Raw genomic sequence first — 69,506 nt, 5'->3', positions numbered from 1 at the left:
AAAGATACATTTCTTTAGACTGTGTGAGGAAGCCAGAGTACCTGCAAAGAACCAATGCAGGCACATGCAGGGAGTACATGCAGGATGGGACTGAATGGCACTGTTAACCAATCTGCCATCCCATTTTTTAAAACCTTTTTTTAAAATCCTAATTTAATTTTGCATTCTATTTACCGATTTACTACTGTTATGTATATACTACATGTATCCATTTATTCATGTATTATGTCATGGAGACATTTATTTACCCAAACTAATTTATTTCTACTTTTTCTTTTTACATTCCTTTCTGCTTTATAATGGAAATGAGGGGGCTGTCACTGCAAGTGCACCTATTGATGATCAATGGAGGGGGCCCATTTTAACCATAGAACTAATAAAGACTGAGATCCATTTAGTTTTATTTAATGACTTTTGTTATTATTTTCTTTCAGTTTGCTCCACTGTATCTCATCGTCAACTGAAGATGAAATCCTTTATGTTGTACAAATTGAAATTTGTACAGCATAAAGGAAAATCTATTCTGGGATGGCAAGATTTACACTGTAGCTCACCAAAAGAGCGGGAGGAGTCCAAAGTTCTTATCTATAACATTTAGAGGAATCACTGGTGGTTGCAGCAGACTTTTCTCTAGTGTGTTTGTCCAGCAAAATTGTACAGAAAGTTGCACACTAAGCAACCTCTCTCTTGATGGAAAATACCAGACAAATAGATATGCTGTCAAATCATTTAAATCACGTAAGTTTCAACCTGTGTAGTCTTAAACTTGTAAATCTAAGGAAGCAAATCCTTCCCGTGTAAAATTTGGTTCACACTGCCATCTACTGAAAGGTGACATCAACCCTTGCCACATGTGGACCTTTTCAGAATAGGAAAGCTTTTTTAATTGAATATGAATCTTACACACCAAAACGATAAAGTATTATGCATGTTGTTAGAAATGTTATTTTAAAGTCACTTTTGTGGCAGTTGCATACAAACTGTCCCTGATAGGGGCTTGTAAGCTATGCAACTGACATTTTATCATACAGTAAATGTATAATTTCACTAACAGGGAAATCAAATTCTCCTATTAACCACTTTAGAATCTACAAATAGCAAATAAGCCAATGTGATTTGATGCTCCTGGAAAGATGGTACTATTTAAAAAAAGAATAAAAAGAAAATAATGTTTACTTAATCCAGCAGAAAGTGGCTCTCGCTGACTGATGGCTGCTGGGGCTGTGTGTGGGTTGTGATAAAGAAACTAGCCTGTGCAACAATTCCTTGTATCAGTCTCATGAGAATGAAGGTTGTTAGCCAAACTGCAGTGTGTCATTCAAAAAAGTAATTAAGAATGACTTGTAAGTTTTAAATGCCATATAAACTACCACTGCTTTAAATTAAACTTTAATGCTTTGTTCTGGATGAATAAAACTCCTGTTGCGTTATACTACACATTGTTGTTACAAGCAAACAAACCAGCATGTAGTGAATGATTGTCTATTATGCAGATAATAATGTAAATGAGATGAGTGCTTAAAACTGTATCTCTCTACGGTGCTGAAACATTCAACAAAGATAGCAGTTGGTTCTATAATGCCCTTCCCCAGTGTCTTCTCCATAGTAATGAAATATTATCGCCACCAATCAGTGATTATAAATACAAAAATTCTTTAACTAATAACCACAGGCATAGACTAGTGCTGCATTGCAAAACTCACACAGTGATTAAAATGTGAAAAGATTGTTAGAATAGAGAGAACTTGATCAGGATTATATGCAGGTGTACAAAAAGTTCAAGGATTCATAAAATGACCTCGCTTCAAAATCAAACAATCACCGAAGGGTAATCAGAAAAAGTAAGAGCGTGTCAGCGGCACTTGTGCTAAAGCAATTTTATACATGAAAATGTGTTTCATTGCCTCTGTAATTATGCCATTATCAGCATTAAAGTATTGCTAATGTTTCAATTAAATATGTATTCTGAGTGGAGATCATTGGCTCATTACACCTTGATGAATACAACAAGAGTTAAAATGGGATTTGGCAGGGTGGGGAACCATAAGATCCGGTGCAGCAGTGCAGTTTGAGCAAAAGAATCACTCAGAAATAAGTCACATAATATCTTGTACTGTGAGTTCTAGTAAAGATTTTTTTTATATTTTGGTTCTCATCAGACTTGTGCTGCTACTCACATATTCATTGCTCTAATTCAACAAGATGTGAGCAGATGTTTTATGAGCCATATGGCTGATTTCCAACCCTTAGACACTATAAAGCTAATATAAAGGTGAAATCCAATGAGTGAATTGAATCAGCATCAAACTGCCTAGAATAGTATTTTCATATAACATACAACAGAATAGTTATAAGCGTACTTAATTTTATTTTGCAAGATTTAAAAAAAAAAAACATAACTCATCAATCATGTGTAGATCCTGTATTTGATTTAAAAGCTTTTAATTTGACTATTACAGTGGGGCAAGAAAGTATTTAGTCAGCCACCGATTGTGCAAGTTCCCCCACTTAAAATGATGACAGAGGTCAGTAATTTGCACCAGAGGTACACTTCAACTGTGAGAGACAGAATGTGAAAAAAAAATCCATGAATCCACATGGTAGGATTTGTAAAGAATTTATTCGTAAATCAGGGTGGAAAATAAGTATTTGGTCACCTCAAACATGGAAAATCTCTGGCTCTCACAGACCTGTAACGTCTTCTGTACGAAGCTTTTCTGTCCCCCACTCGTTACCTGTATGAATGGCACCTGTTTGAACTCATCATCTGTATAAAAGACACCTGTCCACAGCCTCAAACAGTCAGACTCCAAACTCCGCCGTGGCCAAGACCAAAGAGCTTTCGAAGGACACCAGGAAAAGTATTGTAGACCTGCACCAGACTGGGAAGAGTGAATCTACAATAGGCAAGCAGCTTGGTGTGAAAAAATCAACTGTGGGAGCAATCATCAGAAAATGGAAGACATACAAGACCACTGATAATCTCCCTCGATCTGGGGCTCCACGCAAGATCTCATCCCGTGGGGTCAAAATGATCATGAGAACGGTGAGCAAAGATCCCAGAACCACACGGGGGGACCTGGTGAATGACCTGCAGAGAGCTGGGACCAAAGTAACAAAGGTCACCATCAGTAACACACTACAACGGCAGGGAATCAAATCCCGCAGTGCCAGACGTGTTCCGCTGCTGAAGCCAGTGCATGTCCAGGCCCGTCTGAAGTTTGCCAGAGAGCACATGGATGATACAGCAGAGGATTGGGAGAATGTCATGTGGTCAGATGAAACCAAAGTAGAACTTTTTGGTATAAACTCAACTCGTCGTGTTTGGAGGAAGACGAATACTGAGTTGCATCCCAAGAACACCATACCTACTGTGAAGCATGGGGGTGGAAACATCATGCTATGGGGCTGTTTTTCTGCCAAGGGGACAGGACGACTGATCCGTGTTAAGGACAGAATGAATGGGGCCATGTATCGTGAGATTTTGAGCCAAAACCTCCTTCCATCAGTGAGAACTTTGAAGATGAAACGAGGCTGGGTCTTCCAACATGACAATGATCCAAAACACACCGCCCGGGCAACAAAGGAGTACAAGCATTTGAAAGTCCTGGAGTGGCCTAGCCAGTCTCCAGACCTCAACCCCATAGAAAATCTGTGGCGGGAGTTGAAAGTCCGTGTTGCTCGGCGACAGCCCCAAAACATCACTGCTCTCGAGAAGATCTGCATGGAGGAATGGGCCAAAATACCAGCTACTGTGTGTGCAAACCTGGTAAAGACCTATAGTAAACGTTTGACCTCTGTTAGTGCCAACAAAGGTTATGTTACAAAGTATTGAGTTGTATTTTTGTTATTGACCAAATACTTATTTTCCACCCTGATTTACGAATAAATTCTTTACAAATCCTACCATGTGGATTCATGGATTTTTTTTTCACATTCTGTCTCTCACAGTTGAAGTGTACCTCTGGTGCAAATTACTGACCTCTGTCATCATTTTAGGTGGGGGAACTTGCACAATCGGTGGCTGACTAAATACTTTTTTGCCCCACTGTACAATACATCTAAGATTTAAATTTCCAGTTTATAAAATTTCACTTGCTAAGCAATCCTTACATTTGAAAATGGTCTTTCATCTTCCTTTCCTGTCTCCTCTTTCTCACGCTTCTCCATCTCTGAGCGATGCACATTTCACTTTCTCTCTATGGGAAATGGCTACCGCGACTGTACATTTACAAAATTTTACAAAAACTGCATTTTCTAAAAAGGTTATTCCATTCACGCTCACTCCTCTTCTGCAGCGCTAGCTAGACGCTGAGTAGCACAACCAAAACTTTATTTGCCTCTGAATTATGAAAGCATCGCAGGAAAGGGAAGGAAAAAAAGAGATGCGTTGAAGGTGTAAGCGAGTGGTAGGATGCAATTATTTTCTTATTAGTGAGCAAGTGCAAATATCTTCATGCCATCGCTGGAAGTAATGCCAGGCCGCAGCACATAAAAAATTAAATAATTTGACAGTAATATGCATTAACCTGCCTATCAGATTTAATTGCTCATTAACTGAAGGTGCTGGAACGGTGTTTCAGATTGTTCCGGTGCTGAATACAACTAATGTCTCCCTTTTTTAAGCTTTTATTGACAGGATAGTAGAGCGAGTAGACAGGAAGGCAGAGAGATAGCATTGGTGGGAATGACATTCAGAAAAGGGTCTGGTGAAGATTCAAACCCAGCCCCTCCCTCCAGTAGTCTTTGGCAAATGGGTCACCTGCTAAACCCAGGAGCTATAGAAGGACCCCAACTAATATTTCTTGAATTAGTGCCGATTAATCAGCTTTTTATTGTGGCTTTATTTAACTTATTAGAGCTATTGAAACAAATCTGTTCTTATCGGTTAAAACAGTTGAGCCAGTAAGTGAGAATCTTCATCCTGAGCCCATAACTTGTGCCTATCACTTTCAGGGGTCAGATTTATTTTCTTTCAGTGCCTGAAGGTACATTGCAAACTTCTTGGCAAAAATGTGTGTTGTGCATTGATAAAAACAAATATATGGAGGCAAGTGTATAATTGCAGAGCTTTCACCTGGTTTCCTAAATAATAAGGTGTATGAAGTTTAATCTACCCATAGGCACAGGCACTGCTTGTTCGAGGCAGTGAATCATTGTGAACCTTTAACAGCAATCTGAATTGCATGAGAGTAAGTAATCCCACTAGCTCTGCAGTGCAATACTAGGAACAACCTTTTCACTAATTGCTTCAGCAACAGCATGGCGACTTTCCATCACAGTATTCTGCAGTTTCATAAAGGTCAAAGATATTCTTCATGCTTTATCTAGCCCTTTTCCCCCAAAACTGTAAATGGTTCCATGACCACAATCATAACTGAATTAAGAAAAGTTATACTAACTTGTAATTGCATTCTTTGTATATATATACATATGTATTTAAAAAAAGCAGTCTGCTGAACCAGTGCATTTCAAATTGTTTCAACAAATAGTGAAATAATGGAACTGACACCATGTTTAGTAGTAATTGCTGCTACCGTTACACTGGCACAAACAAGTTTAGTAACAAGCAATTTCATACATACATATGCTCATTGATCATTTAAAGCACCTCAAAAACAACAGTGCACATGGTTTAACTCAAAGTTAAGACTTCTGATCTTCCCCTGCCGGTGGCGGACTCCCTCAGGTATCGGTGCGTTGGTGGTTCTTTGTATCTGGGGGTGGGCGTCCGGGTACACACCGGCTCACTCCTTGGCGGCCGCTTATTGGGGCTCGCTCGGGCCACTTTGGAGGTGGGGTGCCCCCGGCCTCTCGGCCTGGGGCTCGGTCACTCAGGCACAGCTGGCTGCCGGCGGAGCTCACGGGCGCGTCACTGCAACTCCCCCTGGCTTCTGCTCCGCGGCTGCTGAATGAGCTCTCATCTGGGACTCTCCTCAGCTCTTACTGGGACAGTGGCGCGGCTGCCCCTCTGTTGGTCTTCCTTGGTCTCTTGTGTTCTGGGGGCCTCTGGATGTCTGGAGTTTTGATCTCCTCCATACCTGCTTGATACCATAGAGAACAGGGCTGTGGCTCCCCACACTCTCTAGCAGATCATTACATGGAGAAACCTTTGGAATGCAAGCATGCTGATCCACACAGGTATGCACACAGGTGTACACATGGGTATTCACAGATGCGGACTACAGCTTTCTTGGCTGCTGCCTCAAAGCACACTGTGCGCTGTCTATCTTGCGTGCTGCACAATATCGTTTATTATTTAGTAACTATTGATATCTATGACTAGCTAGTTTATTGTGATGGTGCTTTTTTTTTTTATTATTATGTTGCTCTTTGTTGTTTGCTGTCTCCCCTGTTTTTTTTGTTTTTCTTTCTCTCCATACAGGTGACCCAGGAGTTGTTTTTTTTTTTTTTTTTTTTTTTTTTCTCTCTTCCCCCCCTTCTCACCGTCTCTTCTTCCCTTTGGTTTTCTTTCTTCCTCTCCCCCTCTTTCTTTCATTCTTTCCCCCTGTCCTATTAAAAAAAAAAAAAAAAAAAAAAAAAAGGATGACAAAGGATGAACTGAAGCGCCGCCATCACGTGATGTCACATGCTGCTGTTTCTGATGTCACTTCCAAAAAAAAAAAAAAAAAAAAAAAAGACTTCTGATCTATTCAGGCCAAAACGCTGTGTGAAACTGTGCACAACAATTGGCGTCTACTTTAGCTTTGATAATACTGTCAGGAATCACATTGCCATCTGTGTTGAGAAGCACATGAAGTAGCAAGTGTTGGACTGTTTTCTTAAAGAGGAGTGCCTAAGGCTCAAACTTGTGCTTGCCTTTCAACATTCAAAGATACAATGTTACCTACTGAGTTCAGAGGGCGATACACTGCGTGACTACGAGGAAAAAAGAAAACTCTTTAAAGATGTTTAGAGCGCCTTTGCCATGCAAGGTAAAGAGATCACACAAACAGCCAAAGCCTGAGACCATAAAGACAAAGTTGTTTGTGTGATGTGTCTAACACCACCAGATAGGAGTGTACCTGACTGAAATGCTTAAAACCACTTCTAAGGAAAAAACAGCTTTTATTGTTAAGAGGTGCTCTGATAAGATCTAATAAACCAGACAAGCACAAACACAAGTAATTAAAATCATTTCTCTGAGGTACTCATAACCTGCCACTTCATCGTTTTCCTCATCAGAACATGCTGACATTTCAGTGAAACACAGTGAGTATGGTATATCTGATTTCCAGGCTTCAGCCAGCCACAGCTGAATTACAAGGAGTGGGCACTTTTCAACCATTGTCACAGAGGTCTAAGTAAATTATCAAGTAAGAGGTATAGGTCAGCAGCTAGTTTGCCTTCTCAGTGCAAACTCCACTGTGATTTTGAGACAACTCTAATCAGTGCAACAAATTACATTCTAATAACCACTGCCCTAGGCTCGGTCTTTTCTCCCAGTGCAGTCTTTCACAGATGCAGATGTATGCAGCATTTTTACCATCATCATCCTATATCATAGTCTAATGATATGGCATTTAATAGTACCATAACGATAATCAAACCAGCATATATATACAGTAAGTACAGCTTCTGTTTAATACCATGGTTATTTTTAGTGTGCTGAGTTAATATCACACTTCCCAAGAGCTCCATTACATTCACTTATAAAATGGATGTTGCAACATTGCCCCTCCTGGACCCATTGTTTGTGCATTTGTCTTAATTGAGGTCTAAGTTTTTGGCTTTCTGGTATAGACAGTAACAGTCTGAACCCAGCTGTAGTGTGTTTAGGGTTACCACATTGCACATTTGCACAGTTATGATTCTATACTAATCAGCAAATAGCTAAGCAGGATGAGACTGTGGATGTAAAACATGAACTGAGCAACCAGTTAGTTACTGCAAGCTTGACTTCATTGCTTTGGATGAACCAACACAGAGAAAGATGCACACATCCAATTTAGACCCTGCCTTACCTATTTTAAATGTTGGACATTTAGATGTGTTTTTGTTTTCTGCAGTTTCCTGCAATGTGGGAGTTATGGAAAGCAGCATATGGAAAATGACAGTTCTTCTTCTTGTTGTTTTTTTAGTCAGGATGACAGCAGCATCTGTGAGCATGCAAAAAAAATTCACCCTTAAGACCAACTGAAGTAGAAACTCCTCCTGATACATATTTGATTAAAAAAACTGTCTTTTCTCTGCATTTATAATGGGTGCCTGTGGGCCAAAACCAAACAAGTCTGTAAAGGACCACCTGGGGTGACTAGAGTGCTGGTTCAGGCAGCATGAAATTTTCTGGAGAAGTCACAAGTTTTAGAGGAGCCGAACAAACATGTGAAAAGAAAACAAGGGAGATTAAGGGAGATCTTAAAAAAGTGAGGATGTCAGTTAGGGTGCTAATTAGTTAAAGTCCATGACATTTAATGTGCTTATGTTTCTGTCACTAGGCAGGGAATCTAATGATATCTTTTTAGATAAACACAGATTTCACACATTCTTCTAGGGAGGAATGACTCATGTGATAATGCAGATGGTTAGAGCAATAGAGTCAACTATAAAAAAATTTTTTGCATTGCATTACAGTGTCATAGGCTCAAAAACATCAGCGGGGAAAGCAAGTAATAAATATTAGGGAGAGTAGGTGAACTGGAATCTAAACATGTATTTTATTGCACAAAATGATTAGATCAATAAATTACTACACCAGAATGGCCTTAGGGGTGGAGACTAGCAATGCAGTGTGAAATATCAACGGATAGCATGCAGTTTTTCAATTTCAAACCAAGAAAGGTGGCCACATACTAACATGCATACAGACCTAATGAATCAGCTTATCCAAGTCAGGGACCAGAGGTGGGGAGCCTATCCCAGCTGTCATGGGACAAGAGGATAGATAAACCCTGGACACGTCGCCACTCAATCAGGTCTAGCAAGGAGAGACAGACAAGCATTCACACTCATGTTCACACCTACAGCTAGTTTCCATCCATCTATTTTCTTATCAAATTCAGGGTCGCAAGGAGGCTGGAGCCTATCCCAGCTGTCACTTGGGAACAAGGCAGGGTACACCGTGGACATGTCGCCAGTCCATCACAGAGCAAAAATAGATAGGCAGACAACCACACCTATTGCCACTTTAAAACCACCAGTTACCCTATTGTGCAGTCTTTGGACTTCAGGGAACCAGTGCAAACTCCACACAAAAAGGTTTCCAGTCAATTCAAACTTCTGACCTTCTTATTGTGCAAAGCCCTTCACCACTGTGCTGCCAGCATCTCTAATGTGTAAGATAATGAAGACAATATTAAATGATGGCAAGCTAAAGATACATGCCCTGAGTAACAACATGGAGCCTTAAATAAATCTTTAAGAAGAGAGGAAAAATAATAGCCAAGACGGTGAAAAGGCAAAATATGTGGAGGCTGTAAAATGACTGAAAGAGAATTAAGCATTTCACCTTCACAGTATAACACATGGATATCTATTTCTTAGAGAAGGCTGCTACAACCACAGATGATGTTTTAAGCCCATGCATTGACAGCATGATAAAGGGATCATTTTTGGTCAAGCCTGGAGTCATTTTAGAGGTTTTTTGAAGATCTGTATTGGGTGTTTTTGGAATGTAATGGTATTTTTAGAGATCAAAGCACATGTAGGCGTGGAATGCTATGAAGATGTTGCTGTAGCAAGTAAAGAAGCAAAATGAGATCAGTGTATTTGAAATCTGACTTAAAGGGATTTAAAAGCGGTCAATCATAGAGGAAAGTAACAAAGAGCCAGTAGAGGGAGTGGGAGGAGAGAATTATTATTAACCTTTATTTAACCAGGAAAAGTCCCATTGAGATTAAAAACCTCTTTTGCAAGGGAGTCCTGGCCAAGAGGCGACAACACGTTGAAATTACAAAGTTACATACATATTATAAATAACAATTACATTTTAAAAACATTTTTCTCTGGCTCTCTCAATCTGGACTTAAAAGCATTTAATGAAATAAGATCTGCTATCTTCCAGTCTTTTTGCATCATGTTCCATGTGAAAGGGGCAGCATAAGTAAAAGCCCTCTTTCCCAGTTCAGTTCTGGCAAATGGAACATTGAGCAATAAAAGATCGCTTGAACGCAGGCTGTAAGAAACAGTACTTCTCCGTGTGAGCAGATCGCAAATGTAGGTGGGCATTTGTCCAAGCAGGGCCTTATAAATAAAGATGCACCAGTGAGCAAACCTCCTGGAGGACAACGAAGGCCATCCCACTCGAGCGTACAGATCACAACAATGGGTCAAGGCCCTACAGTTTGTAATAAACCGTAAGGAGGCATGATAAACTGAGTCAATCTTATGAAGACACTGGGCGGAAGCATTCATGTACAGCAGATCACCATAATCTAAAACAGATAAAAATGTAGCATTTACAAGACGCTTTTTTGTCTCAAAAGAAAAGCAAAATTTGTTTCGAAAGAAAAATCCCAATTTTAGTTTGAGTTTTTTCACAAGATTGTCTATGTGAGGTTTAAAGGTCAGAGAATCATCAATTAAAAAGCCAAGATATTTATACGTATGCACCACTTCTATGAGGTTTCCCTCAAGAGTGGACACCAAGGGGACAGTTTGAGGAAATCTCTTCATGTTTGAAAACAACATTAGCTTTGTCTTTTCAGCATTGAGAACCAATTTCAGCTCCAGAAGTGTGTGCTGAACCACGTCAAAAGCTTTCTGCAACGATTCTATTGCCTTTTCAAAGTTTGAGCCAAAGGAATAAATAACTGTGTCATCAGCATAAAAATGCATACTAGCATTGGACACATTTTGTCCCAAATCATTTATATACATGATGAACAGCAGAGGTCCTAAAATTGAACCCTGTGGCACCCCAGTGTGAATATTCAAAAGTTCTGAGCACAGATTTTCACATTTAATGCATTGAGTCCTGTCACTCAAATAATTAGTAAACCAGGAGACAACATGTCTAGACAGCCCCAAAGAAAGAAGCCTATGCTTTAAAATGGCGTGATCCACAGTGTCGAAAGCTTTTGACAGGTCAATAAAGAGAGAAGCACAGTGCTGTTTTTTATCAAGAGCAACAAGTATGTCATTTATCACTTTTGTGGCAGCCGTGACAGCACTATGCTGTTTTCTGAACCCAGATTGTAGTTTTGAAAGAACTTCATTAGAGTACAAGAACTCTTTTAATTGCTCACTGACGAGAGACTCAAGGACTTTTGCCAAAACACACAAGTTTGATATTGGCCTGTAATTAGTCAAAATGGCCGGGTCGCCTCCTTTTAATATTGGCGTAACAAAAGCAGACTTCCAAACAAGTGGAATTTCTTTATTTTGGATTGAAAGATTAAAAAGGATCGTAAGAGGTTGTGCAATGTAATCAGCTGCTATTTTCAGAAAATAGGGCTCTATTAAGTCTGGCCCTGGGGGTTTCCTGTGATCTAAGGCTTTAAGAGCTTTATGCACTTCCTGGACAGAAAAAGGAGAAAAATCAAAAAGCTCCCCAATATATGTTTGGGGTTCTGTGCAGGGAATCATGGGGGCTGCTCCAACAGAGTTAAATAAAAAACCAGTAGCTACAAAGTGCTTGTTAAAGCTGTTTAAGACCTCAGTTCTGTCATAAACTGGGACAGAATCTTTTAAAATGAATTTTGGAAGAGCCTGTGATATTTTATTTATAGATAAGGACTTAATTACTTTCCAAAATTTCTGAGGGTTATTGAGGTTTTCTGTAGTAACAGATAAATAATATTCTGACTTAGCCTTCTTGATAAGTGTCGTGCATTTGTTTCTTAATTTCCTGAAGTCTAACCAGTCAGTCAGGGAATCGTTTTTCCTAGCTTTTGCCCATGCCACGTTACGCTGATGGATGGACTCTGATAATTCCGATGAAAACCAAGGGTTCTCCCGTCCCTTGACCCTAAATTTTTTGGCAGGTGCATGCTTATTTAAAATCTTCATAAAAATTTCTTTAAAATAAGCCCAAGCCAGATGGATGTCTGGTATCAGACTCAAGTTTTCCCAATTTACCATAGACAAGTCATAATGAAACGCTTGCTCATTAAATATTTTAAAATTTCTTTTACAGATGATACGCGGTTTACATTTAGGGATTTTAGTGTTCCTACTGGTAGCAACTACACAATGATCACTTAAATCATTACAAAACACGCCTAGAGACAGAAACTTATGAGGGACATTTGTTAGAATTAGGTCAATCAAAGTAGATTTGTCAGGACTCTTTATATTTGGCCTTGTAGGTAGGTTGACCAACTGGCTAAGATTAACAGAGTCACAGAAGGATTTAAATTCATCAGAAGCTATATTCAGCCAGTCCCAGTTCAAGTCTCCGGCCAATAGAAGTTCGTTATATTTTAATTTGGACAGAAGATGCTTTAGAGATAATAAAGTTTCCTTTACAGCAGACGGAGGCCTATAGCACCCAACAACTGTTATAGAAAGAGACTTTACTATTTTAATATCCAAAGCCAAGAATTCCATTTGTTTAGGAATAGATACAGATAAAACAATGGATACTTCATATCTTGATTTAACATAAATTGCTACGCCTCCACCTTTCCTAGGCCTATCTGTGCGATAAAGATTGTATCCCGTTATGTTGATGTCATCATCTGTAATAGATTTGGACAACCAAGTTTCGGAGATAATCACAATATCCGCGTTTGTCGATTTCGCCCAAATTCTGACCAAGTCCATCTTGTGTAATAAGCTGCGTACATTTAGATGAACACATTTTAACCCTGGCTGAGATTTAAAATCGGCAGGGGTCTGGACACTTTTCAATTCAGGTCCAGGATTTGGTTGCACATCTCCGGATATAAGTAAAAGTAAAACAATCATCATTAACCTTCGTTTTATATTACATTTAAAAGCATTTTCGTACTTTGCAGATGTTAACGACAAATACTGCTTTTTCTTAAGTGAAAGTGAAAGATTATACAGTTTGGGTAATACTTCATATCGATTTAAGCTAGCAACCAGAGCCAGATGAATCGTTGGTGACTCCAGGTGCACTGCTACAGTTGACCTAGTGCCACTAAAATAAGTTTCACCCATACTCAGCTCATATTTTGCAGAATGGACATATATGCTAGATAAGAGTTGATGATGGTAACCAGCACTATTATATCCCACTATATGGAGTTTAGTTCAGGTTAAAAGGCCTGAATAGAGCAAAGTTTTTATATAGGCCATTTCTGCGAATTCAGTCATCCAACACAGAAATATAAAGGCTTTAAAGTCTTCAAAGTACCATAGAAAAAACAGTCTTCTTATTAATGGCCTTTATGTAGTAAGTATAAACACTATGTAATGAAAGCTTTCCAACTATTGCTAACCCTGACTAATATTTCTGTGTGTTGATTTCCACTTTTTTATATCACAGAACAGTTGTAATTCAGTATTCTGTGTCAACATTTGCCTACATTTGAGTGGTTGAATTTACTGTGAACAATTGTATCCAGAGTAAGTCTGACAAGACAAACAAGGGATTTTTACTTGCTCTCCATATATCACAAATCCATGCTAATTTTTTTCTTGTTGAGCATTAAGATTTTTATTTAAAAAATTTCATATCAAAATAAGGCTGAGAATATTTTTTATTGTATGAATATATTATTTAGAATATAAATTTCTAAAGTTCTTTGTGTCAATATATTTAGTGCTAAGTTGTCAACTTTGCCCATACTGTTGTGTAGTGTCTGTAAAAGTGTATAGTGAGTGATGCAACAGCAAACAGGACTTTATCATACTTACCTGTACTTAATAATGTCTTAAATCTCAAGCAGGTATGAGGATAAATTATCTAACAGGTTTGTGGGTTGCTTTTATGCATACTGTATATCTCTTAACAGTAAAGGTTATACATCAGAGGGTTTATATATATATAGCCGTGGCAATCGTGGCTCAAGAGTTGGGAGTTCGCCTTGTAATTTGAAGGTTGCCGGTTCGAGCCCCGGCTTGGACAGTCTCGGTTGTTGTGTCCTTGGGCGAGACACTTCACCCGTTGCCTACTGGTAGTGATCAGAGGGCCCGGTGGCGCCAGTGTCCGGCAGCCTCGCCTCCGTCAGCGCGCCCCAGGGTGGCTGTGGCTACAATGTAGCTTGCTATCACCAGTGTGTGAATGTGTGCGTGGATGACTGGATATGTGAAGCGCTTTGGGGTCCTACAGGCCATTTACCATTTATAGGGCCTTATGTTTTTATTTTGCTGTACTAATGTAAGGTGACCTTGACGATCTTTAAGGCGCCTATAATTAAAATGTATTATTATTATCATTATTATTATGTTATTATTATACATTAATATGCATAAAGGAGAAACAAAGTGTTTTAGTCAGTTATATGTTTGTTAGGGAGATTTTTAATATCTGTAGTCTTAATGTTTCCCTGGTTAATTTGAGGTAAAATGATAGTTTTTTTTAAGCTAGCAGATAACAGAGGTTTTGTTTTTTTTTTTTTGTTTTTTTTTAATGCACGGCATTTGGCTGTTTAACTGTCATTACATGTGCACATGATTTAATTTACGTTACATTTTTTCTAAAACCCAGTTGTATTTTTATTCGATTTAATTAAATATTTTAGCACAGTTTTAGCTTAGTTTTACCCTGACATTTGTGGTATGCTACGTACATGGGGAGGAAGATTTGCCTGAGAGATCTGACTCAGGGTAAAAATGGCTCACTACTTCCTCAGACCACTTTTTTTATAAGTCACTGACGGCGCTGTCTGAGAGAGAAGAAACGTGGACGGTGTAGTTTAAATCGTTTCCACAGCTTTAGTTTGTGTTAGTTACTTCTTACTCGAAAACATACATTTGTAAAATGACGGGACAGTCTTCGTTGTTATTGCGTAAACAATTATCAGGTAAGTTAGCTAACTGTTGCTGCTAAGTCTGTGGACACTAGCATTTCACTTTGTTTTATTGTCAGTCACAAGTGAGAAGCAGACGTGTTTCGTTTGGTTGTTGTTTAGTAGTAGCAGTGTTTGTCATATGTGACCTGTGTGTTTTATATATAAAAGCTTGAAAATGTAGTTGTAATGCACGTGTCGCGCGTAGATAGCGTGTCACACAGCTGTTAGCGGACATATGACTAAGGCTAGCTGCTATTGCTCAACAGCTACTATTTAAAAGTCAGTACACCCCCATTCATTACATGTGCTTACTCTCTCCATGTCTACTTGATGTTATTCGAAACACACAGTGTGGTGAGTTTAAACACGTTTGATCACTTTGAATCTGCAGAACTGATCAAGAACCCAGTGGACGGCTTTTCTGCCGGGCTCGTGGACGATGATAACATCTATCAATGGGAAGTGGTCGTTATTGGACCTCAAGACACATTATAGTGAGTGATTCTTGTTTATTGATCTTAACTAATGGATTTATATCCATCTGAAGCTAAAGCTGGTCTTGTTAACACCATCCTCTTTCTCATTTTCAGTGAAGGAGGTTTCTTCAAAGCTATCTTAACATTTCCTCGCGACTATCCTTTGAAGCCTCCTAAGATGAAGTTCGCCACTGAAATCTGGCATCCAAATGGTAAGAGCAAGCATCTCAGAACCTCTTCCTCTTTATGTATTCTACATCAAAGGATAGAAAATTAGCATTTTTCTTTTGGGGGGGGGGCTGTCTTAAATTGTGGTTATGATTATGCAAACATTACTTCTAATCACAGCCAATGGCTTAGATGGTAATTTATATTATTAAAAAATACAAGAATTATGAGTTTTAAAAATATATAAGCCTTAGCTTAACACTCGGGTATGTACAGTAGTGCTGTGCAATACTGCAGATTTTGGTATTGATCAGATATGAAGCAAATACAGGGCCAGCATTGCCGATACCACTACCTTTACCCTATAAATGCAGCTTATATACCGGAGAGCAGCGTGTGTGATTTACAAGATTAATCATCATCATTTTGCAATTTCTGAACACATTTTAATGACCACTAAATCACAGTGAAAACACCTGATGTGGCTGTCCAACACTGGACTGGAAGACCTACATAAAAAAAAAAAAAGATGTTTACTTTGCTCCCAAAACACAGATGGGAAAGTAGCAACTGTTTGCTTCTGTGACATGCCAGCATGCCCTGAGCAAAGCAAGAGGCAAACTGTGTATTATAACTACTTGTAGTAATCATTTAGCTTTAGGTGTTTTTAGTTGTTTGCATTCCCAGCATTAAATCAGACTCGATCTCAGTGGGTGTTGGTCTCCGCCAAGGCTTTTATTTGTCACAGACTCGTTTTATGGGGAGAATTTCTAGACACAGCTAATTGACGGAGGATATCGGGTCTTTTGTCTCAGCTTCTTGCAGATGATATGGTTTTGTTGGCTACATTGAGAAATGACTTTCAGGTTACACCCGAGTGGTTTGCTGTCGAGATGAGAATCAGCACCTCTAGGTCTGAGGCCACGGTTCACAGCTGGAAGAGAGTGCCCACTCTGGGTAGGGGACAAGTTGCTGCACCAAGTCGAGGAGTTCAAGTATATCTGGGTTTTGTTCTCAAGAGAGGGGAGTTGGGAAAGTGACAGGCAGATTGGTGCAGTCTTGGCAGCAGTGTGGGTGCTGTACTGGTTCGTTGTGGTGAGGAGACTAGTGTAAAAGTGAGTCTGTCTGTTTACCGACTGATCTATGTCCTTACTCTCACCTGTGGTCACAAGCTCTGAGTAGTGACTGAAAGAATAAGATCACAAGTGCAAGTGATGGAAATGAGTTTTCTCCGAATGGTGTCATCTTTCAGCCTTAGAAATGGAGTGAGGACCTCAGAGTAGAGCTGCTATTCTCTTCCAGGATGTCTCCTTTGCCCGTTCTAGGTGACATGTTTTGGGTCCCAGGGCTGATTCAATACACGCTAGACAGATTATGTCTCTCAGCTGGCTGATTGGTTTCATCATATATACATAACACAATTAATATTTAGTTGAAATGATTGAAATTGAGTGATACCAGAGTGAAGGAATGGTAAATCTGCTTTTTAAGTAATAATGTGGATTGTACTTGGGACAAAAACTAATTATATTTATAATTAAATTACTCAAATTTTCATTTTATAAAATAAATAAATTGTGAATCTGGAAAAAATTCTTTAAATGACATTAAATACATAACCAATAACACTTTAAGAAGAAACATGTTTTGCTTTTATTATCATTATTTTGCTATTATGATTGCTTCTTCAGTTGGTAGTCTGTGTATGTTAACTATATCAGTAGGGTGAGGATCAATAGATCCATCAATCGTGTACTTTTAAGTGGTATGACATGAGCCACTTTTACCACAAGTGGTATGGAATAAGCCTATACCACACCACTTGTGGTTAAAGTCCCTTAATGAGCTTTTACCTTTTATTTTATATCTGCAGCACTGTAACAGTCTGTTTATTTTCCTGTTTTCTTTTATGCCAGTGGCAAAAAATGGCGAAGTTTGCATTTCCATTCTGCACGAACCTGGTGAGGACAAGTACGGCTACGAGAAGCCTGAGGAGCGCTGGCTACCGATCCATACAGTGGAGACCATCATGATCAGTGTCATCTCCATGCTGGCAGATCCCAATGTAGATTCTCCTGCCAATGTGGATGCAGCTGTAAGTGCTCATGTTCTCCGCTAGCTTCAGACAACGTGTAAGCTCTAAGAGAAATGAAGTAAACGTGTTACAGGCATCTCTGATTTGTGCAGCTTGTGTGGCCAAGATGTAGAAACAAGAAGTGATGGAGGGAGTAAATGACACTGTATACAATCACTGTCTATTATACCCGGCAGAAAGAGTGGAGAGAAGATCCTACAGGAATTTTTAAGAAAAAGGTGGCGCGTTGTGTACGGAAAAGCCAAGACACTGCTTTTGACTAAGGCGTCAGTCTGATCATCAGTTCTGTAAGTACAATCACCCAGATTTAACCTCTTCACATCTGCTAGGCTGCCTTTGAGCAAGTTTGGCATTAGCTGCATTTTAAGTAATGACAAGAAGAAGCTTTATTGTTCATGCATTACAAATTTATTTATTTATTGTTTTTGTTAGTTTGTTTGATTTTTAGAGCCCTCTGAATTCATAGCCTTCTACCATAGTGATTTACTTCCTTATGAAACTAGAACAGAAACTGAAATGTTTATTTTTTTCTTGGGTAGGAGCTGGATGTGGATTGCCCGTTGAGGGAGATGGCTGGCAGATCTTTGCAACTTTTTGCCAGTGAAGAAACTTCTTCATGAATATTGCTGAACAGCAGTAACATCAATGCTGCAGTTTTATATCATTACCACTTTATCAGCATTTCACTAGCAGGACATGTGCAGCCTTTTTGTGTGGCTTGCATACTTATGGAATTTGACAGTACACTGCTCCTATTTTGTTTTTTTCCCCCAAAGTAAATGTATTAACATAATATTTAGGATGATTTCCATAATTTAAGTAGTGTAATGTTAAATTCTGTGTATGGGGAAAAAAATCATCAGATTTTGGAGAAGGCACCAGGATAAATGCACCTTCTCTAAAGCTTGTTTATATTAATCTATTTATTTGTAGTGAAGCTGTTGCGTGTCGACTGCTCGAGTTTTTTTTTCCTTCAATTTGCAACACTGAGCCACTCATTTCACTATATATGCAGTTTTTCATTAATCGCAGTCATTGATCAGATGGAAATCTATAAACACATCTTCCTCTTTCTCAGGTGCTTCTTCTTTCCTTTGTTGGTGAACTTGAACACTGCCTTAACTTCAGCAAGGACTGCATTTAAGAGCCTTTTTTTTTTTTTTTAACTCAAGGAAAAAAGGTGTCTCATACAAACCAAAGAGAAACCGTGATTTTAATTATTATTATTTTTTTAAATTAACAGACTTTCTTCCTATCCTTGTGATTGCATATGTAGAGTAAATGTATTCTCTCATTCCTATGGAAGAGGTCACAGGTCAGCAGTTATTTTAATACCTCTTACAGAAGTTTATATGTAACAGCTTTTTTTTTTTTATGGTTACAATAGCATGGATATGTCAAATGAAATAGTTGTATTGATATAAGTGTGAATAAAGTCGTGCAGATACTGTTCTTTCTGTAGAAACCTTTTCTTCCCTCCGCTGTACACCAACACATCCTTAAACAGACCTCAAGTCACTGAAGTTTTCCTTCACACCTAGTGGCACATTTGGTTAAAAACTAAACGGCAATAACTGCACTAGTTTCGCGTCTCCATAATTGCTTTATTGAATTAAGCACCAGCTCAATATAATCAACAAGTGAAGACATGCTTGAACATAAACTGTATAAAATCTTAACACAAAAGCAGACCCTCCTTTACCACCCCACCCAAAAATCCATCTTGCAAGTGTAGAAAACTGCAGTCCTAGTTGCTCACTGTCCAGGGGCTGACAGGCTTTTGTTCATGAACTGCTTCTTGACGAAGCAAACCCACCACTGAAAGAAGAAAAAGTTGGTAAACTTTTCAGTCAAAAGGACACGTTTCAGTGTTAACTGCTGAAACCTGCACATATTTAGATTGTAGAAAGCAGCTTAAATCTAGCATTTGAGCCTGTATCCCTCCTGGGTTAGCTGTGTGGTGACCTAGATTTGATATTAAGTTGTATAAATCAGATAAAGGAGGCAGGAAATCAAGACAGGAACAACAGTTAATTTTCGTTAGCCTCTGATCCAAATATGAGCTATGCAAGTTCTTTTCTGTATTGCAACTTAAATCCTACTGGATGCATCAGACACAGTAATTAAGGAACAAGGGGTGCATTAGCCCTGAGACATTTCCCTTGTCATGTTCACAGACCGCAACAGCCAATCACTTTGGACATGCCAGACTTACCTTGCTGGGTTTATCTGTCTGGGGGTCAAACACACGATCGCATAGCCTCAAGCCAGTCTCCTGTCGGAGCTGCTGGAGGTAGGCCCTCATAGTCTCTAAAGAAGGATGAAGAGCAAATATTATCAGTCCAGCCACAGACAGCAACAACTACTGTTTAACAGCAGGAAGGCATGGCTTTAGTAGTCGACCTTCCACATAATATACTGTACAAAAAAAAAAAAAAAGATCCAGGCATTTAGATTTAGGAGTAAGATTGCTGTAAAAGATCTGAGAGGATTCACTTGGATATGGAGTTCAGTAAAATAACTCGATATTTTCAGGAGTTTTTAAATAGGGTGGAATTCCATTAGTTTCATGTGTAACAGTTGGTACTTTATAAATGATAATCACATAAGTATAAAACAACATTTTCAGCCCCAGACCCCTAAAGCTTAAAGGTCAGCATTTCTATTTTTACCTTGAAATATAAGAGGTGTACAAAGGAACCAGTCTAATTCAGAGTCAGGGAATTGAAACAACATAACCAGTTGGTATAAATATGGTGAAATGTCAAGTTTGTTTTTACTTATTTACTGATAAACACCCTAAGGCAGACAAACATGTACTAATCCTAGCTTGTGGCTTCTTACCTTCCTCTTGCTTGTTTGCAGGTTTGACATACATAGCATTAAGGGGGAAGCCAGGTTCTCCAGGAATGGGAAAGTTTGTGATGCCCAGAGTGTACATCTCCTTTTCTCCCTGGCTCCTGGAGCTGCACTGTAGAGCCACATATCCCAATGGAAATAGTTTGATTATGTTTTCTGGTCACCTACTTGAATATATATATATTTAAGTAGCTCATTGCTACAAGTGATGAAACTGCATTAAGCCCTTTGTGGGGATTTCAATTTACCTTCTGTAGTTTCTTTAGGCATTCAGAAATATAGAGTGTGACATAGATCAGTGTCCTGTCTGCCTCATTCTGAAAGAAACACATGTACACACACATTTTTGAAAAATTTATATAAAGCATTGAGGTTACTGTAATTTGTAGTAGTTAGGTCTCAGAATTGAACAGCCTAAACTATGCAAACTATGAAAAGATTGCACTGTTTGCAATCACAGGAAGAGGCAAGCCAGGGCATGTGAAAAAACCAAGTGCTCAGCTGCTCCAGAGAGTAAGAGAAAACATAGAGGAAAAGGGGCACCAGTGAGGTGCATACCTGCCTCCTTATTCAAATAAAACTTATTAAGCTACTTTAAAAAAAAAAAAAAATTATATGTTGATACAATGGTGGGGGCACAAATACAGCAAAACCACCCTAAGGTTTATGACTATTTTGGTCTCCTTAAACATGGAACACATGCAATCAAAACAGTGCAAATGTCAATGAATTGCTTACCTTGATTTCATAGTTCTTGAAGAAAACATTGGCCTTGAAGTAGTAGATAGCCTCGTCAATAATATCAGAATCTACGCCTAAAATTTAAAAAAGCAAAGAAGAAATCAACAAATTTATGGCTCTAAATTCAGTATTTGTGCATGTGCATATGTATGTGTCACTGTTAAAATGTCATTTCCCGTTTTGGCCATGCAGGCCTTTTTGCTACCAGCAGAGCTCCATTCTTGATTTATGAGCTGCTAACAAGCAACTAGAATCACCCAATCACAAAATATAATAACTTTATTATTCAATAGCACTGAACCTGTCAAACCCACAACACCATGGAAGACTGAAATGAACCTTTAGGTGGAGTAGACACTACAAAATGCACCGTTTTATTACAGAAGTGCTCATAGACTCTAATGAAGAAGTTAGAAGTTGAGGATGAGCTTTTTACACCATATAAGGAAGTGTATCTGATGCATGTATCAGGAAATACAGTAGGGGTCATAACAAGATACAACCCATTGCCTAAAAATGACTTAACCAAATCAAAAAACACTACTATAGACTTCACTACAATTGATATGCGTTATGTGAAGGACATTATCGAGTAAAATATACTCGATAAATATTACACAAGTAAAATATATCGCATAGCCTTACCGTCTCCTCTGGCTGGTCCTTTAAACTGAGTTTTGACGGGGAGCAAAGCCATGTTCCCCACCAGCCTCGTTTCGGTGGCCATCAGGTTTGAGTGATACGCCTGAAAAATATTAAAAAAGTTGCTGTCACCTGATATCTTTGGGAACATTTCTGCCAGATAGCATCATTGCTACTATGCTAGCCTGGTTTAATAGTTATGTTACCGTAGAACCAAATAATAAGAAGTAGTATAGGCAGCGTGCTAAAACCTATTTGCAACAAAGCATCAAACGCGAATTTGCGCTTTCTGACATGTCAAACATCGTTAAATTGCGACCCAAATGGTTAGGTAATTAGCGAACTATGCTAACGTTAACTCGGAGGCCCCTTTTTTCCTACTCAGTGGGATTTCAGCGCAATATTTCTGCTCTAAACCTAGCAGTAAAGTTCTCTGCTCGTCAATAATAGTGTGTTCCTTCTTATTTTTACTCACCGGCATGTTGAATGATAAATATCAGTCCAACTGCTCAGCGACAGAAATATTCCAACACTTGCAAGATGCTGCTTCCGTGCTGTCCCACCCTTCGGCTTTACAGGAAGTGGCCACGTGTCATGTGGCGTATCAACCAGCCGGGGGCGCTAAATAAACACTTTACATCACACGGGCGGCAAAACGTGTATTTTGCGTTGCATTTTATTCAAAAAAATATAATAGCAATATTTTTTAATAACTGCTAAGCATTTAAATGCATCAAACCACTGTTTTAAAATATACTTTTAAATGAATAGCTTCATTTTCATCAAAACAAACAAACAAAAAAAAAAAACATGAAACATTATTTATGATATCCACAATCTTCTTCACGTGTCCATTTCTCGGTATCCATCCAGTTACAACAAACAGTCCGATTGGAACTCCTTTGCCAGTCTTGCTACACAAAGTCTGTATTTGCAGGATTGGCCGTATTCCGCCTCAGCTGTTCGCTTTGTCTTGAAAAATGTCGTCATAATTTAGGTTAGCAGGCTGTTCCTCAACCTCCTGTAGGAAAACAAGGTACAGAACAAAAAAAAACTGGTTGATCATGAAAAGCTATATAATGCATCTCTCACACACACACACACACACACACACACACACACACACACACACTATATTTATTATATAAATATATATTTATTATATATATATATTTATTTTTTTCCAGTTGTGTTTAATTGGGGTGGGTGGGTTGTGCTGTTTCTTCACCTTTGGCTCCTTAAACTCCAGGTCCTCTCCGTACTGTATTGAGAAGTCAATGTGTTGCAGTACTATGTTAATACCTTCTTCATCAGTGCGGTCAAAAGGGAGGAATCTTACTATACTGTAGTCATCAATCTAGATACACAAACAGATACTGTCTCATTAAAAACAGACAAATATATTAATAAAAATATCAATCTGGTCATAAACATGATGCAGTACCAAATCAAGGCCTTTACTTACGAGACCACAAATAGCTTTGGTTAGCTTCTTGAACTTTTTGCTTCTGATTGTGTTGGAGCCGTCTTCCATCATCGAGTACATGTCCGGGTCCAGGTATCTTTATAAAAATTTAAAAAAAATGCAATGCATAAAAATGTAAGCAAATTAAAACTAAGAATTGTGTCTTCAAACATGTTCAGGTTTTGAATAACATGAAAAGAAAACATTAATCTAGTCCTAGTACAGACGACAAAGGGAATTACTTTTGTAGATTTTGTGTGCACTTAACATTGTCAATTCATATGAAACTTACTTTTCAATCTCCTTCTTTGCTTTGGGGCTAAGCAGATCCATTTTTGTCATGATGTTTACCTGAGGAATCTCTAATGACACCATAGCACTGAGGGCAGCCATGACTCCAGAGATAAACTACAGTAGGAGACAAGTAAAAGGTGTGCTCTCACTATTACATTATGTTTGTGTTTGTACAGAAATGAAGTTAAAAAAGGAAAATCAAATAAATCAGAGGAAGACACTGTGAGACTGTTACCTTAAAAGACTCCACCATGAACTGCGAGTCAACAAGGAAAACTCCACAAACCCGAAACTCCCACTGCTGGAGCTGCTCCACCAGCTGCTTCATTACAGGAAGGTGTGTGTACAGCTCAATCTGCCCTGTAAAGAGAAGCCACGCTTCACACCAGTTCTATGAGGCACACACGGACAACCACTTTTCCAACGATAACATACCTTGTTCCAAGACTGAAATAATGATATATACACTCATCTGCCAATTCAATAGGTTTGTTACTCTCTAATGGCAGCAGCTCAACTACATTTAAGCATACAGACACGTTCAATATGCTGAAGTTTAAAGCAAGCATCAGAAAAGGGAAATATGGTATGGTTATTGATGCCAGACGGGCTGGTCTGAGTATTTCTGAAACTGATCTGCTGGGATTTTCCCCAAACAGCCATCAACAACCATCCGTAGGGTTTACAGACAACAGTCCAGAAAAAAAAAAAAAAAAAGAGCGCCACTTCTCTGGGTGAGAATTCTTGTTCATGTATGAGGAGAAAGACCAGACTGTTTAAAGCTAATATGAAGGCAAGAGTAAACTCATATTCATTACAACCTAGGTTTACAGAAGAACATCTCTGAATGCACAACATGTTGAACCTTGAATCGGATAGGCTACAGCAGCAGAACACCACACCAGGTGCCACTACTGTCAACTATGACCAGGAAACTGAGGCTATAATTTGCAAAGGTTCAAGAAAACATAATTTAAACCCCACAGCCTACCTGAGTATTGCTGCTGACTACCTTATGATCACAGTAAACCCATCTTCTGACTGTTGCTTCTAGTAGGATAATTTGTCATACTACAAAGCTCAAAATCATCTCAAACTATGTCTCGCTGCATGCTCAATCATCCAGGTAATGAAATCCCAAAACATTGATCCTGTCCATCAAAACCATAGCACTTTCAGTGGGAGAAACATTATATCACTCATCCAAGTGCCTTCTTCAGTCTCAGATGGCCAAAATCAACGTTTTGGCATCTCAAACAAACTGACAAATCTGCAGCAATTTTGTGATGCTATCGTGTCAGTATGGTCCAAAGTCTATAAGGAATTCACCGTGTTGAATGTATGCCATAAGGAATTAAGGTAATTTTGAGGGTAAGTGGTCATGAGTGTAAATCTATTTTGGTGATTTTAACAAAATTAACAAATAACAGTGCCCAGGATATGTTGAATCCCATCCACACTCCAGCACAAACAACTGCACTGTGCTGAAGCTAATGGAAGTCTGGCTTCAACATACCCTCTTTGAAACATTTACCTGGACAGTCAAACAATATGTAGTCATCTTCCACGTGGCCCAGGCTTTCCTCCAGCCAATCAAAGTTGTTTGCGAAGTACTCCATGCAGAAAACCAGACCTCCGTTTGGGCCAAATCTTAAAGACTCGTCCTCCATCACGTCATCCACCTGAATAAGCTCACGAATGTCTGAGAGCAAACATAATAAAGTTACCATGTGGGTTGTGTAAAATAACTCCTATATGCTAAATACTAAAGCAAGAATTAATGTTAGAGCCTAATTAAAAGCCATTTATCAGGGTTAATCGTATCTTCCTCTCTTCTATGGACACTACTATGTCATATAAACTAAAACTATGCTGCATTTACCTGCCATGACAGGGTAATCAAAGTGCTCAGCTGCTGGGTCCAAATTGACCACCTGAACCGAACGGTTTAAGGTCTCTGAATGCTGGACCATGGTGGAGCAGTAGGTACTCTGAAATGAAAATGAACTCCAGTAAACAAAAAGCAGATGCAGTCTGTGTTGAACACAAGACAACCTCATGCCTTAGCATTAGCCGAATAGCACAACAAGGTATTTCAACAAGTTTAACTGAATGAGTGATAACTTACCTTACCGCTACCCGCGGGACCCATCACTAGCTGTGCATAACGAGGCATTGTGCCTCAGTTAAAGAGAGCTGTGTAAAACTGGGTCCTTTTTGTCGCCAAAAGTAGCTTCGTAGAACTGTTCGTAATATTGATGCACTAGCGGTGGTGGTGCTTGTGCTTCTTCTTCTTCTTCTCCTTCTTTTTCTTCTTCGTCTTCTTGTAAGAAACATCTACATTGTATTAGCACTTCTGCCACCTATTGGTCAAAGCGTGGTTAACAAGCTTGGATCATTACTAAGAAATTTAATTGTTAAGTTATACACTATATGAAGACGTCTTTCTATTTAAGGTAAGACATTTCCGTCAGTAGAGACAGAATACAAGTCTCTCATAAATAATGAAGTTAAATAAACGTAGGAGAATACATACATTAAAAAGCTAAAACTATTTTTCTGAGCAGTTAAATAATTTCAGAAATTACTCTCTCTTTGTATAATATGTTTAATTTATGTAAAATAAAACAAAAAAATAATGGGATAAAGGATAAAGTACAAAGATAACGTCATTACTAAACACTAGGGGGCAGCATTCTGTCGTCGTAGCTTCTACCCTGCATACCTCTAAGAGAATAAGAAGGAAAGGAAGTCGTTGCAAACCGAAACATTACCATCGGAATGCCAAGCAAGAGCAACAACACGCAAGCGATTGCTCCTGGTCTCCTAATTTGACTGAGCCTCTAAAAGCTGTCATAATTGGGGAGGGAAATGTCTCGATAGAGTGGATGGAGCGGATAGGTGAAGCTTTTGGAAAGAGCTTACCGACTGGAGGTGGACTTCTTATTATCAGGTGAGCTCTTTCATCATAGTCCGTCTTGCAAAACGTTTCAAATTACTTTGCACGTTACGTAAACAGTATTAGCTTCATTATGCTCTGTGCCACACTCTTTTGCTATAACTTAAGGCGGCCCTGCTAAGCCTGTCGTCAAAGAGTCGTTAAATGTCCCGTAAGAGCTCAGACTTAAAGAGAGAAGCTGTCCTTCTTTCACTGGTACATAAATAACTACAGGGCTCAATATTGTCTATGGTGGAGGAACTTCCAAAAGCCACGCACTGTCATTACCAACAGTAGCGGTGCTCATTAATGTGTTAAAAGCTAATCTACGCCAGCGCTAAACTTGGCAAGCGGGCGTTGCTAGCTGATAATAGCAACACAGTGAACGGAAGAATGCTACATGCAGGGACAACTAGGCTAGTAGACTAGACATAAAGTGTCGCTACCCTATTTTTGTAACGTTTTGGTAAGAATGGACTGATCGCTGCTATTGCTAACAGGTCACTTAAAAACAAGCCTTTAAGTTCGCAGCTTAATTCCGTAAACCCACAGATTTGTGGCATTCACAGACTTGGGAATACATTAGTGGAACCTCATAGTCCGTTAAATTATATAGCTTTTACTAACATTTAAAATTGTAATTAGTGATCTTTTTTTTCTTCTCCCCCTCTGTTTTCCAGAGTTGTAGGCTATGAGTGTGGGTGATGGAGGACGGTCAGCATGGGGACTTGGACTACTTGATCCAAGATGAGGACACTCTCATTGAAGGTGTCAGCAACCAGGTCTTATTTGTGGTGGTGCTCAGTGTCGCCTTCCTTGCAGGCCTCCTCACTCTCCTCTGCAGGTAAGCAATTGTTGTTTAATAAAAGGAAAGTGCCGTTTTCTTTTTCTTTGGATGACAGGTGTTCAGGACCGATAATATATGCATATATCTGAGGGTTGTAATCATGTAGAATATTGCACTTTAGGGCTACTCGTAACACTGATGATGAAGTTCATCAGTGTTACCGTTTCATTACTGTGTTCACAGGCAGTTAGTGTATTAAAACTTAGCTCACTGTCTTGGATTTGCATTGTCATGCTCTGTTTCATAGTTTACGCTGACAAACATCTGATTGCCAAATCATCCTTTGACATTTGCAGACAAGAGCAGCAAAATATTCATCCTGAGAATCAGGAGCATGTTAGAGCCGTCCGACAACAGCTCCAGACCGAGCAGGTAAAGACGCAAGCGCAGCTCTAGCCTTTTTAGCCCTACGTATTACTTGGAATCCTTTGAGTGGTTTGAAACATCGCCTGAACATTTCAAACTCAGAAAAGCAGAGTTTTGAGGATTATATTTTAATTTGGAGGATGTCATCCTTTACTAAAACTATTATTTTGTTGGTGTTTAATTTCTATGTTATCTTAAGAAAGCAACCTCTAAAATTTATATTTATATCTCTGAAATTTAAAAGAAGCAATTAGTTTTGGCTCTAGAACTGGCAAAAGTCCAGAAGAAGGAACTGAAAAGGTTTAAATTGTCAAGTCACAACAGGAAGTTGCAAAAGGGCTGATTATAGATAAATATTAATATTCTTTTACAGCTAGTAAATGGTTTATAATTTTTATTGTTCATTTGGAGGGAATGACTCTCAAAATTGTGCGCTCTGTTATAACAAATGTGCTAAACGTTTTAATTTGTATGCTTTTGATTTCATTTTGCAGGATGAAAATCCCCAGGCTGAAGCCAGGCAGCAGTATTACACAGACATGTCGTGTCCTGTATGTTTACAGCAGGCTGTTCTGCCTGTGGAAACCAATTGTGGACACCTTTTCTGTGGTGAGATTATTGTACAGATTTCAGTAATGTGCACTAAACAAAAACAATATGATTTCATTCTTTTAATCGCTTATTTCATTACTAAAAAAGTAGTACAAAAAGTACAAAATTTCTACAAATGTTGACATTATTTGAAAATATGCACATCAAGGAAAACATCATTTGAAGTAAAAAAAAAAAATTCTTTTTTCTTTTTTTTGTGCTTTAGTTTTACTCATGTGCCATATCCTGTATTCTTACACAGGCTCCTGCATCATAGCCTACTGGAGGTACGGCACCTGGCTGGAGCTATTAACTGCCCCATCTGCAGACAAATGGTGAGTCTTTCAGTACTTGTTAAAATGCACACTAGGGATATTCATAAGTTGCCAGCTGTTCTGTATTCATATCTTTGAATGCACAAAAATACCTTAATTCTTTTTAGGCGTTTAGCTACTGCCACAGTTGTTGGAAATGAGTGTTAAATGGAATAAGTGATGTGTCAGTCAGAGCGGTGCTGTGTGACCTGTCACTGCTCTACATATATATATATATATATATTACCACCCAGTTGATTTATAATATCAACTGGCCGATATAACTATAAATGAGTACATAAAAAGAAAAAAGAAAAACACATGGCAAATTTTGGGGAAAACTGTTATCTATGCCTCTAATGTTTCAGTAAAGGACTAGATGTTACAATCCCAGACAATGCATTGCTTTTAATGGAGAAAATCTTGAAGGATGGCTGTTATGAAGAAAGCAGCGCAGAAACTTTACCAGCAGCACACATCGTCGTGTGCCTTCTTTTACCCAAGCTAGCCTGCTATTTCCCCTGCTTAGGTTTAGGGATTAGAGATCTGATCTAAATTGTTAAATTTGCGACACATCGTCCGTAGTGGACCTTGGATTCATCGGGTGTTTCGGCCATTATCACTAGACTCCTCATCCAAGGAGGCCCTGCCAGGGTTGATCAGGCCCTGGAGTGTGTCAATGATTTATGTTAAAATTGTTTTTCTCTCCTTCTTTCTCCTGTTTAATTTTCTACAGTTTATTTTCTATCTATTCACTACAACTGAGAAATACTTACCTCTTTAGCATTTATGGAGCCTCATTTCTTCAAAGGGACAGAAAAGGTGACAGAGAGGAGTAAGACAAGTAAGATGAGATAAGATAGGAGAGAGCAGAGAGGAGAGCTGGAAGGAGGCGCCTGATCTGGCTTCCCACACCTCCCCGCCGGATCTGGCTGTGCGCTCTACCTCCCCACTGCCTACCAGAAAAGGGAAGAAGAGCAGAGGGGAGAAGAGTGGAACGTTTTTCATTCTTCTTTTTAGTTAGTACTACCATGAAATTAACTGCACAGTCCCCAGGAGGCCCTGAGACAGCTGTAGCAGTCAACCAGCAAAACTTTTAATGTTATGTTTTACTCTTTCGACGCCCCCTGTTGAGGCAGGCCCGTGGTGGGCCTGCCTCATGCCAAGGATTGGTCGTGGTGATCAATCCTTGGCATGTGTATCGCAGTTAGCTGACTGCCTTAGCTGCCCAAGTGATGTCAGCCCTTTGTAGCCATAGCCTGTGACTGGTCCTCTCAGCAGTGTTAGCTAATTCTCTTATAGCCTGATATAGATTGATTATCATCAATATCAGTATTGGTATCCTTCTTAAAAATATCTTTAATTTTTTTTTTCTTTTAATTCCAGGTAACATTGCTCTTTCCACTATTTCATGAGCACGCTGGTCCTCAGAGGGTACAGGATGGGGAAGCTGAACCTCAGCTAATATTAAGAGATATCAATGATTACAACCGCAGGTTTTCCGGCCAGCCGAGATCTGTGAGTATTTCACAGTGATATTTATTTAGATTGGGGCTTTAAGTTCGAATATTCATTCTGTACAACCCAGAATATGGTTATATTTTAAGGGGGGGTGCTCATCTGATTATGACCTGATCTGTCTCCTTTGGTCTTGGGAGCTGCGGACTTCTCCATTGTATAACTCCTTCTTTGTCTCTGTGAGTCATAGTCTGAAACCCAACAACAGTTATATTCTTGATACAAAAGTTAGGAAAGTTGTTAAAGAAGTGGATGTTTGCTCTCTCTGCAAGTCTATCATGGGAGACATGCGAAAGAGAGGGGTTTAAAATTTGCAGCCATCCATGAAATGGCCGATATGATACTACCTTAAATGAGATAAACGTGAGTTATTATTGACAACTTTGTTTCTGTGGTTTACCTCAGTTTATGGACAGGCTGCGGGATGTGCCCACTCTGCTTCGTCACGCCTTTAGAGAGATGTTTACTGTGGGTGGCCTCTTCTGGATGTTCAGGATTCGAATTCTTCTCTGCCTCATTGGGGCAATCACCTACCTGGCCTCTCCGCTCGACATCCTTCCCGAAGCGCTCTTTGGTCTTCTGGGATTCATGGACGATTTCTTTGTAATCCTACTTCTCTTTGTGTACATCTCTATCATGTACAGAGAGGTGGTTACTCAGAGACTGAACGGCTAGGCCTTCTCAAAAGCCTCGGGAAGAGTGAAGTCAACATCTGAGGACGTGCAAAAAAACGGAATAAATGTTCAAAGAGCAGTTAGTCGATAATACAGATTTTGCTCTCGCTCTCTCTCTCTCTCTCTCTCTGAAGCCTTGGATGTTATTTTATCACAGGAGATGGGTTAGCAAAAAAAAGTACTCTCAATATTGACTCTGTATATAGAATTTACCATTCAAGATTCTAAGGTCATATGAGTCAGTACCAACAGAAGCAGAATATAAGGATGCAATGTAAAAATCTACTTGGAGTCAGGCACTGAGGTCAGTCAGGAAAGTCTTTCTTGCCTGTCAGTTTCCAACCTTAACTAAATAGTCAACAGTGCCATGAACGGGCATTTGGTTAATGTGTATGTCATCATTATGGAGACAATCGTGTAAAACTGTAATGTCTTTATTAAATGGATTTAAAGTCAACAGTCTACATTTGGGTTGTCAGTTGACAAGCAAAGGTGTGTTACAAGAACCCTGTTAATGGGGTTATTAGAACCTGCTTTATTCATTTATAGTTACGCCCATATTTCAGTGATCTGTAACCTGCATAACCATGACTTGAAACCAATGTTTGTGTCAAAATCACTAAAGTTTTTCACCTGGAAACGTCTAGATTTATTCATCCATTCTAACATGCTTTGAACTTTCCTGGGCTTACCCACGTGAAAATATAGTGAACAACACCAACCAGTCTGATGATGATTTCTCAGTTAGAGATGACTTTTTCTTTTTTTTTCTTCTTCACATTTCAGGATCTTAATCAGTTTGTCAGTGTCAGTTCAGCTTCACGCACTACAGAGCTTTTCAGAACGTCAGAGTCTCTCAATCTGTCAGATTTTGAAATGTATTAAAGTCTTATTTATGTTCAAATTAAATTAATGTTCTATACAAAATGTGTTTTACTGAGGATATAAATAAATGGGGGATTACCAAACTGTTCAAGTGTAAATCCAGCTTGAACTTCTGACTGGTGCACAGTAAATATCTCCACCTCAACTTCTTTTATTATTTTTATTTTTTTTTAGTTGTGATTACTTAAATAGGTAGTGTTGTCTAGTGGAGCCAGAGAGGGAGACTTCATTATCTGCCCTTTTCCCTCAAAGTTACTGTGTAACCATGGTTACTTTTTGAGCAATGAGTCCAGGCTATTTGGTTTCTGGGGATTCAAGCCAATGTTTGATAAGCTTGTCATGGTAGGCAAAGTAAAAGGAGCAGGTTAACTGTAAATTTCACTGTATTTCAGAGATTTAGATTACCAAAAAAGGAGACCAGCAGCTACCTCATGGAATGTCTTGTTTTAGGGTGTGCCCACATACCAGTATGTGTCATACTTGAGTACTGCTCCACTAGTGTCCCTTTCAGTTTAAACTAAAGCCAGAGACAGCAGCATATGTTGTAATGCTCCAGGTGAACTACATTTGAGAGGTTTTTTGGAAGTCCCACCCTGATGTAATCTTTATTTTGGAAGCATCATGCAAGGGGCACTTTGTGCACAGACTTCGTGTACATGCCAAAATGCATGTCAGAAATGTGTAAAAATGCTGCTTCTCTCATACAATCTATTAACATAATTTCAAAGATATCATGTGCACTCATTTTCTCAGGGTTAGTGGGATTCCATCTAAATTAAATGGAATTGTGGCAATTGCATGAAGAAATCAAGTGGTTTTCTTTTATAAATCATTAGTTGCTTTTGATGGGAATTTTTTGTGTGTGGTTAGACCTGCTCCAACTTTTTTTTTTTACAATAGAACAGAATAGCCCTTTATTGTCTTTGTGCATGTACAACAACATTTTTGTGTGGACTGATTCTGTGTGGATAATTTGAAAGCAAGAAAAATGATCCACATGTGAAAAAATATTCAAGACAGTTGCCAATTTTCGCAGGAGTGGATGTCCCCAAAAATCCACCCCTAGGTCAGACTATGCAATGCTCAAAGAAATTACAACAAACCTTAAGAGCTACAGCTCAACAACAATAAAAGCGCTATATAAATACAGGCCATTTACCATTTTACCATTTACCAATATCATCAGTTGAACAAGTTATTGAATCATATGTTGGACTTAGTTATTAACAAACTTTCTGTATTTTGGCTTAGTTTTCTTTTAAACCCCACTGGGTGTCTCACTGTGAGAAGTACCCTCTGGTGCTCTCTATAAGCATTTAGACTTATGCTTTTACGCAGCACTGAGTCAGCTGTATGTCTTCCCAAGCTTATGCGCTGCTTCCGTTTTGCTTGCCAGAAAAAAAAGTAATTTCCTTGGATTGTTTTGTTTTTTTGCCTGTGATTGTGTCTACATATTTTAGAACCATAAATAAATGAATGTTTCATTTGGTGCTTGTTTTGTGCTAGTTTTCAGATTCTTTTGAAATAATAATTGGTTGTGGACTAGCTTTTCATGTAATTAATACCTGACAGTACATTCAAAGTGAGAACTGCCCTTTAAAACGAACTATAGACTCCGCCCACACAGCCCGCCTCTGGTAGACGCCGGACTAGCGAACCAGCGAACCCGACCATTGGCGGACGGATTGTGAGACACCCAGAGAGCCAGAGATCTCGGGAGTGTATGAAGCTGACTATCAAGTTCAGGCTCTCTTCGCCACGTAAAGTCGGTCTACGTTAGATCACGATGAGTACATCAGAGTCTTTGGATCGTATGGAAGTGTGTGAAAGCCTCTTAACATGGGTAAGTAATCGAGTTATAGTTGTTTTTCCGCTGACAGACGGTTCTCCGGCGCCCCGGCGACGCTAGCTAGGCTAATGGTAGCTCGAAGAGCTAACGGGAGTAACGTTAGCTGGCTAGAGGAAAATGACTCGCCTCACAGTGGTTACGTATGCAGGCCAGCTGTTTGCTGTGTTTAGCTGCTGATGTGTTGGTTGCTAGCCGCCAGCACACCACATACCATGGCTTAACTATTGATTTTTGATTCATGCGCTGTGTAATCGGGCTTTTATCTAACGTTATTTGAGCTTTCGTTTACTAAATCCCTACCGAATGGTGTGTCAAACCGCATTGGCCTTGTTATGATTTAAAGCTTCTTTTGGTCAAACCTTTTTTGTCTTTTCTTATGGTATGAGGATAAACGCTCGGCGTCTGCTTTGGGGTTAAATTCCTGTCATCGTTGTTCAGTGTAGCATATTATTATGTTCGCCTTTCTTCCTCATTCCTTCTTCTGAATAAAATGTTAATGCTAAATAACTTCTTGGGCTTGGATTTTTAACCAGACATTACCCTATATTGTTGATGCTCAGAGGCTGAAAACTGGGATTTAAGCTAAAGGCGTCGGACTGTAGAGTCACGTGCTGCAGACTGGTATATGTTTACATTGATCAATGAGGTCTCCCAACACTGGGTTTCTAGAAAAGGCATAACACGTTGTACTTGGAAAGCTGTCACATCCTCATTTACCATAGTATGACGTGACGATTGCTGATGGTTAAACCAGTGACCTTAAGGTTAATAAAGTGCTGCTCAGGCATTTGACTGGATGGAACGTTATGAAAACTCTGCATGGAAAAATTACATGTTTTCACAATACTCTAGTGGTAGAAATGTCAGAATTGTATAATGGAAACATCTATCTGGTGTTGGTTATATTGGAGCCGAGTTCATGCATGCTACCCTGCTTCTCTAATGTCAGCATATCTGCACACAAGCTGGTTTCTGAGCAGGTTCACTTGGGTCACCTGGATGTTGTTGTGTGATACTTGAAGCCATAAAACATCCAGTGATTCCAGAAACTTCACTGAAGATGTGTCAAGAAGAGCAGTAGATGACCCCACAGATTAGTTTTACACACATAGCATAAAATAATTGATTCCCTTTGTGAAAAGGCCCAGTAAACCTTTGTCATAGTGATAATGGATCTGGCAAACATGCCTCACATACCTTACATGCCTATTAACAGTGAAGATACATCAGTGACTAATTAGGACTAAAACGAGACAAGTGTTACTGGTTTAGATTAGTGCAGCATTAAGATCAAGCATAGCTGATTTTCATGCATGTTCTTTGAATTAAATTTGCAAGTACTATTTAATGACTTTGTAAATACTAGATTTGTTTGGAGAAACACTATTTACCTTCCCAGCTTTCTAGTTCAAAGTCTATAATATCCAAATGTGTTTGCATGAAGAGCAATGCAGGCAATTATCCTTTAAATTCACGGTGAGCCATTCAGCTTCATGTATTCTGCCTGCTGAATGGTCCGCCTTGCAAGCGCCCACAGCTAAAACAAGTGGAATATTTCCCGGACTGAGAACACGTGATTATCTCCCACTGCATGCTACATGTGAGTGTGTGTAGCTTTGGTAATTATCCAGACTGTTAATGAAAAATTAACTAGATATTTAGTATATATATTATACTAATATATATAGTATAGATATTTCTCAACTCATACTTTAAATATATAGGGTTGCACATGACTGGAAAATACACATCATGTACTTTTACTGTCATTATATGAAATTACTGGATGTTTAAAAAGAATTAATGAATAAAAGCCACAGGATTTAATGTTTTTGTTGTTTTTCATTAATTTGCCCTTGGGAAGGTTTGGTATCACAGCAGGTAGAGCAGGTCATCTACTAACTGGAAGGTCGGTGGTTTGATCCTTTTTGATCCAGTCTGCGTGGCAGAGTGTCTTTGGGAACGATACTGAACCCAGAGTTATTCTTAATGCATGTATCAGAGTGTGAATGTGCAGCACTTAGATGCTGCACATTCACACAGAGAGAGAAGTTATTGTGTGAATGAGACATGTTGTATAAGGCCAGAATGCTTGAGTAGAAAGCCCTATATGAGAATCAGCCATTTACCATTAAATCTGAGAAAACACACAGGAGATGGTTAGTCTGGTGTATTTATCAATGTTGTGATTTAGGGTTTCGATGCGCTGCAGATTTGAAAAAGGCTAATCCGGCCTCTTAATACGTGATCGCTTACATTCTAAACTTTATTTAGTCGTGCACACGTTCTCCACAGCTGAGCATGTCCTGACCCAGCTGTTACTGCAAACTTTTAGGTGTGGATTTCCTGTTGGGTCTCAGTCCACCCCATGTGTTACCACCAACTTATGTACTACAGCTGACATTTATAATAACATGATTGTTTATTGTTTTTGGTTGACTAGCTAAGTTTTTACTTTTCACTACACGCTCATTTCCAAAAGTACATATGAAACCAAGTTTACGTGTTGCAGTGGCTTATGAAACACATCTTGATGAAGCATTGTTTTGGTTCAGTGGCCCTTTATGGTCTATACTATCAGTCAATGTGTTCTTATTAATGCAAGAATTATCTGTGATGGCCAAAAATGTTTGTGGTAAACCAGGTAGTCTAATGTGAAGTTCCTGGTCAACCCTTTTAATACACTGCTGACTCGTGAGCTGAACCTGAGCAAAATTGGAGCCTCCAGTTTACAATACCTCAGTTTACACGATACGTTTTTCATAACTATAGTTTGTATCAGTTAATGACCCATATGGAAAAAAAAAAAATATATATATATATATATACAGTGGGGCAAAAAAGTATTTAGTCAGCCACCGATTGTGCAAGTTCCCCCACTTAAAATGATGACAGAGGTCAGTAATTTGCACCAGAGGTACACTTCAACTGTGAGAGACAGAATGTGAAAAAAAAATCCATGAATCCACATGGTAGGATTTGTAAAGAATTTATTCGTAAATCAGGGTGGAAAATAAGTATTTGGTCACCTCAAACAAGGAAAATCTCTGGCTCTCACAGACCTGTAACGTCTTCTGTAAGAAGCTTTTCTGTCCCCCACTCATTACCTGTATGAATGGCACCTGTTTGAACTCATCATCTGTATAAAAGACACCTGTCCACAGCCTCAAACAGTCAGACTCCAAACTCCGCCATGGCCAAGACCAAAGAGCTTTCGAAGGACACCAGGAAAAGTATTGTAGACCTGCACCAGACTGGGAAGAGTGAATCTACAATAGGCAAGCAGCTTGGTGTGAAAAAATCAACTGTGGGAGCAATCATCAGAAAATGGAAGACATACAAGACCACTGATAATCTCCCTCGATCTGGGGCTCCACGCAAGATCTCATCCCGTGGGGTCAAAATGATCATGAGAATGGTGAGCAAGGATCCCAGAACCACACGGGGGGACCTGGTGAATGACCTGCAGAGAGCTGGGACCAAAGTAACAAAGGTCACCATCAGTAACACACTACAACGGCAGGGAATCAAATCCCGCAGTGCCAGACGTGTTCCGCTGCTGAAGCCAGTGCATGTCCAGGCCCGTCTGAAGTTTGCCAGAGAGCACATGGATGATACAGCAGAGGATTGGGAGAATGTCATGTGGTCAGATGAAACCAAAGTAGAACTTTTTGGTATAAACTCAACTCGTCGTGTTTGGAGGAAGAAGAATACTGAGTTGCATCCCAAGAACACCATACCTACTGTGAAGCATGGGGGTGGAAACATCATGCTATGGGGCTGTTTTTCTGCCAAGGGGACAGGACGACTGATCCGTGTTAAGGACAGAACGAATGGGGCCATGTATCGTGAGATTTTGAGCCAAAACCTCCTTCCATCAGTGAGAACTTTGAAGGTGAAACGAGGCTGGGTCTTCCAACATGACAATGATCCAAAACACACCGCCCGGGCAACAAAGGAGTGGCTCCGTAAGAAGCATTTGAAAGTCCTGGAGTGGCCTAGCCAGTCTCCAGACCTCAGCCCCATAGAAAATCTGTGGCGGGAGTTGAAAGTCCGTGTTGCTCGGCGACAGCCCCAAAACATCACTGCTCTCGAGAAGATCTGCATGGAGGAATGGGCCAAAATACCAGCTACTGTGTGTGCAAACCTGGTAAAGACCTATAGTAAACGTTTGACCTCTGTTATTGCCAACAAAGGTTATGTTACAAAGTATTGAGTTGTATTTTTGTTATTGACCAAATACTTATTTTCCACCCTGATTTACGAATAAATTCTTTACAAATCCTACCATGTGAATTCATGGATTTTTCTTTCACATTCTGTCTCTCACAGTTGAAGTGTACCTCTGGTGCAAATTACTGACCTCTGTCATCATTTTAAGTGGGGGAACTTGCACAATCGGTAGCTGACTAAATACTTTTTTGCCCCACTGTATATATATCTCTTATAAAGTTTGTATCTGTGTATTGTGTCTTGTGTGAAACTTGTATGAAAAGCATACGAGAGTGAAAACAGATATACTGTAAGATCCATTGAAAAATTATATATAATTGTAATATAATGTAATATATATATAATGAAACTTGTATGTTTTGGATACTTACTAAAACAATATATGAAAGTAATGAGAAAGTGGCCACTTTCATGAGTAAATCATATAAGTTTTTACTATTTCTTTTCCATATGGGGTGCTAGTAAACATGTCGCTTTTGCCTGGTTTCTTTTAACGCAGAGAAAAATCCAAGTGAGCTCCAAGCGAAGCAAAATTCCTCACTACAAATCACATGAGAATTTTCACTCCGCTTATTGGCCAGATGGATTTCCGGAAGGAGCAATAAAAGTAAACTACAGCAAGAAGGTGCTGTGTTCTGGACATTTGGAGAACATGGAAAATTTTGGGGTTTTTTTTTCACGGCTAATTGCTAGCCCATACAGACCTTTGCACATCTATAAACAAACTGCTCTGTAGTTCATTTGGAGCCGCACTGAGACCAACATCTTCAAAGGGTCTCGAATTGGTTGTTTTTGTCCACACCTGCGATTATTGTGTTCACAATCTATAAAAGTGAACCACACCAAGGGGGAAAACAAACCAGAGTTCGGTTTTAAACATAGGTTAGGGACTATAGTGGATATCTAGAAGGTATCTTTGGACCGCTTCCCACTTGTTTAAGAGAAGTTGCCTTGAGCAGGACAAAAGGGTAGCTGTCGAAGCAGTTTTTCATAAAAATCCAGGGTGTGCAGACGGTACTATTCCAGTAGTTGCTGAAGTGGTTGTTGGCCTTATTTTGCTCTCTCGTAAGTGCTTCAAGGCTTCTTGATTAGTATAATCGTAACAAGCTGAATGGAAGGTGATCCTGATAATTAAGAGGACATTTATTAGCCCAGTTTTGCTCTTGGACGAGTGCTTCAGGGTTCCACGATTAGTTTAATTAAAATAAGCTGATTGGAACATGAGCTGATGATGTCATTCAGAGGACATTTAGTAGCCTAGCGCTATCTCAAAAGTTGACATCCCATCTGAAATCAATAAAGTTTGAATTAGGCTTATATTATAAAATATTATATATAATATTTTACACTGGGGCTCATATTCTGTTGCCCTTTAGTCGAGGCAACACAAAGGTCTATCACCGAAGTTTTCTTTCCAAGACAGTATTTACCAAAGCATAGGAAATACTAACTAGATTTAGTCCTCTGTAACTACCGATTGCATGTATTTAGCTCTTGATTCACATAAACGTAGAGACTATAAAGGGGATGGATATAAAATTAAATCATATTTTTTATATTCAGTGATGTAATCCAGCATATTGGCGATAAACATTAGGTTTGATTGAAGGCTGATTGGCTATTTGTGACTGATGTAATTACTGGGTTAATTGTTTTTAGATTTGTGCCTGATCAACATTCAAGACACCAAATGTGACATAATTAACTAATCTCTAAAGGCGTTTTTATGAGGATAAGTGTACTGAACAGAATGATACTTGGCTTCATTCATGGAAAACGTGACTGCACAATGTCCTGCACCTGCACATAAAGCAACCCACCTGCACTGGTCAGCTTTGGCTTTTATTAGAAATCACATCAGCATACATTCCTTTCCGATGCTTTGTTATATAGTGTTACTCTATGTATTGCGCTGGTTTGGACAGTGGGACATGCAGCTAAAGCTGTCAAGCTCACATTACCATGAAAGCCACTATTGTTTAGAAAGAATAGTGTAGGATCTTTTTCAAGCTACAGCCACACAAAAATGAAAGGAAATTTTTATCAGTCAGCAAAGTGGAAAAGTAGCTGATTGATTTAAGATGACTTGAGGTAATACGTTAAATCAAGCACAAAAGCACATTGCGTGTCAGGGGCCGTGAATTCATTTCTTTTGTACAACTCTCACAGCGTGTTGTCAGCTAAGGACTGCCCGGCATAGTGTCACGTTTGTTAGTGGTCAGTGTGGTTTTTGCAGGGCTGGCTATTCCTTTATTTTCTTTCCTTGTCTGCCTTTCCTGCAAAAGGAAACGATGCAGACCAAATATTGCTGTTGTGCAGTACTAAGTTCATAACAATAGGGATCCATGCAGCCGTTTCTACTTAGATGTTTGTCTTGTCTCAGTTCCTCTTAACTCAGTGGCTGTTCAAAAGAAAAGGGATTTGTGTTGTTGCCGTGCTCGTATTTTAGTAACACATTTTAATACTGCCTAAAAAAGCTAACACAGCAAATGTTTTAAGAGGCAAGTCTTGCTATTATCGTCTATCCCAGTTCCATCAAATATAGGAAGTTAGTAAGTAACTGTATCCTGTACTTTAAAGCTGGCAAAAGAGTTTAAGTGAGCTGGTAGATGGAGTGAAAACTGTGGGTGTGGGTAATCAGGTGAAGTTTCTCTGCCTTTTCCCCAGTAATTGGTGTTACATAATCACGACTATTGTTTAGGTTCTCTTTTGTGTTGGCTCCTGGTCAGTGTCTGGCTTTCTGTTCCTGCTGCCTAGGACTATTTGACAAATCGCTTATTTTGAAAGCAGTAATAGATAAAGTTTTGCAGCTAATTGGCCCCCCAATGTAATTACAGTGCAAAAAAAAAAGACAAGCGGAAAAGACTCAAAATTCGCATCTAAACTGTAGCGTTACCTTTCATGTCCAGCCTAAATACAACTCTAGTCTAAAAGCTTTCCTTGTAGATGGATGTTACTGCAATGTCATGCTCTCCTCATACCACATGAGCTGTGTCCTTCTAAGGTGCACAGTGTCAAGTGTCTTCTTGTTTACTAATCTTGTTCTTTCCTAATGATGAAATAGTGCCGTTAGTTGCTTTTCTGTGACATAATAACACACTTCCCATGGTCCCAGACTTAAATTGTTAACTTAAAATATAAATTAGTGTGAAACTGTTAAAATAGTTAGAAATCAAATTAGTTTAGTACAGTAAATTCATCCATCCATCCATTTTCTTCCACTTATCAATAAGTATGTGTGTGGGTGTGTAGAACAGTGAATTCATTTTTAATCTTGTTTAAAAAAAAAAAAAAAGATAAAACACTCAGTTTTAAATAAATGTTAAAACTCGGTAGTGACAGCAAACACTTGTAAAAGTCTTGGTCCAGTCAGTCTCTCAGACTTGCAGCGAGATAAACATGTATTCAGTTCAGCCTTTTCAATTTCAACCCCGGCATAACAAAGCAGGGTGGGAAAACGTACTAGACATGAATTAAAATGATGACACTCACAGAGACAAGCAGGTAGAACCGGGACAAAGTTGCTGGTGTCTTTTTGGTACCTCTGTGTCATTCATTCAGTTTATGTCACTCACAGAAAAATAGATTGCCGCAAGAAACAAACCTCACTAACCTGTGTCGTTGTTGATGAGCAAAATATGTGGACGGCTGGTTGGCTTTTACTTTTAATAGAGGCCTTGCATTATGTATATACTATACTATATAATAGAAAGTGAGGGAGACAGAATTATGTACAAACAGGATTTTAACTAGGTTTTTCATCCCTTTTCTTAGTGTATCTTCTTCCTTTGGCTCTTGTAAAGTTGGCATGCAGACTGATATCACTTCTTTCTGGGCAACAGACTTTCTGCCAGAGGGGTATGCTACAGAAAAATATGGAGGGTAGGAAGAGAAGACATGTGAAATAGTTAGAAGGGACATAATGAAATAATGATATAATAGAAATTGAGCAGAATGACAAGTGAAGTCCGCAAGAGCAGTAAGTGTGAGTTCTTGTTAGTACTGTGGATGATTGAGAGTTATTAAAAGGCACCATTATAAAATTTGCAATGCGTACGGTGGATCTGCTCAGTGGACAGCAGATAAGTGTGTGATGATACTAGCCAGCATACAGCTGTGACAGTATGATTGTGAGCAAGGGATTCCCTAAAACAGGGCGTTTAATCTTATAATAGGTTTTTTCTAGTGTTTCAAACATGTTATGTTGTTTTCAACACACTGGTTACTCCTGTATAATTGTATAGTTTAGTTCTGTAACCAGCGCTTTGTTTACTTATTTCAGATCCAGACATTTGGAGTAGAGGCTCCATGCAAGACTGTAGAAGACCTGACAAGTGGTGTTGTCATGGCACAAGTTCTACAGAAAATGTAAGTAGTTACTGTTAATGTTTGTGTAGAAAGAAAATGCAATGTTTCTAATCAGTTTTTGATGAATTTTATTACATCATTGTAAAGTTTAGGTAAACAAATACAGTTTAATCTCTATAAAGTTATATTAAATCCATAGTCCACAAATGAATAAAAAAAACCCCAGTCATTTCATTTGGTATGCTTTTTTTTTATTTTTACCAAAGCCCACTTTGCATTGTTTTGTTTTGTTTTTTGTCTGAAATTTCTAGAGATGTAGTGTATTTTAGTGATGCTTGGATTAGTAGAATCAAGCCAGACGTTGGAGACAACTGGAGGTTAAAGGTAAACATGACTTACTCTTGATTTCAATAATAGCAAAGTGTGCATGAGATGGGCTTTGTCAAATGGTCTCTTTTTTATCAGTATTTGCTGATTAAACCTGAATTTTACTAATAATATACGTTCTTCTCTTTTACAGATCAGCAATCTAAAGAAAATCTTGAAAGGCATCCTAGACTATATCCAGGAGGTGAGAGTATTTAAATTATTATAATGATTTTAAAATGAACTTTCAGTACTTTACATCCAGACATTCTTGTAGAGGAGAAGTGATTGTCTACTCTACTCCAGTCAGCTTAAGTCATCACAAGTCCTAATAATCCAGTTGTTCTTGAGGTTTCTGATGTGATTTTATTGTTTAAAATTTACTGTTTTTTTGGATGTGATACAACTACCGATTGCTAGGTTGCTAAGACATTGCCATGGTGGTCTGTAGTTAATCGCGTTTACTTTTCAGGTTATCTGTCGTGTTGTTCTAGCTGAGGAGTAGGATAAGTTCATAAAGTGTGATACTTACTGGAAATGGAGACCATTCGACTTGTAAGTAAAAGTTGTGTCCTTTGAAACGTGTTGGCTGCAGCACTGAGGCACAACTTTTACTTTGTATAAAGCCCTTCATCATTTCTGGTTTGTTTCACTTTTGACAGTTTAACAGCTCGAAGAGTAGCTGGCAAGAGTTTGTCGACAAGTCCATCACTTCCAATCAAACTATAAACGCAACAATATAGTAGTGACCAAAACAATCACAAGGCGGTATTGCCATCTGGTTGAGGAATACACATTTTCCCCTTGCGACAGGTTACACAGGCCTATGTGCCTGGCACTCTAGCAATCGTTTTCCCAGCAACTACAGTCAACTTCAAGCAATGACTTGCAACTGGTCAGTGAATACTATTTCTTTCACTCATCTGGTTGCCAGATGGACTAAACCCCAAAACACTGTATATGTGTGTATATAATATGTAAAATACTTTAAAAAATGCAGACGTACAACTCACTTTTTTAAATTGTTCATAATATTGTGCGCCACCCCCCAGAACACACAACCAGAGCTTGGAGCTCACAGCTCGAGGGGACTGTGAAGTTCCTAGAAGGAACTCTGCTTTGTTCCAATCTGCCTTTATGTTTAAAGCTGGCAGGAAGTGGAATAAGCTCATTGAACTACTGTTTATTGCCACTCTTTCTCATGTGATGTTAAAAGGGGGATTCTCTTTTATCCTCTTGATCTATTTGTGTTTATGTGTGACAGTAATTGTTATATGGGATTTGGTGCTGTGTTACAGTCTGTGTTTTATTGAAGGAACTACCAGTTGAATTTGTGTTAGGATAATTTTTCCTTGCTTACGTGATTTTGTGTATTTGTGTTTATTGCTTGATCTCCCCGGTGACTGTGGATAGAAATGATCTAGTAACTGATGTAAATCTGGTAGAATGCATCTCTTCTCTTAGGAGATTCATGTTCTTGTGCATTGACCCTGATAAATAAATACAAACCAATACAATGTATAGCCCTTACATATTTCATCCTTGTCTCTAGGTCTTAGGCCAGGATATTAATGACTTCCCACTACCTGATGTTAATCTTATTGGAGAACACTCTGATGCAGCTGAGCTTGGAAGGATGTTACAACTTATATTGGGCTGCGCTGTCACCTGTGAACAGAAACAAGGTGAATATTGGATTTAAGAGGCCCATGTTCTGTGTTGTCTCCCTGCTTTACCCACTGATTCAGAAAGTTATGTGCTACTTTATACTTACTTACTCTTAATTTTGGTTTTCTCTCTAATCCCTAGAATACATCAAAACCATAATGGTGATGGAAGAATCGGTGCAGCATGTTGTCATGACTGCCATCCAAGAGGTACCTTGTTATCTATTTTAGACCTTTAAAAAGTATTATGTGCATATAATAACTAATAAATGAAAGTAAGAGTCTTTGATTCTTGCTTTTTAGTGATCAACAGCTAACTGGTCACATTTTTATGGATAAAAAAACACACTCTGGTCACTGGTATTGTTAATTATAAATTTGAAACCTATTCGATTCAGGAATGATGATAAATAGTAATATTGATACCAATAAAACTAATGGTATCCATCGCTAGTGTTGTTTTCACTTCTAATCATTTTTGTTTGTATCTGTAGCTGATGACTAAAGAGACTCCAGCTACAGGAGGAACTGACTCATATGTGGATCTGGACAGACAGGTATGTAGATTTCAAGCTTTGACAAGCTCCTATGCAGCATTTCACTCAGGTTGAGATCTAGACTTTGACTCCGTCATTGCAACAGTGTGATCGTTACTTTTTCAGCAATCTCTTGTACATTTGCTGCTGTGCTTGGTCTGTTGACCCAATTTTGGCCATGCTGTCAGACAGATGGCCTCACATTTGACTCTTCAATACTTTGGTATACAGATCGGTTCATGATCCACTCAATTACTATAAGGTGCTTCGTACCATCTGTCAGCCATATCCTGTGGCTGACAAATGGTAGGAGGTGTGCTGATTGGCTGTATTTGGTTTTTCCTCTGCATCGTCACCAAACATCTCCGGTTTGGTCTCGTCTGTCGTCTGTCCAAAGATCTGCTCTTTTCCAGAGCTCTTGTGCTTTGCTCAGATGTAGCTTTGCAAACCTAAGCCTTGTTTCTATGTTTGTTTTAGTGGGGAAAAAATCCTGACAACCCATCAAAACTATCCATACTTGTATACTTGTTCAGTCTTTTTCTATGAACTTTTTCTCATAATCATGTTAGAGCAAAGAACAGCATAGGCTTGAACAAAGTTGTGAAGGTAGCCAGCAAAATAATAGTTTTCCCACAGTCTACTCCTTGCTGTATATGAGCAGCAGGTAGTGTGAAAGGGCTGAGCTATTGTGCTGAGCCAGATTCATCCCCTTCAGAGAATTTGAACCACTTCCTTCAGGCTGCAGACGGAGAAGAACACGAGTAAGATGTCATAGGATCTAAACTTTTTTTATTACCTGTGCAGTAGCGTTCTTTAGTTTTATGTCTCTCTTATTTACCTTGTGGATTTTTGTTTGGTTTTTTTGGGGGGGGGGGGTTGGAGGATTATGTCTTATGATTTTGTGTACTTGGAATCTTTTGGATGTAAATTTAATAAAAACAATAAAAACAACAATGTTTTTATTGTTGTGTGTAGTTTTACTGCTTTTATATTGTCTTTCTATAAACCTTCTTTGCTATTGGATTAGATTGAATTAAAATTATTATTATTATTATTTTTTTGATCAGTGAATCCACTGATTAGCAGCACCTGACTGCTACTTACCCTCTTAATTTATATGAAAATATTAAGGATGTACTTAATTTTTCACAAGTCTGCATGGAATTGTTTTCCTTTTTTATTAAGTGTACTACATAAAACATTTTGAGGAGCAGCAGTTCTTGATTTATGCTTAATCTGTTTTCAGCTGAAGAAGACAGTTGAGGAGCTGAATGATGCTTTGGCTACCAAGGAAGAGATTGCCCAGAGGTGTCGCGAGCTTGACTTGCAGGTTGGTTTTGTATGAATAACGGCCAGTGGTTTTAGGCTCTTCACAGCTAGCACCGTGCACATTTACTCTTCCACTACACTCCACTACAACCTATTACAATAAGGTTGTGAACAACTTTTCTGCTCTAACTCATTTGTTACATAAGTGTCATACTTCATAATATAGTTTACAGATATTTTTAGTTACACTTTAAAAGCAGCTCCATTTTTGGATTGATGTCATCAAAATTGTTGATTCAGTTGCTACTGATTGGCATGTCCCATAGTTCCTTATTTAATAATTGCCTTGCCAAATTGGCGATCTGACCCACCAGCCCAAAATCTTCACTGTAAATGAAAGACTGTTAATTGCAGTTGTTGCCAAAAAGTGGAGCTGTAATTTAAAGGGATACTTGCTCTCCACTTGTGTTGAATCAGTTTCCTCTTATCTTTCCTCTTTACTCTTTCAATACTGTTTGCCTTGGTTTAAAGGCTCTCCGTGCCCAAGAGGAGCGTGATAGACTGAGGTTAGACTTTAATGAGCTAGAAGAGAGGGTAAATCCAGACTTTATTTTCTTTGTTTCTTTCTTATGTTCATGGTGTGTGATTTTCTTTAGCCTGCTTGCAACAGGTTCCCCTTTTCCAAATTCTGTGTGCATGTATGTGTACACATTTGTGCACAAGCATTTGTGCACAAGCATTTGTGCAACTGTACACATTGTCCTGTTGGAGCACACCAGGCACAACTGCAGTTTGGTCTGGCTGTGTCAGATGTGGCTTTCTTTTACCTTGGTGTGTCCCATGCTTTTCCACAGCAATAGTAGAAAACGAGGGAAATAGGTTAACATTTGAATTCAGAAATGAATCACTTATTGGAAAAATGCGTTCATCACTGTTTAAACATTATGCAGTCTTCAGATTTTTATTTTTTTGGTTGCATAACTCTGATCAGCAAGCAGTCAGCAAAATTATTAAGCCTGTACCTGAAGGCACTTGGTATCTTTTGAGGAACCCGTGTGCTGGTTTTGGAATTAATTGCAGCTGATTTTCACCCTGTTTCCTGCGTTTTGAGCTGCACGGTTCGCATCTTTGATGTGATACAGTTTTGTTGCCATAAGGGAATTTTCACAAGGAATTTCGTAGGAATTTTAGACATGGAAGTGTTAAGCTTTTTAGAAGAGAGAGTGAGTCACACCATATTAGTTTAAAATGCATTTTTAAATAAAATAAAAAAGAGCAAATAGATTCACTAGATAATTTTCCTAAAGTCCCAGAAGGATTAAATTATTTTCCAGTGTTTTAAGGCATGTTTATAGACTTGATCCAGGCAAATTAATAAAAATCCCTTCCTTATTGACTGATTATATTAATTTTTTAAAGAAGGTTTGTATTTTCTCTCAACAAATTATATCAATATATCTAATTTTTACTGTTTACATTAAAATGCAGCAGCAGCTTTTGCTTTGCTTTGCCCATCACACTGAGAAAACACCAACCATGTAGCTCTCTCTGCCATGTTGGAGTTAATTGATTTGCCTTATTAAGGTGTGTTTGGTGTGTGTTTGTTAAACTAATGGACCTGGATGCTGTGAAGGAAACAAGCAAATTAAAGTAGCTTACCTACATTGTGAAAGTTATAAATCATCTCTAACTTGTTTCCCTTCTGCATCTCTTCTTTTCATGTGTTTAAAATCCCTTCAATCGATCATTTCCACACCTTTTGTGTTCCCGTTAATCTTTCTTTTCTCCACGCTGTCCCATTTTTCACCTTTCCTTATCCCATTCCTCTCATTTCACTCATGATTTCGTGTATCCCATTCTTTGGCCTTTTCTTCAACACTTCCCTTTCTCCAGGTGGCAGCCCTGCAAGAGGAGAAGAGCAGTTTGCTAGCAGAAAACCAGGTCTTAATGGAGAGACTTAACCAGTCTGACTCCATAGAGGATATAAACAGCCCTGCTGGACGCAGACATCTTCAGCTGCAGACGCAACTGGAGCAGCTACAGGAAGAAACCTTCAGGTCTCGATTTGCATGCAACGTGGAAAGGAATTTCAACAAGTCAGGGTTGAATTGATTAATGCCCAAAATCTGCAGGCTCAATGACACTTGTTTCTAATTCCCTCTAGGTTGGAGGCAGCAAAAGATGATTACCGGATCCGTTGTGAGGAGCTGGAAAAAGAACTTTTGGATGTGAAGTCCCAGAATGAAGACCTTACATCACTGGCTGATGAGGCCCAGTCTCTAAAAGATGAGATTGATGTCCTCAGGTATTTTGAGGATGCAAAACGAACCCTTAACATATTAAAATTATTAAATTAAAACAAACTAAAAAACTAATAAGACAGGAGCTTTGTTGTTTGTAGTAATTCTAGCTAAGGTGCTGTGAAGCACACGTTTTAATTTTAGCATTCATTCATTAGTAGATGTATTGGCCTAAAGACAGAAAATAAAAGAGCCAAGAAAACACTATGGCTTAAAAAACTTTTAGCTTTACAGCTTGTTATCTGTCCATAAACTAAACTTTAACTAATCCAGTGTGGAAATCAGCAGGATCAGTATGACAGTGGTGAAAATAAAACTGCTTGTTGTTTTCATCGCAGGCACTCATCTGACAAGGTGTCAAAACTGGAGGGCACCGTGGAACACTACAAGAAGAAACTGGAGGACATGGGACTGCTCAGAAGACAAGTACAATCTCTCACTCACACGCGCGCACACACACACACACACACAGCAACTTTAATACAGCTTTTATTCTCATGAGTGCTAACACTGCAGTTCTTGAAAACGTGTAAATCAGATTGTGAAACATGACTTTCAGTCTAAAAAAAAAATGTATGTCCGTATTTTCCAGAACAAGCTTATGGAAGAGAAAACCACAGCTTTAATGCAGGCTAATGTTGGCTTAGAGGAAGAGCTACGAAAGGCGAATGCTGCCAAAGCCCAGTTGGAGACGTACAAGAGACAGGTACCTGTTCCTAAATAAATAAGTTTTACATTTTCCCAGTCTTAGTACTGTTTTACAATTTTCATGCTTGTGTAATAATTTTTTAGCGATCAGGTCTTCTTTTGAACTGTCATCTCTCTTCACAGGTGGTTGAACTTCAGAACAGACTGTCAGAGGAGTCTAAAAAGGCGGACAAGATGGAGTTTGAGTATAAACGCCTCAAAGAGAAAGTCGATTCTTTACAAAAAGAAAAAGATGTACGTATATTTAATGTGACTAAAATTAGGACTGATGACATACAAAAGAATTACTTTAATTTTTTGTTTGTTTTGTTTTTATGAAATATGCCACTTTACTGTTCTTTCAGACCTGTTTCTCTTTTTAGATGAAATCAAATTTGTTACAGCTAGAAAAGCCAAACCTTGTAACTTAGCATGAGAGGAAATTTTGACCAAAGGCTCTTGATAACTGGTACTTGCGCAGCTGTCTGGAAAGTATTTTACTGGAAATGTTTTACTACTAAGCACACTGATGTTGATTCCAGATCCTGCACTTCTGCTGTTTGACCTTCTGTCTGTCTCGCTCATTCACACGTTTGACTCTTTGTCTCTTTATAGCGTATGCGAAGTGAGAGAGATTCATTGAAGGAAACTATTGAGGAATTACACTGTGTTCAAGCTCAAGAGGGACAGTTCACATCAGGTGAAGAAATGTCTTTGTCCTGAAATATAATAGGTGTAGCTTTGCCTCTTATAAGTTTAATGAATTCTTGCTCATCTTATTTACAACTAATATCTGTATTTAAAGGTTTATTCCCATTGGGTAGCAACGATGGTTCTGATTCACTGGCTGCTGAGATCACCACTCCAGAGATGCGGTATGTGTGTGTGTGTGTGTGTGTGTGTGTGTGTGTGTGTATATGTTTTAACCCATATGTTTTTGTGCCAGTTTGATTATTTTAAATGAAAGAGAAGAATAATGATATTAGATCATCCTAGAAGTTGGTTTTTAAAATAAAAAAGAACAAAAAACTAATAACTGAGTAACAAATACAACAGCAAACTATGCAAAAAGAATATAACTAATGCTCTGGTAAAATAAATTCACTTTTTAAGGCTTGATTCCTAAATTTTGGATAGTAAAGTATGTCTCTAGTGTAATTTATTTTACAACCAGATAGTTTCAAGCCCGCTTCAAGGCTTTCTCTGCTGTTTTATGGTGGATGGGTTTAGCTTAAAAACCCTGTAGAGCGTTATGTAATAATTGAGTGTGAGTTACATCAGACTGCCAGCAGCTTTCCAGGACAGCTGGATTTTCTGTTGGCTGGATAATATGCTTAAATTTTTATTCAGTACTTGTGAACCCAGGAAAAATGTGGATTTGTATACAAATCTTCTAAAAGCTACTTTCAGGGAGAGGGAAGGTTAACCCCATCCAGGCAGTTCATTTACTGTAAAGGTAAATGATGAAAACATGTTGTTTTGTGAATGACTAATGACTTTATGTTCCAGTTGATGTCTTTTGGTGACTTTTCAGTATCAACATGCTGCTTTTATAAGAGGCACCTGTTGCCTGTTCATTTGATCTGAACTGTAAAACAGGGAGTCGCACTCGCAGCTGAAAATTCAGTCCCTCAGCCAACTGCACCTCACCTGAAAGTCGTAGTCAGTACCTGTAGTCAGTAATAAATTGTTTGGAAACAACAGTTCTTCAGTTGGAATGGATTCATGTGCCATGCCCTAAAAACAGGGCTTGACACAAAGCTTCCTACCCATCCTGCTGTTTTGGTGATTAGCTGAATGTAAGGCTCTCAGGTGCTTTATATTCATTTGGCTGTCTGTCACACTAGAGCCCAAGACAAGGCTGGCCTCAAGCTTTATCTCCTGCTGTATTAAATACAGGGAATATCCAACCAAATTTGTGTAGATAACATTTTTGACTCAAGTGTGGAATTTGTCAGATTTAACCCACTGCTGTAACACTGTCAGGAGCACTAAAACGGAGCAGGCCATAGGTATAATTCATTAAGCAGACAGTGTTGTAATAAGGTGATTCACTACAGTGATTAGTTACGCTGAAGTGAATATCTCACTTACACTCACTACTTGACCTGAGCTTGCTTGTGTGTATGTTTCCGTGCACAGGAGTACACCATTTCAAAGTGAGCCCTCTTCCTGTTGTGGTTGAGGTTTCCCTTTCTGCACGTTGTGCCCTATACTAACACGAGATGATAAAATAAATAAATAACAAAATATTGCGAATTTTAAGTTCATCATTTAGACTAATATTCTGAAGCATTTTTGAGACTGTGGTATAAAACAAGAATGCTTGTTATTTGAGTTTAATGCTCTTGATGCTTCTGTGTTTCTAGAGAACACGTGATTCGTCTTCAGCATGAAAACAAGATGCTGAAACTGGCTCAGGAGGGATCAGACAATGAGAAGATCGCTCTGTTGCAGAGTCTACTCGAGGATGCCAACAGGAGAAAAAATGAACTGGAGACAGAGAACAGGTTGGCATCGAGCACAAAGACATATAGCTTATTGGTATTAACAGGAAATCACCTATTACTGAACCCAGTGTCTCACTGATATAGAATCTGAGAAGAGCAAACAATAATATTGTTCTTCCTTTTGGTCTGTTCATATTAATATTGAGCCACATTTTCACTTGTGTGCTGGAATGTGGGTGATTCTCGCCTTTACTTCTCCACACAGTTGTTCTTGTCTTTGTTGTATTTCAGTGAATGACTTATCAGCTAAAAATCTCCTTCTAATATTGGATCTACAACAGTTTATTTTGCAGTTTGGTCACTGATTTGTTGAAAATAACAACACTGTGGTGAAACGTTGTACTTGTTATCTAGGTTGATAAATCAGCGCTTGATGGAGGAACAGAGTCAGGTAGAGGAGCTACAAAAGAATCTTCAAGAACAGGGTTCAAAAGCAGATGATGTAAGTAAATGCTTGTACTCATGTACTCATACTGTGTTTAATTCCAGCACCAGTTTACTGGTGGCAGTAAACACAGAAAGCAATCAAACTACACTTCAGAGAGTGCAGTGCTCTGTTTCTACTGACGGCTTAGGTCCTGGAAAGTCATGTGCAATAGTGAAAAAGGCAACGAACATTTTTTTCACAACATCAGCCTTTTTAATTCTTGTGCTTACCTCAATGCACTGTAAACATTAACAACTTCTAACAGCTTTTGCATTCCCCTTTCTGCGCATATGTCATTTTATTTATTTATTTACAATTATTTCTGCTGTAGCATTAGACACACTAGCTTTCTTGGGATGATGTCTAGCCATGTTAAAGACAGGTGTTTGAGGCTTGATTGCGACAGTGAACGAGATTAATACAAGCTCCTCAGCAATTCAGCAACTCTAATTTTTCTCCATCTTATTAACACATTTGCCTGCCGCCTCACCTCTGATGCTAAATGTTTTCATGGCCCTCCTCTCTGTTCCTTGTCTCTTTCAAACTAGTTCCTAGTATGGGACAACAGATTTTTAAGAAAATGCGATTTGGAGCATCTCCCAGGAAGGTTGATGTGAGGAAGAGAGTTTACGTGCATGTTTAACTTTGTCTTTACTGCCTGATTAACACTGATCTAAAACTTGTTTTCTTTTGTGGGGTTTCTGGTTTAATTTCTTGTCCGTCACTGTAGATCTTAGATCTCAGTATCAGCCTCATCTTTCCTTTCACTCAATATCACGAGAACAGTGTCTAAAATCATGCAACAGAAAGAAGAGAATGGAAAACTATTTCCCTCAAATAACATTGAAAGTACAGATGCAACATTTATGTGAGAATCAAAGATGTGAAACTGTCAGATTATTATGTCACATTTGGCACCTCTTTTTAATTTTTGCCATTTTGTTCTTTTGTTATTGTTATTTTCCAACTGTTCTCCACTGTCAGACTATAGTAAGTATATCTTTGTGATTTCAGCAAGTTGCAGCTTTTAGACTTTTCAGTTCTGATGTTTGCATAGCTTTTTAAAACATATTTATATTGACAAGAATGTGTAACCGAATGTAGCATTTACACTTTAGAGTAGTAGCAAGTCGCAAATATTCTCTGTTCTTGTGAGTAGTTTTAAATCCCCTCCCCTGATAGAAACCCCAAAGTCCTTGTCTTCTCCTCTAGCTTCCCTGTAGCAATCGGAGCATGTAATCTCTCAGTACTCTGAAAATGAGTTTTGTCTATACTGGCTGCACGTCGCCTTGATGTCAAATTGGGGACTGGTGCTGATTCAAAATGTAAAGAAATTAGGTTCCTGCTTTAATTGTACATTCTCAGTATCATCAACACTTTGACTATACTGAAGGTCTCTTCATCTCTTCATCTTTCCACATCTTGGATCATGATCTTTTCCAAAAACAGTTCAACGTACAGGAATGATTGAATTTTGATACCACGATTTCTAACACATTCGCCCGTTTTGTTTGTTTTCTTCTTTTTCTTCCAGTCTTCTATTTTGAAGAAGAAATATGAGGAGCACATGTGAGTGTGTTTTAACTTAATTTGCCCATGTCGCTTAATTCTGCATTTCATATTGTGAGCTACCTGATATAAGGTGCAATGTTCTTTTTCTTAGGGAAAAAGTACAAGAGCTGAATAATGAGCTGCTGAAGAAAAATGCCTTCATTGATGAAATGGAGCCGAAATACAACACCAGCAGTGAGTTTACGGTGATATCTGAATATGCAAAACACGCTGACATTTAAAACATTTTGTGTGTAATGTTGCTGTACAGGTAACTCTTCATGCACTGACATTAAAATGTATGAGTCAGTTTAAAGGAAATCTAAACTAAGATGCTGTTTCCCCTCTCAGTCCAACGAGTGGAGGAGCTGGAAGAGGCCTTGAAGAAAAAAGATGAAGACATGAAACAGATGGAGGAGCGATACAAGAAATACCTCGAAAAAGCCAAGAGTGTGAGTAAATGTTTACTAGCAAAGGGTCCATAAATGAATAGTCTTCTTTAGGGCGGGCTGTATGGGACACAAAAAAAAACCCCCAAACATAACCTGAATGTGTCCTTCACAGGTAATCCGAACACTGGACCCCAAACAGAACCAAGGTTCAGGTCCTGAAGTCCAAGCCCTGAAAAACCAGCTGCAGGAGAAGGAGAGGATGTTGCATTCACTGGAGGTAATCAATTATCTAGTTGGGAATTAGGGTGCCTGAAAAAAGGGCCTGGCAAAATAAGTAATAGACTCATGTGCCAATATTTGTTTTAGAAACATCCTCCACTCTAAGGTTGATTTTGCCTTCATGTTTCCTCCAAACAGAAAGAAATGGACAAGACAAAGAGCCAAAGAGATCACGAGGAGAAACTGATTGTGTCAGCCTGGTACAATATGGTAAGGAGCACCTATACAGTCTGAAGCAAATCCTGGTGATACAGACGATTGGTCTTCTTTTTAAAATGCACTGTGGCACATACAGCTGAGATTTGTGGCCAAGCAAGTACACTCAACAAAAATATAAACGCAACACCTTTGTTACTGCTCCCATTCCCCATGGGATGGACGTAGAGACCTAAAATTCATTCCAGATACACAATATAACCATCCCTCCCAAACAGTGGTCACAAATCAGTCCAAATGTGTGGTAGTGGGCACATCTGCCATATTGAGATAATCCATCCCACCTCACAGGTGTGCCACATCAGGATGCTGATCTGACATCATGAGTAGTGCACAGGTGTACCTCAGACTGCCCACAACAAAAGGCCACCCTGGAATGTGCAGTTTTGTCTCACAGCAAGATGCCACAGATTGCAGTTTTTTTCTGCCTGTCTGGGGACCCAGAACCGGTCAGTATCTGGTGTGACCACCATTTGCCTCATGCAGTGCAACACATCGTCGCATGGAGTCTATCAGATTGTCAATTGTGGCCTGTGGAATGTTGGTCCACTCCACTTCAATGGCTGTGCGAGGTTGTTGGATATTCGTGGGAACTGGTACACGCTGTCGTATACGCCGGTCAAGCACATCCCGAACATGCTCAATGGGTGACATGTCCGGTGAGTATGCTGGCCATGCAAGAACTGGGACATTCTCAGCTGCCATCTGCCCTGAACAATGTGAACCATGATTCATCCGTGAAGCGCACACCTCTCCAACGTGCCAGATGCCATCGAATGTGAGCATTTGCCCACACAAGTCTGTTACGGCGACGAGCTGGAGTCAGGTCAAGACCCCGATGAGGACGACGGGCATGCAGTTGAGCGTCCCTGAGACGGTTTCTGACAGTTTGTGCAGAAATTGTTTGGTTGTGCAAACCAATTGTTCCAGCAGCTGTCTGGGTGGCTGGTCTCAGACGATCTTGGAGGTGAACCTGCTGGATGTGGAGGTCCTGGGCTGGTGTGGTTACACGAGGTCTGCGGTTGTGAGGCCGGTTGGATGTGCTGCCATATTCTCTGAAACGCCTGTGGAGACGGCTTATGGTTGAGAAATGAACATTCAATGCACGGGCGACAGATCTGGTTGACATTCCTGCTGTCAGCATGCCAATTGCACGCTCCCTCATTGCTTGTGGCATCTGTGGCATTTTGCTGTGAGACAAAACTGCACATTCCAGGGTGGCCTTTTGTTGTGGGCAGTCTGAGGTACACCTGTGCACTACTCATGATGTCAGATCAGCATCCTGATGTGGCACACCTGTGAGGTGGGATGGATTATCTCAATATGGCAGATGTGCCCACTACCACACATTTGGACTGATTTGTGACCACTGTTTGGGAGGGATGGTTATATTGTGTATCTGGAATGAATTTTAGGTCTCTACGTCCATCCCATGGGGAATGGGAGCAGTAACAAAGGTGTTGCGTTTATATTTTTGTTCAGTGTAATAATAGCAATACACAGAAATAGCTACTGTCAGGAAGTAATTCATAGCTGAACAAAGCATCTACTAAAGCATTGAAAGACAAAAATGTTATAATTGGAGCTTTTTTTAAATGTTGCGTATGTTTTCTGCTGTAGATAACAGATATAATACATTTCTCTACCACAGAGGGTAAACACCCCTTTTTGTTTGCCCAAGAAAATCACCACTAGATGGCAGCACAGACTATTCAATAACGTCAATGGCTGTTTGCTCATTATATATCTCATCAGTTGCTGGTATTATTGTTCATGAGCTGCTAAATCAGCACTAATGTTGAATGTCAGCTAATTTAATTTCCTATACCTCAGGCTTGGTGGACTAACTAGCAGATAATCTAATGACTGTCTTAATATGTGTGTTAACAGTCTGCGCTCCTTCTTGAGGGCTGTCTTTGACTTGGAGTGTTGCTGATTTGTAGTGACTTTCAAATGGGACCTTAAGCTTTCCTCCTCTGTTTCTTTTACCAGGGTATGTCTCTGCAGAAGAAGGCTGCTGAAGATCGACTCGCCAACACTGGTTCTGGTCAGTCTTTCCTGGCCCGGCAGAGACAAGCCACCAGCACCCGGCGCCAGTATCCCGGTCACGCCCAGTCAGCTACCGCCAGGTAGATGGCAGTAGGGCACGAAATGCTGCAGCCAGCTATTTTACAAGTCCCCCGAACGATGTGCCTATTTTGAGGCGTTCTGTTTTCATTCATTTCTAATGGAAGTAAATGTTTTCCTGCATTTCCTGCCGATTGATTTTCTTTTTTTTTCCTTCTTGATCAGATCCATGAGGTAGAGATGCCAAGAAAGGTTGCCCCCAAATCTTGCACCTTTTTTTTTTTTTCCTCCTCCCCCTAAGCGTATTTTACCTTGACGCCCATCATGCAAGACTTCTACCTTTTATCAGGCTTCAGCATATTTAATAGGTTCTGACCAATCACACCAAACATCCTTTCTTCCTCCCTCTCTACCACTGACCTTCTTGAACCTGTGCTATGTAGTAAACTTGTGCCATGCAGGTTTTCCAGACTGCAAGGCTCAGAAGAATCGCGTGTCCTTGTCAAGTTACTGTAATTTTTGATAAGAGGAACCGCTCTACCTGTTCATGCAGTATTTATGCACATCTCTACCTGTAGTAACATTTTCAAGTTCAGCTTGTTTTTTGCAGTGGACTTGACAGCTTTTCTGTCCTGCGTCATCTATTGTAACTCTTTATGATGTAGCTTTAAGGAGGTAAAAGCAACTTTTAGTTTAATGTGTCAGTGTTTCATTTCAGTCTCGACCAGCAAATACATCGAAGCATAGGATTATGTAATGTCTCGTGTAAATCTTTGATTTGCTTGCTAAATGTTCTAACTGATTTAATTGAGTGATTTCAAATAGGACTGCATGATTGTTGGTAATGGTGCAGCAATAATTGTGAATGGTAGCTTTTTTTCCCGAAGAAAAAAAAAAGACTTCTTTAGGTTTTGAAATTGTTCCAGGTGGTGCAATTTAAGACTTGATAGATTTCCTGTGCTAGTGTACATACTGGTGTAAATTAGTTTTAAGTATCTAAGAGAACAAGGAGCCACCAGCATTTACAGAGTTGACAGACAACACCTTATGTGCCATAGTGTTTGATATAAATGTCTGTACCTTGGCAATCTGTCAGGTTTACCTTCTCCCTAATATGACGTGACAAAATAATGTATTCACAGAACGTTTAGCGGTGAGATGGTTGGAGAGTTTTAGACCTGAGGACTGTCTGTTGAAAGAGATTTAGTTTCTGGATCATCTGCAGAGTGGACATGAAGACCTGTTCAGTGTCACACATCAGAGTGGACTGTTCCATATCACTTTCTATAATCAGCTCATTGCTGTCACAGTAAAAAGCACTTTTTTTCCAGGTTTGCTAAAGGGTGTTTAAAATGCGCACTACATACAGGTATATAACTTTAAATGGGAGTCTTAAATAGGGTATGCTTTTCTCAATATGTGTTTAACCGATTGTTTGTTCCGTTGTCATTTTCCAGTTTTAACGCATATCAGGAATCATAACTTACTAACCTTGAAATAATTTTGCTTGGTGTTAGATCAGGAGCAGATTGTTGATTTTAGGCTAAAAAGCCCTGCCATCTGACCATTACTTCTTTTCTTTTTTTTCTTTTTTTCCCCTCCCTCAACAGCAATGTCCCTGCATGACTGGCACACCAATGACCTGCCCGAGCCTTGTGTAGCCTGGCCTGTTCTTTATGTGGCCTACACTGACCCCCAGCTGGGCTAGGCTGTGGCACGCGTGCATGAACTACCTACCTGTTTGCATGACTTTGCATTGACTTAAGTCTGCGAATAACCAGCCCACTAGCAGCAGCGCGAGCACTAACAACCCTCTGCGGTGTCACGCATTATAACCTCCAGACAAACCCGGGGAGGAACGGGATTGGAAAAGAAAACCTTCGCTCTCCTTTCCCCTGTTAATTTTTCCACCATTCCGACTCCTTTCCCCACACCCTGATGCTCTTTGTTACATTCTCTCCTCCTCCCCTCTTGTAGCCTTCATAAACATGCCTGCTTGTTTGCTTCCACACTGCATCAAGTCTGTTACACCTACACAGCAAAATCTCCAGTGTTAAATTAACACTAGAGAGTGTCTATATGGGTCCACACCTCTGAGTGTTAAATACAACACTGTTGAGTGTTAAATTAACACTTTTGACAGTGTTATATGTTTAAAAGTAACCTAGTCAGTTTTGAAAATTAACAATGACTAACACTGGGCAGTGCTGATTTTCTAACACTGAAATATTTCTAACAGTTATTTTCCAGTGTTAGAAAATCAGCACTGCTCAGTGTTAGTCTTTGTTAATCTTCAAAACTGACTAGGTTACTTTTAAACATATAACACTGTCAAAAGTGTTAATTTAACACTCAACAGTGTTGTATTTAACACTCAGAGGTGTGGACCCATATAGACACTCTCTAGTGTTAATTTAACACTGGAGATTTTGCTGTGTATGTTACAAACAACCAGGAAAAAGGAGTGGAGTAAGCCAGTTATCTGTCAGTCAAGTTTTGGGTTTAAATAGGCCTGTTCTCTAGTATTTATGTCTAACTTGATTTTGTTTGGCTGCTTAGGGATACCTCAATGACATATTCCTGCATACTCTGTTTATTTGTGTGGCTCGAGGATTGGGGTAATATTTGAGAGGTATAACCGGCAAATCAGTATGCATAACAAAATAGGACTCCATTCTGTTTTTAACTTCTACAGTAAGTATTTTTATGAAAGCCCTGAACATGTTGCTAGATTGCATCTTAAAAGTGCTTTTACCTCAAGTATTGAATGCAACCAGTTTTGGACTAAAGGCAACAATGCTGCCCGAAAAGTGTTTGCAGAGATATAAATATAAAGTGTTTAAATGAAAGACATTGTTACAGATGTGTTTTGAAAAGCAGTAAAAGCCCCCATTAAGCCTGCTTGCAGTTTTTTGTTGTTTTGTTTTGTTAAACGCACATCTACATAGTGTTTCTGATAGTAGCCAAATTTCAGTTGATTCCTAATTGATTAATATTTTTTTTAGAAGCAAATAACCTGTGCCCTACCATATCTTGGTGTATTTTACCTTGGATTTGAAAATTCTTGGTAGTACAGACATGAAACCGTGCATTAGCTCATGCAGGCTGATGTGCCGTCTATTCACTTAAAGTAAAATTGGTTCATCACACTAAAATTGGAAATGGTCTCCAGTGGTCCTGCTGACCATAGACTCTCCTAAAAAATAAATAAATATATATTTATATATATATATATATATATATATATATATATATATATATATATATATATATATATATACATATATATATTAATATATATTAATATATTAATTTTTTTTTTTTTTTTTTTTAAAGGCCCTTCACATCAGACAGTTGAGAGGCATCCTGTATTTGGACGCTTACTACTTAAACATGTTACAGTATTAGTAATGGAGAACCATTGATGTTACTGAGAGTAATATTGTACATTTTATGTAGCTTCTTTAAATAAATGTCATTATTTTCCCTAAAGATTATGAAACTATTGAAAAGCGGGACTCAAGGTTAAATGTATGTCAAAAGTATGACTGCATACATTAATTTAAATAAGAGCGTTGGTTGCATCATCTGATTTAGTGCCTTTTTTTATTTGTTATATGAAAACATTAATTTGGTCCTTTTCTTTCTGTAACAATAGATCTTACACACACATTTATTTTGTTATTTGGGGAAAAATGTTAAATATGGATTTTAACTTCATAAATTATTGTGTTGGGCTTAATGTGGGCTTTTCTCTGCTTTTAATCTATTTTACTTCTATTTGATATGTTACATAAGCTTAAATGATTCATGGTGTGCATTTTTTTTTAATCTTAACAGCTTATTCTTTTGCTGCTTGTACAGCAGTGTTAAACTTTTAGTAGTATTATAGCACCACTCATGTTGTTACAGTGGATGTAATTTATCCATCATTTAAATACTTGTCTTATGCAACAAAAGGAAGATAAAGTTTGTGAACATGTACCTCCCGTTTCTTAAGTAGGAGAATTTTCTTAGAAATCGTTTTATTTAAAAAGTTTTTTTCTTTTGCTTTAACAAACAAATCACTCTTTATTTTTAATTTAATAATTTACTTCAGCCCTACAAATGGTCATGTTTTTTAATGCCTGCAAAGACTGGTGGGTTTTTGTTGTTTTTTTTCTTTTTAGTGGGAAAAGAGGTTCATTAGCTCTTGAGGATGGATGTTTAACTGCATTAAAATGTTATCTCTGCAAGTCATGTTTGTTTTCCAAAACTGAGTAGTGGATGAATATTTTCAAGTATGAAGTCAGTAGCAAAGTACGGCGGTGTCTTGTCCCAGAGTTTTTGAAACCATTAGCCTGTGACCTCTGCAGTTTCAGCTGTAAATGTTATTCCACAGAACTCTTAACCGTCCATCCCCATACGCTGGTAAGAAATCTGTATATAATGAAACACATCCACATTGGGGTTGACCTGTTGAGATTTATATCAGGGATTTGAGGAAAACGTTTTTTTTTTAATCTCCCTTAAGAAAAAGCACAATGTCTTAACCCCTTTTATCCCAGTGAAATCAGCTCCTGTGTTTTGTTGCTCTTATTTGCATCTGTTTGTTCTTTAATAATACATCAAATCGGCTAGTTTGGACTACTTTCAGACCTCGTCAATGCCACTTCTTTGTCAGTACAAAGTAAAGTTACCTAATGCTGAGGTTATTACTCATTGTTTTCTAATTAACCGAACTCTAATTGAGAAAAGCAGTAATCCTACAAAACTCTGTCCTAATGTAGTGCATTTTTCTTTTAAAACATGCTTAAGATGAAATGACTACCCAGTATTCTCTGTTGTTAGCTGGTTGCGCACCTACAATGGAGACCAGTCAAACTGTATTAGAAAGAAAATATGAACAGGGAGCTGTTAACAAGTCGTAATCATAACGTGCAGTGTTTGCTGTAGGTTTTTGTTTTGTTTTTGTTTTTTACTCTGTGAAAATGAACAAAATTCGTATTGAAGTAGCAAATAACCTTCCATTTGCCAAGTTTTATATAGCTTGTATACAAACACACTATGTACATAAGTATGTGACTTGGGAAGCGTGTAGACATTTTAAGAATGAGGAAAGTAGAAATCCTGTCTACTTTGGATTATAGCACCTGTCCAACGAGGGCTTACTGATGAAAACGTGCTTCCTACACTGCTAAAAATGACATTGTAAATAAAGCTTGTATAAAACTGGCTGCTGGGCTTTCTTTTGTTATCACCTAAAACCACACATTTCCATTACTTGCTGTTAAAATTAATCTCATTTATTAAATAAGTTAAAATGTGTATTTCTCTTATAAGGCAATGATCAGTTAAGGGTAAACTAAAAGATTCTATATGTAAGAGGCCGTAAATGTCATTGCCTTATTAATCTCTTTACAACAAAGCTTCTTTCATTTGATCATGAGACAAATTCTGATGATTGTCTGTTAAAATGGCTTTTAAATCGAGGGTGTTTGTTATTATTTTGTTCCTAATGCAGAATCACTCTTACCTGCAAAATGCAAGTGTGGCATTAGTGTGCTTTCCCTATTATTGCACTTTGCCTCGTCTATCACCCCATCTTTGTTCTTCAAAGTCACTAATGCCAGAAGGGGTAGTGTTGAGTTTTGATTCTGCATGTCTGCTTGTCTTATAAACTGAATTTGCTCACTCATACTCAACCCGGCCTGGGAAACAAAGCAACAGATGCCCCTTGAGGCTGCAGACGCCAGAACTTCCCTGTATCAGTGTCCCATTCTTCGATCTTCTTTTTCTCACTCTAACCTCAGCCTCCGGGTTCTTCCTCGTGACACGTCAAGGCAGATGTCCAGAGTCAATATAAATACACTTCTCTGGTTACTCACTTCTCACACTGACAGTATGATTGAAAGGAGGAGAGGTCATCGTTGCAGTCCACAAAGGTAGGTAGGAGGCCATGGTGAACAAATGGATCAGACACAGGCCTGTCTCCCAGTCAGTTTGAATGTGTGCACCATTTGAAAATAAGGATACTAAATATTTCTTTTGGACTTACAGTTGCGTTATTATCTTAATGTCTTCCTCTTTTATGGTTTCTCACTGTGTTTTGGTTTGCATGGTCATAGAAAACTGCTGGGTTAGGTATAGGAAATGATTATGGGTTGGGTCAGGCGAGACCCTTTGACAGCATTACTCACATGTTAGAAAGTCTTGCTGCTAAAGCCCTGAAGGCAAGCTTCTCCCATGTTCACCAGGAAAGAAAGTGTAGGTTTACCTCCATGTCATACTTACTCCCTGTTGGGCTGACTGAACTGACCTACAAGTTACTAACAAAATTGTTACCGAAATTTCATCTGTTGTATATCATATCACAATTTCTCGTGAGAAAATGTTAAAAATCAATATATCAGTGTTTGAGTTTATATGAGCTGGAAAGTATGGACACTTCACATTTTGATTGTTGTATTGCAGTTTGCTAAACTTGATTTTGTATAATTCAACTACAAAGAATTGGAGAGGAAAAACTGAGGCCAGTGAAAGTCACAGACAAACACCGAGTCATGAACAACATGAATAGAGACTAACCAGAAGCACTGAAAAAAAATGTGTGGATTAGACAAATGCCATAAATTCTTCTTCTGTCTTTTGAAACCTAAATACATAGTGTCTGCTTCATTATAATGCCATCATGGTCAGACCTTCTCTGAAACATAATAAACTCAGAGATGAATTCATTTTAAAAAAGAAAGAAAAACAATGTTTCACATACATAAAATGAGGCGACTGTAATTTTACAGTTAAACTTTATAAGTTGTTGGCATGGATGAGGTGATTCTCTCTCTTTAATTTATTTTTCTAAAAATGTTGAACAGCTTGAACGCTTAAAGGCTGTGGAGCCATTGGAAGTGTGATCTGTACAGTAAGGTACACCTATTTTAAAAAACATTGTTGCTCTTAACATGCTGTCAAAGAAACAGCATTTTTTAATATCCAAAGAAAATGTTGTCATTGATGCCAGATGTTTTTTCTCCCCTCCTTTTTCCTCTCTCCATTTCTCAGTATTGAAGTCATTACGGAAACATTCCATTGAAAGGAAAATCAGAGCAAATACGAGCTGTCATTTCCTTAATGAAAGAGCCTGTTACTATTTCTTCATAACTTAGCATTTGGCTGACAATATAGGCTTTATGACACTGTCAATTTACATTTCAATCAGGCTGCTGGGGGGGTGCAGAGGCCTGATAACACAAGGCTCTCACTGATGCACGAACGATAACACGCACACACACACACACACACACTCGCAGGCACACACGGATCAGGTGGTGGCACTTTTGGATTGAAGCCTGGTGGGTACCTGACCTGAGATTTTGACATGCACACAAAAACCAATGGGCACACACACCATCACTGTCAGCTAACACACAGGCAAGCCCTCCAATTTTCCATTATCATTTCTGGCATGACTTCAGTGAAACATAGGTGAGAAGTGCACCGGTGTAACTGAAACCTCATGCTCAGCCTGTTGACACAGTCAGAGAGTGAAAGGAAGGCAGAGTGGCTCTTTATATTGTGTTGACCCCTGCGAGAAAGGAGAACTGAGCAGAGTTTGAAGGGATCAGTTTGACAGACAGCTGCTGTGCGCAAAAGGCTGCGGTTTATAAAAAAGGTCCAAGCAGGCGATGCTTTTTGGAGACACGAGGCTTTCATTTGCCACGAAGATTTATTTTTTTCTGTCATATTATTGGCCTTATCACAGGCTTGTTAAAATGCCTTTGGTTGAGGGATAGGTTACAGAGTTCAGTAAACAAACAGAACACTTCTTCTCTACATGAAACTCCAGCCTTTTTATGTATTGGCCTCGTGTCCTGTATACAGATTGCTCATTAACCTCTTCAATTTCATTGCATAATTTATATATTGATTTTGACTTGCATCTCATTGTCATAAAACTAGTATGTACCATATGATGTTCTTGGTTAACCACATGCTTTGAAAAATCTTATTTTCCAAGTAGTAGCACGTGGCTTTTACTACTGATGCCCATTTCTCTATTTATTTATTCATAGTAATAAATGCTAATAGGAGATGTGGAGTATTCCTACATATATGGGACCTTTGATTCTATAATTCATTAATTTTTCTATCGTCAGCACAGAAACAGCATGTCACATCATAAACATGAGTGGTTAACATGCAGAAAAATGTTTGAAATGTTTTAAGTGGGATTCGCACAGGACTGCAAAAAGTCTTGAGCCAGGCCTCATTTCTTTCTTCATTTTGTTTTGAAAATTTAAAGCATGTGTAGGTATTTCAAGGTACATTGAAATACAGTATATAAGGCAACACAGAGCTTGTACAATTCTAACGAGCTTGTAAGTCAATTTTTGGTATGAGCGCCTTTATTCTTCAACACAGCCTAAAGTCTCTTAGGCAGCTTTCTTTTTGTTTCTTCAAGTAGTCTCCAGGTGTAGTTCTCTGGACTTCTTAAAGGACATTCAAAGCTCTTCTTTGGCTGCTTTTTGTTTTGACCTCTGTGAAGATGATCCCACACTGCTTCAGTAATCTTGAGGTCTGGGCTTTGGGGAGGCCAATCTATGACTGATTGTGTTCCATTGTGTGTGTGTTTTCTGTCCAAGTATGCTTTTATTGCATTGGTAATGTGTTTGGGATCACTGTCAGTGTGAGAAATGAAGCCAATCAGATGCTTTCCTGGTCGATCAAAATGCAATGGCCTGAAATGCTGTTCCAAACCATGACAGAGCCTGATGCTGATGACAATTTTAACCAAAAACGTCAAATTTGAATTCATGACTCCCGTCCAGTTCTTGTGTAATTTGGCAACCTCAGTCTTTTCTCCCTGTTTTCCTTCCACAAGACTGGAACTGAGATTAAAAAGCTCAATGATCAACTGAAGGTCCAGGTGGATTTTTTCCTGTTTCTTAAGAATGTGACTTTGGATACTGTTCATCTGTTGTAGACAGTTTTTAATGCCTGCTACTTTTTCTTTGCCCTCCACTTTCCTCAAATTTCTTAATTGCACATACAGATCAGAGATGTGCTGAGATATGCTAAGTTTTTGGCTAATAGCTCTTTGGGACTCACATTGTTGATGTAAAAATACAATGTTATACCTATTTAAACTGTGTAATCTTTGGGATGATGTGTTTTTGTAACAAAACAAAGTGCCCAAAGATGCAATTTAAGGTCAGTTAAAAGGTCTGGACTGTAAATGAGTGCAAAAGTAGCCAATGCCCAAAGAAAAGCTTTGAATGACCTTCAGAAAGCCTGGAGAACAAGACCACTTTAAAATGACAAGAAAGTCTGGCTCCTTGGAAACAAAACATTAAGAAAGAAAAAAAAAAAACCCAGTGCTCTTGCTTTTTAAAAATCTTTGTCCTCGAGAGGCTCTAAGCTGCGTAAGTACATTACATGAACATTAACCTTTACACCATGTATAAGTAATCAAGTTCAGGTACTGCAGATAGTACACACACACACACACACACACACACAGGAGCAGAAATCCACCGGGCCAGAGGGATAAACGTCTGAGTGATCTCCATGGTTTTTGAGCCAGAGTGAGTAACACTGGGCGCCGTGACCACTAAATCAAAGAGCTGTTTGAACAGCTGCATTCCTTCACACCCCTTCATCCTCTCATTCTCTTGATGTGCAGTAATTCTAATTCTGGCTTTGCTGCTGACCCAAACCCTGTCCCCTTTCCATGTTCTGGTGTGATGGAGATCAAACTTAATGGAAAAGGAGCGCAAGCAAGTTTAGTCATCCTCTGATAATGAAAAGGTGTCTGTTTGAGTTCCAGTGTGATGATGAGACAGAGAAAGTGCAGCAGATTTATGGACACATGACAGCCTGAGTGAGTCGACCTGCCGTTGCTTTTCACATATACAGCTGCCCTCCTCCACACTCATTTACTGTTAGGCCTTTAGTTTTCAGTGACAGGCGTGGTAATTGGAGCGGTATGGACAAATCTCATACTGAAACAATTCTTTTGTTTTAGGTTTCTGACATTTTACTGGTTCAGTATCAGAATCAGAATCAGAATCAGAATACTTTATTGATCCCTGGGGGAAATTATTTTTTGTTACAGTGCTCCATTTTAAACCAACATTAAGACAAGACAGACAATACACTAACTAAGAATAGTACAATATATACATATATATACATACATACATACATAAGTCACTTATAAATAAATAGTTGGAAAAGAAACATGTGTAGTTGTAGCAGCAAACAGTGTGTTAAGTGGATGCGTTGTACAGTACTACCTAATATTACTGTGCAATCATGTGTAATGATTATATTAATGTTTCTGTTCAATATTTCCTCCACGTTCCTGCCCCGATTTTTAACTTGCATGCTTAGGGTGATGATCCTGATCACTAGGCCAGTTTTATTCTACTCTGCATGAGTATTTAGCAACATAAACAACTTATCAGTAAAGTCTGGCATTTGACATTGTTCCTCCTACTTTGGGGGCCTACAAGTTCAACTTCAGGCCATGCAAACTATGTTACATCTGGCATTTAGTGATAGATCCTGAAAAAGAAATGAAGCATCACAGTTTCTCCATTAAAGTGTCATCTTTGAAGTCATCTGTTAACAGGACCAAACAGAGATGCTTACACTGGCGGTTTCAGGTGGTAGTTTCAGGTGGCTCTTCATTTTGAGAAGTTGTTAGCTTTTTTTTTTAATGTAGGTATTTCCTATTGTTATTCACACTGCCTGAAATAAAACAGTGGTTTAAAAGAGAGAGCTAGGGGAACATTTAAGAAACATGTGCGTTTTTAATATCCCACCATTATGACTGCATCCTTAGTGAGTATTTGTTGCTACAATCTCAGGAGAATCTTTTGGAAAATTGAAATGTAACTCTGAAACAAGTCATTTTTAAAAAATCTGCTTCAAACCTGAGGAGGAAAAAACACTGAAGGAGTAGTGCCTGCTGCAGCACTAATTCAAAACAGATGAGGTCTCTCAGCTACCATACTGGATTATAGGTTGACTTCTGTAATGATTCATCAGCATGGTGGACCCTGCAGGCTCTGGGATGGGTTTCATTGGTCTTAGTTTTGCTTTATTTCTTATCAAGTTGCTTTGCAGTTCTGTATTTTTATTTTTGAGTCTTGTTTTATTTAACAACATAATTAAAACCAAAGCAAGTGTGGATACAACATGTAATGTATGTAAAAGATGGACGTACCACTGTGATGTCACCTTTTGGACTTTGTATTTTGAAGCCTTAGCATCAGTGTTTTGATCTGATGGTTGAGTTAATTTAATTTCAGCCTCAAAGAAAATGGATGAATAAATTTTTTTCCACAATCATTCTAAACAAAATACCCTGCAAATAAAAAATGAAAAGAAAAATACATTAAAACTTCTTAATCTAGGTGTTTTTAATGAGATTGCCTCACCTAACACATATCGTGTATTTTTACATGTTCATTTCCCAAGAAATTGAAATCTTAAATCAGACCATGCCATTTGAAATCCCAAACTTTCTATTGTGTGATATAAAATTAACAGTTTAAATGACAGTTTTAGTGATTTTACCAACATCCAAAATAATGCTCTTTTATATGTGTTTATTTTTTTAAAGAAAAGATTATCTGTTTCACTATACACAAGTCCGTGAGGAGAGGAAGCACGTTGAGCAGGTACACAGGCTGAGAGAAGACAGCGCTAATAAAAAGGGTAATCAGGGAATTGAACACAGGAGGGAAACACAGGTGAAACAAATAAAAACGGTCATGCAAGGGGAGAAATATTAAATGGAACAAACAGGAGACAAATAAAAAATAAAACAGATAAAAGTAATTAACAAATACAGAGGTAGATAGTCAGCAACTTTACAGTGAGGAAAACACCGAGGGAGCTTGTTTCCACCACTTTTTTTTTTTTTTTTTTGGTCAGTGGTGGAAACAAACATGACTTTTGGCCAATGCCAATAAGTTAAAATTTCCGGCCATTATCCCAAAACTCAACCCACCAACTCAAATTTCTGAGAAAGTAACTTGACATGTTGTGTTATCAAGTCGAAACTCTGACATAATAACCCCAAACCTCAACTCATTGAAGACAAACTTTTTTTTCATAGTAACAGTAACGACCTTTCCTAAAAAACTGCAATTCACAAAATCCAAAAACACTATACAAACCTCAGAAGAAGAAAAAAACACATCGATTTGAAACTAGAGTTCAAGGCCACAAAGAAAGTGTCCAGTAAGGTCACAGATCATCTTAGTGGTAGAGTCATCCTCCGGCTAACTTCCATGCAGGAAACCCTCCTTGCAAACAGAGAAGCCGCACCCGTCAGTATTAAACCAAAAGTGCAGATTTAAGATCTTGTCACCTTCACCTTTTGTGTCACAGTCGTAACCACACTTTGATTGGTTCTTCATTAACTTTTTTAAAGATTTTTTTTTTGACTTGGTATAAATGCAATCCTCTACATATGTTTTTAAGTCAAGTTATTTAGCAACAATTCTTTGAGAATCAGAAAACTACTTCAAATTGTCACACGATCAACATTTTTCTGCTTTTTTACACCTAAGGAAAACCACACCGCACGAATGTGAGTCAAATATGAAAAACGTGAAAAACAGAGTTCAACAACAAACACTGAGAGGAAGGTGGTCGGGTGATGAACAATTACGAACATAAGCTGGGATCAGAGCTTTGGATCAAGTATACAAGGTATGTGTGTCTGCCCACAGATCCGCCGGGACACCCTGGATTCCAGTAAGTGCTTTTTACCCTGAACACCACTTCTGCCTTTGAAGCTGTGACTAAAGGCTCAGTCACACAACCACTTCCATCACAGCTAACCATACAGTCATGCCTTTTCTGCTGTCTGTGCCATTTGCCATTAATGTCATGTTTGTTTTTGAAACGCGAAACTATAGATGTTTACAAGTACCAGATAATTAAATGTGCTGTGACTATCAAACACAACCATCATGTGGTTTGTGTCCCTGCTAAAACTAGAAACTCTGTGTTGAGAAGTCACAGATTAGAATAGATGGGATTACTGTAAGCAGAGCAAAACAGCAGGACAAATTATCATGTCATAGGAAGAAAATGTGTGTGTTTTTCTTTCTTTTTCT

At 38.8% G+C, this 69,506-nt stretch overlaps 5 protein-coding genes across 8 annotated transcripts; 3 read left to right on the top strand and 2 right to left on the bottom strand.

The window, feature by feature from the left end:
* Window positions 1–14,150: 14,150 nt before the first annotated feature.
* Window positions 14,151–19,052, top strand: ube2g1b (ubiquitin-conjugating enzyme E2G 1b). Of its 2 annotated transcripts, none has more exons than XM_082538278.1 (6): window positions 14,151–14,873; window positions 15,253–15,355; window positions 15,452–15,549; window positions 17,422–17,600; window positions 17,781–17,887; window positions 18,140–19,052. In XM_082538278.1, the coding sequence occupies exons 1-5, from the start codon at window positions 14,831–14,833 to the stop codon at window positions 17,874–17,876; spliced, it is 519 nt and encodes a 172-aa protein (XP_082394404.1). In that variant the 5' UTR covers window positions 14,151–14,830; the 3' UTR covers window positions 17,877–17,887; window positions 18,140–19,052. The 2 variants fall into 2 exon arrangements, with proteins under 2 accessions (XP_082394404.1, XP_082394405.1); XM_082538279.1 differs by having other exon boundaries at window positions 14,155–14,873; window positions 17,777–17,887.
* Window positions 19,053–19,183: 131 nt separating this feature from the next.
* Window positions 19,184–22,446, bottom strand: arpc3 (actin related protein 2/3 complex, subunit 3). The gene is made up of 7 exons (XM_082538277.1): window positions 22,318–22,446; window positions 21,846–21,945; window positions 21,198–21,274; window positions 20,708–20,776; window positions 20,445–20,571; window positions 19,816–19,910; window positions 19,184–19,418 (listed from the first exon to the last, which is right to left on the bottom strand). Exons 1-7 carry the CDS (start codon window positions 22,321–22,323, stop codon window positions 19,356–19,358), a joined length of 537 nt encoding a protein of 178 aa, XP_082394403.1. The 5' UTR covers window positions 22,324–22,446; the 3' UTR covers window positions 19,184–19,355.
* A 56-nt stretch (window positions 22,447–22,502) lies between these two features.
* gpn3 (GPN-loop GTPase 3) lies at window positions 22,503–25,870 on the bottom strand. Its single transcript, XM_082538276.1, has 8 exons — window positions 25,730–25,870; window positions 25,484–25,592; window positions 25,136–25,303; window positions 23,837–23,961; window positions 23,600–23,715; window positions 23,308–23,404; window positions 23,071–23,199; window positions 22,503–22,863 (listed from the first exon to the last, which is right to left on the bottom strand). The coding sequence occupies exons 1-8, from the start codon at window positions 25,775–25,777 to the stop codon at window positions 22,798–22,800; spliced, it is 858 nt and encodes a 285-aa protein (XP_082394402.1). The 5' UTR covers window positions 25,778–25,870; the 3' UTR covers window positions 22,503–22,797.
* Window positions 25,871–26,321: 451 nt separating this feature from the next.
* rnf170 (ring finger protein 170) lies at window positions 26,322–31,489 on the top strand. The gene is given in 8 exon segments (XM_082542416.1): window positions 26,322–26,554; window positions 27,220–27,383; window positions 27,683–27,758; window positions 28,247–28,361; window positions 28,606–28,641; window positions 28,644–28,678; window positions 30,044–30,175; window positions 30,581–31,489. Coding segments are annotated over 7 exon segments (804 nt in total). The 5' UTR covers window positions 26,322–26,554; window positions 27,220–27,243; the 3' UTR covers window positions 30,851–31,489.
* Window positions 31,490–33,382: 1,893 nt separating this feature from the next.
* Window positions 33,383–61,605, top strand: hook3 (hook microtubule-tethering protein 3). 3 transcript variants are annotated; one of them, XM_082542411.1, is made up of 24 exons: window positions 33,383–33,577; window positions 42,099–42,184; window positions 42,436–42,508; window positions 42,645–42,695; window positions 44,043–44,175; window positions 44,300–44,367; window positions 44,652–44,714; window positions 45,940–46,023; window positions 47,856–48,019; window positions 48,127–48,267; window positions 48,601–48,688; window positions 48,855–48,968; window positions 49,094–49,204; window positions 49,565–49,649; window positions 49,755–49,824; window positions 51,319–51,459; window positions 51,814–51,901; window positions 53,421–53,455; window positions 53,550–53,632; window positions 53,789–53,889; window positions 54,002–54,106; window positions 54,247–54,318; window positions 56,317–56,453; window positions 58,002–61,605. In XM_082542411.1, exons 1-24 carry the CDS (start codon window positions 33,521–33,523, stop codon window positions 58,015–58,017), a joined length of 2,166 nt encoding a protein of 721 aa, XP_082398537.1. In that variant the 5' UTR covers window positions 33,383–33,520; the 3' UTR covers window positions 58,018–61,605. The 3 variants fall into 3 exon arrangements, with proteins under 3 accessions (XP_082398537.1, XP_082398539.1, XP_082398538.1); XM_082542413.1 differs by lacking the exon at window positions 42,436–42,508; XM_082542412.1 differs by having other exon boundaries at window positions 56,317–61,605.
* The last annotated feature ends 7,901 nt before the right edge of the window (window positions 61,606–69,506 follow it).

The sequence above is a fragment of the Aulonocara stuartgranti genome (assembly GCF_965226115.1).
Source record: "Aulonocara stuartgranti genome assembly, chromosome: 7".
Classification (NCBI taxonomy): domain Eukaryota; kingdom Metazoa; phylum Chordata; class Actinopteri; order Cichliformes; family Cichlidae; genus Aulonocara; species Aulonocara stuartgranti.
This window is presented reverse-complemented; position numbering and strand designations above follow the sequence as displayed.

Excerpts from the sequence above, each read along its gene's own strand:
- ube2g1b (XM_082538278.1), top strand. The coding sequence starts at position 14,831 with ATGACGGGACAGTCTTCGTTGTTATTGCGTAAACAATTATCAG. Across the intron at positions 15,356-15,451 it reads GGACCTCAAGACACATTATA|TGAAGGAGGTTTCTTCAAAG; the intron begins GTGAGTGATTCT and ends TCTCATTTTCAG. Across the intron at positions 15,550-17,421 it reads TGAAATCTGGCATCCAAATG|TGGCAAAAAATGGCGAAGTT; the intron begins GTAAGAGCAAGC and ends CTTTTATGCCAG.
- arpc3 (XM_082538277.1), bottom strand. Across the intron at positions 19,911-20,444 it reads TGCAAACAAGCAAGAGGAAG|AGACTATGAGGGCCTACCTC; the intron begins GTAAGAAGCCAC and ends ATCCTTCTTTAG. Across the intron at positions 19,419-19,815 it reads AGACAGATAAACCCAGCAAG|TGGTGGGTTTGCTTCGTCAA; the intron begins GTAAGTCTGGCA and ends TTCTTCTTTCAG.
- gpn3 (XM_082538276.1), bottom strand. The coding sequence starts at position 25,777 with ATGCCTCGTTATGCACAGCTAGTGATGGGTCCCGCGGGTAGCGGTAAG. Across the intron at positions 25,304-25,483 it reads TGATTACCCTGTCATGGCAG|ACATTCGTGAGCTTATTCAG; the intron begins GTAAATGCAGCA and ends GTTTGCTCTCAG. Across the intron at positions 23,200-23,307 it reads CCAAAGCTATTTGTGGTCTC|ATTGATGACTACAGTATAGT; the intron begins GTAAGTAAAGGC and ends TTGTGTATCTAG.
- hook3 (XM_082542411.1), top strand. The coding sequence starts at position 33,521 with ATGAGTACATCAGAGTCTTTGGATCGTATGGAAGTGTGTGAAAGCCTC. Across the intron at positions 48,969-49,093 it reads TGGAGACGTACAAGAGACAG|GTGGTTGAACTTCAGAACAG; the intron begins GTACCTGTTCCT and ends CTCTCTTCACAG. Across the intron at positions 54,107-54,246 it reads GGATGTTGCATTCACTGGAG|AAAGAAATGGACAAGACAAA; the intron begins GTAATCAATTAT and ends TCCTCCAAACAG.